The sequence below is a fragment of the Buteo buteo genome, chromosome 3 (genome assembly GCF_964188355.1).
Source record: "Buteo buteo chromosome 3, bButBut1.hap1.1, whole genome shotgun sequence".
NCBI lineage: Eukaryota > Metazoa > Chordata > Aves > Accipitriformes > Accipitridae > Buteo > Buteo buteo.
Genome location: NC_134173.1, coordinates 25,901,553 through 25,962,500, shown reverse-complemented (window position 1 = coordinate 25,962,500; position 60,948 = coordinate 25,901,553). Strand labels below are relative to the sequence as shown.

Here is a 60,948-nt window from a genome sequence, read left to right as displayed (position 1 = left end):
AACGGTGGAAGCAACCACCGGATGGCTGGAAACATATTCTGTACCCCATGCCACTGCCCGGAACACTATCCTGGGCCTTGAGAAGCAGGTCTTGTGGCGACATGGCACCCCAGAAAGAATTGAGTCAGACAATGGGACTCATTTCCGAAACAACCTCATAGACACCTGGGCCAAAGAGCATGGCATTGAGTGGGTGTATCATAACCCCTATCATGAACCAACCTCTGGGAAAATTGAGTGATACAATGGACTGTTAAAGACTACATTGAGAGCAATGGGGGGTGGAACCTTCAAACATTGGGATACACATTTAGCAAAAGCCACCTGGTTAGTCAACACCAGAGGATCTGCCAATCGGAGTGGCCCTGCCCAGTCAGAATTTTTACATACTGTAGAAGGGGATAAAGTCCCTGTAGTGCACATGAAAAACATGTTAGGGAAAACAGTGTGGGTTACTCCTGCCTCAGGCAAAGGTAAACCCATTCGTGGGATTGCTTTTGCTCAAGGTCCTGGGTGCACTTGGTGGGTGATGCGAAAAGACGGAGAAGTCCAATGTGTGCCTCAAGGGGATTTGACTTTAGGTGAAAATAGCCAGAATTAAACTGTATGATATTAGTTGCTATATAACCCTGCTACTGTATGTTATCATTACTATAATTGTTACATGCTATATCCATAGTACTATAGTAAGAATCACTTGGATCAAGCAAGAAAGAACTGTGATAAAACTGAGCAAAGCGCTGTAGAGGTGGAACCAGAACTGACTCCAGCATGCAACAATCCAACGGTGCACACCATCCTCCTGCTGCATCAAATGTCATCTGCTCATCACACCGCACTGAAGCCCAATTCTGCTCTACCGACTGAGAGGACTTTGCACCATCCCTTCCGCCCAGACAGACTGGTATGACAGATGGAGCCCAGAGTCGGAAACTAAATGAACTCAACAAACATTTTATGAACATAACCCATGAACTAAAGAACTGATATCTCTGTTCATATGTCTCAAAGAGATGGAAAGGTGGTGATGATTGATCAGAATGTAACTAAAGGTATGGGAACTGAGCATGACGTCAGTGGTATAGAATAAGGGGTGGATACTGTCCTGGTTTCAGCTGGGATAGAATTAACTGTCTTCCTAGTAGCTGGTACAGTGCTATGTTTTGAGTTCAGTATGTGAAGAATGCTGATAACACTGATGTTTTCAGTTGTTGCTCAGTAGTGTTTAGACTATAGTCAAGGATTTTTCAGCTTCTCATGCCCAGCCAGGGCACCTGACCCAAACTGGCCAACAGTGTATTCCATACCACGTCCCATCTAGTTTAGGAACTGGGAAGGGGGGGGCCAGGGATTTCGCCGCTGGGGGACTGGCTGGGTGTCGGTCGGCGGGTGGTGAGCAATTGCCCTGAGCATCATTTGTACATTTCAATCCTTTTATTACTACTGCTGTCATTTTATTAGTGTTATCATTATCATTATTAGTTTCTTCTTTTCTGTTCTATTAAACCGTTCTTATCTCAACCCAGGAGTTTTACTCCTTTTCCTGATTTTCTCCCCCATCCCACTGGGTGGGGGGGGAGTGAGTGAGCGGCTGCGTGGTGCTTAGTTGCTGGCTGGGGTTAAACCACGACAAGCTCTTTGCCATTCCTTTTGCTGGCTAGTCAAGAACTGAACAGAGGAGGAACATAAAAATGGCAAGCACTGATAGTCCAAACTACTTTTTTTCCTTCTTCTTCCTGGCTCTGTTTGTGTAGAATGCATATCATTTTTCAGTATGCAATTTTCTTCATGAAGTGAAATAGTATGTGCAACAGTGTCCCTTTCTTAGCCTTCTCCATGAAGCTCTAAGAACAGAAAAAAAAATAAAAATGCTTAAAATCCATATTGCATTTGCATAAATGATATTTAAATAAAAAAGTCCTCAAAACAAAGAGTATCAAAAGTGTTTACTCTTGGCTTCACTAGAAAATGTCACTTGTGACTTAAATACAAAAGTTATGCCTGCTTGTCAAGATGATGGATTTTGTACTTTGGTCATAATATCAGCAAAGTGGCCAGAGAAACACACTCCTCCATGTAAAATGGTATTATAGCCAATGCAGTTCAGTTTAGGTATTCATACTGTGGTTGATCACCTCAGTGCAAGCCCAGCTTCATTCTAGGCAAGAAAGCAGTTTTGCAGCTATGTTGCTACATTGCTTCAAATATACATAATACTGATGTGTTCCTTGGATTCAGGATATTATGCTTTAATTTTGTACACTGCTACAGTCTCTGCTAATCTACATCAAGTCACTTGGTTTCTGTGCTACGCAGCTTTATAGATGTAAGATAAACATCAAGGGTGAATATTGTATAGTACATAAGTGGAATAACAATAGTCCTCTTTTTTTCACAGCAGTAATTCATGAGTAAATTAATATTTTGTAAATATTTATATGTAAATATTATAAGCTCCCCTATTGACTGAATATTGCTTATAAACAGGCATTGCTGACATTATTAACTGAGAATGCTAAGCCTGATCAAACAATTAGCTTATCTCTTCCTCTTGCCTGATAAGGGGAGTGTAGCCAAGATCAGTGTGGAAAGCTTGGACATTAGCTGCTCTGTTATTTCCCATCTGCCTCATTAGCAAAACTGTAGTTTAAGTTAAACCTGCTTGGCAATAAGTTCTGAGCATGTTTGTCTTTAGACCCCTGCAGGGAGCCTGGCACCAGCTTTTGCTGTATCCAGTCTCCAAGCTGCACCATGGACTCTGGTTATATTTGAGGGACAAGTCACTAATGCTAATAATATACAGATGAAGAATTTAGTTGTCATCCACAGAGGGAAATTTTGTATTGCTCTGTATACCAGAGCATGACAGCAAAGGGATGAAAAGGGCAGAAGTTCTGGTTTATGAAAAGTGTTGAACTTTTTAATTCTAGTCACACTAAAGATGCCTTTGAAATAAGATGGGATGACAGGGGAGGTGGAAATCATAAAGTCCAATCCAGAATAGACACTTGATTAGGCGCAACTCATAATTGAGCTGTGAAACTCATTTCACATAGCTAGAGCAAGTTGAAGGTATAAAAACAGTTGAAAATGCAATTAGACACATTCATAGGGAAAAGTCAAACAAGGACAGAACATCAGAATGAGGATACACTTAATATCTCAATAATTCTGTAAGCCACGGACACCCAAAAGCTGTAAGTGCATGAGGAGGAAGTATCAATACAGGTATGCCCTGTTCTTGTATTCTTTCCTAAGCATCTGCTAGCTGCTGCTGTTAGCAAGCAGGTTTGATGGACCACTGGTCTGAGACAATACAGCTGTTTTTATGCTCTTACATCTCTAATTCTGTTCGTTACAACTTTTAGGTCCTGTAGTCCCAGGGGCTTCAATCTGAGTGTCCTGCATTGCAGACACCACAAACATGGGGCTGTATGCATTTTCATACAAGTATTCTAAGCAGAACAGTTTTCATAAGAAAACACAGAAAATTATAGCATCTCTAAGGTCTTGTGCAACTCCTCCAATGGCTGCACAAGCAAATACCACAATGGTCCTAGAAAATCAGAGCAGACTATCAAACTTATATCTCAGCAAACTGCTATTAGTGTCTGCTATTAGCTTTTCTGCAATAAATTCCTCTCACCAAAACTTTGCCTTAGAGTAGGGGAGAGCCTAGATTTTGACAGCTGCCCTTTTCTGTTGATGATTCCTTAAACACTTTAATTACAAACACACCTCATAGTTCCTTTCAAACACATAGTGAACAGCTATCACATGAGCACAGTGAAATTTCTGCACAGCAGTTTTCTCACAAGAGACCCATTGCTAATGTAGCATAAATACTGCCAAAACTGAAGGCCTGGGGCCATGTAGATTGTACTAATCTTGGTGAAAATTCATTTTATGAGCTTATGCCTATTAATACCAACAAAACTGTGAATCAAAAAATGGGAAAAATACTAAATACAAACTCTGCAAACTAACAGCAATATTGTATGTGTTATGTGTGTACGGAAAAGAAGCCAGCTGATTATTGATATTTTGCCTGAAAAAGAGACTATTGAGGTACTAATTTCTGGTGATATTAAACATGGTTTAAGTAGATTTGACCCCCACAGATCAGTTGCTGTTTTCAGGAACTGGATACCATATGTGACATAAAAGCATTCCCACAGGAAATCTATTCTTCTCTACCTAAATGTCATTATCTAAAAGTGGATAAAGATTATTTGCATAGAGAGCGTGAAGAAGATATTTTTCAGCTATTACAATGCCACTGGGATTAGCACTTTCAGAAGGGATGATTTCTTCTTCCTTTTATTTTTCTTTTAAATGGAAGAATAAGTCAAACTCACCCTGGATTTTATTTTGTTTTTCTTTTTTTGCACGTAAGCACTGGCAAAATTTTCTGCTTTTAACAATTTTGTTTTAATGCAAAGGTATCAAAGACAATCGTTCTTTTAGGAGTGGCAGAAGCAAAATACAGGGGGGTTTTTGGCTGGTTTTTTTTGGTTTTTTTTTCAGACTGCCACCGGGGGGCTTATGCTGCAGAATACACATGTGGTTAGATACTGCGTAAGAAATATGGATAAGATACTGTTCATAGTTCTATAGTACAAAAATACCTTGCTCTTAGTAGTAGTAGAAATAGAAATCATAGTAATCTAACGTGTTAAGGACCTCAATAAATCATGTAATCTAATTCCTTGGTGAAAGGCATCAAGTATGTCTAGGCCACTGGCAAAGATGTTTGTCAAATTATTTGTAAATGCCTTGAATGAAGGAGATCCCTCAGCATTTCTCTGCCCCTTGGTCCTGAGAGTCATCGTCTTTCCAGTTAGAAAGTCCCCCACATATCTAACATAGCTAATCTTTCCTGAATATCGAAGTGATATCTTGTTGACCTTCTTTGAACTGGTCAACAGCACTCTTGTTTCACTGAACAGTAGTTCACAGCTTGCCCTGTACTCTGCCTGCAAATGCAGTCTTTCTTCTTGGGAAAGTCAGTAAGTCCAGAAATAAGGCTCTGTGTTCACCTTACATCGACACACTGACACTGCCCCAGTGCCACCAGCACCGTGAAGGGCTCGTCAGCCAGGGGAGGCTTCAGCCCTTGCAGAGGGACCTGTGGGGACCAGAGAATCTCTGTGAACTCCATGGCTGCTTCTCATTCCTGCTGTAGCCTCAGGGTCCCTGTGTGTTCATGTCAGTCAGACAGATTGTTCAAGAAGACTTACAGATACCGGAAAAAGCTCAAAATTAGCTTCCTTGGGAGGAACTGGAAAGGTGGGAAAGGTGGGAGAAGCAGGACTGGGCTTGGAGGGTCTCTGACTGTGCAGATGTTGCACTGCTGCCACAGCACACGCTGCTGAAGTGGCAACACAGGGACCCCTTGAAAGCATTTGCCTCAGGCGTGTATTGCAGCTTTCCTCAAGGAAAACTGTTGAAAAATCCAATGCGATTTATCCATGTTGGAATGTCCAACTCATCTGTCTGGAGCTGTACAGTTTATCTCCCTTCCTGTCAGGGCACTGCAGAGGCCAGGGGCTCCCTGGGGACTGTGGGGACTGCGGGGACTGCCCATGGGGTCTGCCAGGCAGTTAGGGCCTGTTCCACCGCCCCAGCCAGGATCAGGGCAGCCAGGGGGCACCAGGACCACCCCAGCCCCGGGCATTAGGCACCTCCCTGGGGACAGGGACAGACCAGGGACATGAGTCTGCAGGTGGGCCTCGCTCAGCAGGGTTCATGGCCAGGCAGGGCAGGGCTGTGGGGAGCTGGACACTGGTCCTGCTGTGGTGTTGCTGGGGCAGGGGTTGAAGGCCCTGGGGGACTGACATGGGGTCCTGGGCTGTGGGCAGGGTGAGGGGAGTCCTGAGGGGGTGGGCAGGGACAGGCAGGGCTGGTGGTGCCTCAGGGCCATGACACTGCTTGAATTTTCAAGCTTTCCCATCTCTCCATCCTTCTCAACTAGTCACAGTTCTTGCACTAAAATCTGGTGGATACAGGGGGTTGACCATAAACCTCCTGAGATTAATCAGTTTGATACAATCCTTTGGCATGAGCACCATGACTAGTGCACTCTTTTCACCTGTTTCGTGAGGCAGAGAGCTCGATTTACGTGGACAGGAAATGTCGTCCCTTTCAGCGCAGAGTTATCAATAAGTCAATCCAACTTTGAAAAACACAAGGGACACTGGTTCAAAAGCTCTTTCTACGTGTCACAAGATATGGAAAGCTGAAAAATGTCATGCTGGTAAAATATCTTTACAGCCTTGTTTTGTCTGAGATGGATCACATTTCAGTAGCATGCAAAATGCTGGAGCAGCAGTTGCAAGTGGCTTGGCAGCATACATCTCAAGCATACCTGAAGGCATGACAGTCACCTTCATCTTAAAATTGTCTGTGTACTGCTCAGATGTTGTCTCCTCCCTATGTCTTCGCATGAAAAACTGCTGAAACTAACGTCAAATGAGGAGTTCTTCAGGTAGTAAGGAATGAATCTCATCACATTTCTCTCTATTGCCTGGATAATATTTAGGTTGTGTCAGATTTCTTTCGAGGTTTTGCCAGGATCTGTGGGACCAGCCATGACAAAAAGACAGCAAGTGTTATGCTGCTGAATATCTTCAGACCAAACCCAGGGGCTTATCTGTTTCTTTAGCCAAACAAAGTGAAGTTTGGTCAACTCATAACTTATTTGGTTCAATATTTGGCTAAATGAGACAGAAAAAATGAAATTAAACAACTGAATTCTCCCCTCTGGCATGAAAAGAAAAGTGTTAAAAAACATGGATCAGAACTGCCAAGAGCAGAGCTGTGGTTCCTCCTGCCCACTGGTGTCACAGTCCTTTGCTCCCTTATAAAGCAGGGGCTGAAAAAAGCCACTCATGACTGCAGGGATACAGCCCCCTGGGTGAAAGCAGAACCTCTCTCAAAACTTAGTTCTTAAATTTCCGAAGTTGCAAATCAAGGTGAGACACGGTATACTGTCAGCTGACAATTACTATTTTTTGCTCTCATCTCTGGCTTTGTTAGTTGAAATGAACTGGGAATTGTCTAAACTCCAAGCTTGTTGTTTACACTTACTTGAAAACAAATTTCTTGTCTTTAGAGACTATTGCATGTCTGCAAAGAAGTCTATATTTTTCCTGATGTTGCGAAAGTAATTTACCAGAATAAGATTTTTTTTTTTTTTTCCCAGAATGATGGTGCTTAATCATTTTAAGCAAATGTGGGAAAGAACTGTCACGTGTCCTTCGCTTTGTAAAGAACCATTAAGCTTTGGACCTATTAGCTTGTGTTTGGAGGTTTCATTTGTCACTCTTTGTAGTTATATAATGAAATATTTATTGAAAAAGAAGGAGTAACTGTTAACTCCCATCAGTAAAAATGTCTCCTTCACCTTGTGAAAATGGAGTATGGTTGGTTCTTCAATTAAACAACAGTGGATACATGAGTTTGCTGAATACATTTTATCTGAAAAGTGGAACATCTGTTCTGCCTTTCAGATTTCCTCAAGGAATTCCTCTTATAAGCTATCACAGTTTTACATTCTGCCAAAGATTTTATTTATCACTCTGTCACGTTCAAAATTGCTAACCTGAGGTCCATCCAAACTGTACCTAAGTAACTATGGTAGCTGAAGGATTTTATACTTGGTTTTCTATCTTAAAGTTTGTAAGCATCTGTTTTCCCATAAGTATGTGCACAAATTACATAAGTAATTCTCTTGTGCCTTTTCTCATCAGACACGTACAGAATTAATTTGTTAATAGTGTCTGATTTCCTTTTAGGCATTTCTGTTTTATGATTCTTTACATCTTTTTTTTATATGTAGCTTCCATTCCAACATTAACTGACACTGCTGTAATGTTTTATAGGCTTTTATTCTGCAATTAAGATAAAACAGTAAAAAAAAAAAAGTGGAATGCTAACTTTTGACAGTTCAGATACTTAAGAGAGTCACAGAGGCTTTCAGCGCATGACCATGTCAAATTATTTCTCTAATAATGTGTTATGATTTATCTTTTCTGACATATTTTTTCTTCTGTATGCCATTGAACATATTGGTTTTCAACTACTTACTGAGACAGATTATCAAAAAGACTCAGCACCCACCTGCAAAAGATAATGATTTTCAAGACCTTAGGAGCTCACCTTTGCAGTACGTTAGTCCAGATTTTCAAATAAACTTGGCACCAAATTCCAAGTGTGTGAAAATCTGGGTACCTCTTCTGATGCCCAAGTGGGAGATGGGTATTTCTGACAGTCTATTCATATGTGCCTTTTCTTTGACATCAGGTTCCTAAAATACAATGTATAATCCTGAATGAAAGTTGACTTACAATGTTAAATTAAACACAGTAAAAATAAGTCCTGGATTCCATTAAAAAAATCTGTTCCCATACACAGGAATCACCCAAAGCTCTGACAGTCTAAGCCTGTGTTACATCTGACTGATTTATAATACAGAAATTAATAGTGCTAATCTTTCACTAGATATGGCAAATGAGTCTATTGTTTAAACTCCAACTCTGGCAACAGACCTGAGCCTGGCCTTTAGAACACCTACCTTTTCAGTTGTGGCTCCTCAGTGTTACTGTCAATCTCACTATTTGCCTTTCTAAATTTCATGATCTGTCTTCATTGCAAACTGTTTTGGTTGGGGATGAATGGGAATTGAGAGTTGAGCTGGTGGGGGATTGAAGAAGTGTCTCAAACAGAGCTACTCCTGATCACTTTGGGCAAGAATAGTCCAATAGCACCAAGCTACATTCCTTTCTTTACCTACAAAGAAAACTACTTCACTTGCTACATCTGATGTCTAAGGACTTTGCTGTATTCTTTTTAGTTCATACACCTTGGCTAAACTTTCAAGGCATGAAATACAAGTAGAAAATTCAGCATATTATAATTTTTTCTTTTTAATATTTTAGAACCTCAAAGCAGATTCCAGGTGGTCTAAATGTGAGAACTGGTACATCTTCATTTGTAAAGCATGTGGAGGAAAATACTGATATGCTCAATTCTCATGTTAAGCAGGGAATTTTGCAGTTCTGCTTGCTTAGCTGTTTTCCTCTCTGTCAGTATATTCTGTCAGTAATGAAATTAAGTGCAAATGGAAATTATATGTCTGATCTTTGAAGCACAGTGTATAGAGAAAAATCTTCTTTTAAATGAGAATGTACTGCACTGTCAACCTGCCCTCCTCTTCCATGATGTTTAAGGACAGCTGATTTCAAACTGCCTCAATCTGTAGTCTCTAAACAACCATTTTCTCAGGAGAACAGGGAAATGGTGAGTGGTATAATGACATTCATTATTTTGCTTAAATAGGATTTCTCTAAGCATTCTTACTCATTAGAAATTTGTGAATTGAGAGACAGCACCAGATATTTACAGCTTCATAAATGTTATTTCCTTTCCTATTCTCTCTCACTGCTGAGTATGATCTTTTATTTTGCTTATCAGCTACCACCTGTGCTCTGGGTATGGCTACCCGTGAAACCTAGTTTCAATGTCAATTAACCACACTTTTTGTCTTGGCCAAAACACCATACACTGCAGATCTGGAATGAATGGTGAGGAGCTGGATAAAAGCAATCTGGAACAGGATTTCAGTTGTGTGGAGCTCATCCACCTGTACTTACACAGGCACCTCCAGAATCTCCAAAAATAAATGATCAATTTGCAGAATAATATCGAGCTTTTATGACAGCATAACCATGAGCATTGAGAAGGAATTGTTGATGCTGTCATTCATGTATCTGCAAATGTGTTTCCTTCCTAATTTTACCCACACGCAGCTGCATGTTGTCCCTAATTAATGAATTGCCCTCAGGTTACTCACCCAGACACATCTAATATATCTCTGTCCAAAATGACTAAACTCTGTCCTGCATTAAAGATGTAAAAGGCAACAAATTACTTTCTCGGTCATTCCAACTAGAAAATCACTGCTTACTGAATGGCATTCTCTCCATGTGGCATTCAGGGTGATTTTGTCACCTCAGGGCTGAAGCGTTCAGTAGAAGTAAAGTAAAACATGTACTGCTAAGAAGATTCTTACTTCAGATTCCAGTTCAACAGAAGAAATGGTCACTTCAGGTTTAAGCTTATAATAATGCCATGAATGCAAGGAAATGTGTAAGTATGCAGCCCTTTCATCTTTAAAGCACTTTATAAATATTAACCAACCTTTCCTGAGAACAGTTTCCAACTAAAGTTATGTGATTAAGATGAAGGTTCAAAATATTGTTACAGAAGAGTATTTTTTCCAGACCTTACAGTAGAAAAGTGTGTATAATTAGCATATAAAGTGAAAGATGGATAAGTATATGTCATCTTTAATACCAACTGACCTCCACTGCAGTTATAAAAATAAGGATATATGAAAATTTCATGTGAATTTTACTCTTGTTTTCTTACATAGCTTGATATTGTTTCCTCCTTAACGCCTCTGAGAGGATTTATAAGCTGATAGGTAAAAAAAAAAATCACTTCATGCTCTTTTGCCTGCTATGAAATAAAACGTCAACAGTACTTGATAGGCTGAGGAATTGGAAATGATAGTGCTGAATGTGAATTCCCCACAGGAGTGCAAGCAGCAGGAATGCTTGTTTATCAAAGCTGAAGGGAAAAAAAGTCCATAAAAATTGACCTCTGTTTCAAGTGTGAACACTGCAAGTGAAGTAGTTAACACCACAGTAATAGTGCAGGTTAGCTGGCAGGCACAAATTTGGCCAGAGACATTGGACTCGCATTTAACAGAAAACATTCCCTGTGATCTCTAGCTGGAATTTGCCAGTGAGACCAAGCCTTATTAAACCCCCAAACCATAAAAAATAGAAGAGAAAAAAGCCACTCATGTACTGCACAGTAGTGTGCTGAAAGAGACAGAACAGCAGACTTGGAGATGTGGAGTTTATCTCCCACTTTGAGACCAATTTCCCTGTATAATCACAGGGAAAGCAATCTCTCTTGTGCCTACAGTTTCTCATTCATGCCTGTCCTCTCTGTTCAGATTGTGAAGTCGTTGGATGAGAGCCGTTTCAAACAGGTGCATACAGTGCCTGGCATAATACAGTGCCTGTACTAGCCGGTACATTGTGATTTGATTGTAATATGAATAAAAATGTGAGGGGAACATTGAAACTCTCTGTCAGTGTAATAAGCCTATATTGGAAGAACATTTGCTGTTCTTTATTTGTTTTAGAGTAATGTAAGTTAGAAATATGAATGAAATATATCCATCACCTATTTACAATGCTTAAAGGCTTTTGCTGGTTTCAGAAGTCTACTTTTCAAGCATCCTTTGATCAAATCATGTGTGTAAGATAAAACTAGAACTTTTTCTTAAAAATAGATTAGAAGAGAATAAGTTCCGGTGAATGGTACTTTGAGAATATGTGCATTTTTTGCATTGGAAATAACTATGAAAATTGCCTATTTGGGATAAGCAGATCTGGTATTGCAGTGCTTTTCTGATTTCTGAACTACTTTCCTGCTCCTTTTGTAAAAGGTGGCTTGAAAATCATAAACACCACAGCCGGCATGCTGGTAGCCTTCTTTTCTTAGTCCTGCTGATGGGAATTCTGTACTGTTTTTACTGTATGCCATACTGTATACTGGCTACCACTGTGTATTTCTGCTTTTCTAATTACATTTGGATTTCTGAGGAATAGCTACAGTGTAAAGAATTTTGGATATCAAGTAGTCACCCACATTTAGTACATTGTAATCAACCTCCCGGGAAGATAATACAGGAAAGCTTGATTGCTGGTGCCAACAGGGTTTCTTTTCCAGGTCACTGCACAGGGTGAGGCCTGGAAGGTGGATATTTTCCATTTTGTTTCTTTTTCTAGTCATTAAAAAGGCCAGCTTAGTCACGTCCTTATTTTAGACTTTTCCACATGATCCAGAGTTATGTTCCTCAGATGCAGAATGTTCCACATGGATTCTTTGTAGTCTTGAAAGGGTAGTATGTTGCAGTTCTTGTATCATTCTTCAGTATTGCACCAGATGAGGTGGTTTTGCTTATTTTTTGGACACATTGCTTTAATCCTAAAAACCCCCAAACTACCAGAGTTTAATTTTGTATTATGCATTTTGCATTTTTTAGAACTGTCTCACAAAAGAATGTTCTCCAGTGATTGCCTCTGAGTTCATGATACAAGGTCAAAACATGAAAGCCCTTTTGGGATCTGTTACTGCATAACATTGCAAAGTAACTGTTACGGACAGGTGTCAGGGTTGGCTGTCAACCTGAGCTCCAAAGTCTTTACAGGCTGATTGGTGCGAGCTATGGATTGCCCTCTTGTTAGAGACTAAAAACTCTTTGCAAAGCAACAGCTGATTTTATCCATGGTTTTATCACTTGTGTGATTATTTCTGGAAGCAGGATATTTTGGTGCAGGTTGATTAATTTTTAGTTATTAACATCTTTAATGCTTCCTACTGAATGAACAAGTAAAAGCCTTTTTAAACACAAAATAAGCTGGTGGTTGGAACTATTCCAAAACAGTGGGCTCTTTCTACTGGAATACTAGTTTCTCTCCGTACAAAAACTGACTGTAGCACATGATTCCTTCTCAGCAGTACCAGCACTAATACCTTCTAGTTTTTTCTTTCTTAACTGCAAGCTGCTGTGGCCAGACCTGTAAGCAATCTCCAAAATATGGAAGACTGGTAATTTATAAACTAATTGGCTCTTTTGACTTATAAATTCCTATGCTGAAATTGCTCTATAGGAAGCATTTATACAAGTTTTACAGTAATGAGATGATCAGAATGAGAGCCAAAGGAGAAGTTTGAGGAGACAGAACTGCGAGCACCCAACCCTTTTTAAGAAAATGACTTCTCTAATTGCTGAGAGATGAAAGGGGTGAAAGTGGTGGTCCGTCCATAGGTTTCCCCAGAGACAGCAATGGTAGCACTGTACTTGGAAAAATATGAGATGGACACATTGCTCTCTGTGTGGCAACTTGCCTCTTAATACTATCAAAGGCAGAGGAAAATCTGTGTTAGAAAAATCAGCTTTGTGCATCCTATCATCCAGTGCCAGGATGCTGATACATGTGGATGAAGGGTAAAGGAGAAGAGGAAGAAAATACTGCAGAGAGTATTGACCACTTGATGACATGACCTGAGCCATGGGCACCATGTGCTAATGGGACTCATACTCCTCTCAATATCTCTGGTAAATTTTCCCTACAGCAATTTTATATTATTACTGAGGCAAAGATCCATGTATCTGAATATCCATTTTGTGAGGAATGTGTTTACAAATTGTTCTAAAAATTGTTATGGGAATTAATCTCGTGATACATTTTCTTACTCATGCAATTACAGAAAACATTTCTCTGAAGCCAGTGAGTAGAGCAACTCTGGAAAAACAAACAAACAAAAATTTAGAAAAATAAAGAAGGGTCTTTCAGAGTTTGAAGACTCAAGTACTTTTAAAGGCAAGTGCTGTCAATGTTGCTTTTGTTGCTTTTAAAAGAATCCTTTTAAAAGGTTTTGTGGTGCGAAAAGCTCCTTTTAGTGGGTTTTCATAATGCACCGGGAGAGAACAAGAAAATGTTTTTCTCACCATGGCCAGCCTTGGAGATCACTTAGAACATCGCGTACCCAAACCAGGAGGAGAATTTCTGTGCGGCTCACAGGCAGAGCCAGTGGGATCGGCACTCGTGCCTGCCCCCGCTCACCTTGGAGACCCATTTGCTTCTTCCAAGTGCTCCTCAGGATGACTCAGGCCCCTTAATGTGCCTGAAGGACATACTCTGGGTGAGGGGTCACACCCGCCCGAACGTGATAGATTGACCTCCCGGTGCCTTGCAGGGAAGCAAAGTGCTTTTGTTCTAAGAGGACGTCTATGGAGCAGAAGGAAGGGTGGCATCCTCCTGTGCCTGCTGTAATGTGGCAGCCACAAGGTGGCACAATGGCTTTGCGCCGCCTCTGTAAAATGTCTGCCGTGAAGTAGCATCTGGCCACGCACTCCCACTGTGACCTAATCTCCCCCAGTCTGCAGAGCTGTTTATGGGGACTCTAAGGATTGTTGTGCAAAAGCCAGGGCTGCTATGTCCTTGGGGCTGCTATTTCTCAGTCTGGTTCAATAAAGACCAGCCTGGGCATGCACCTGCTCCAGCACAAATCCTCCCTTCCTGTAGTCACTCAGATGCCCTACGGGAGGGCCACCACGTTCTGTCTTATAGGGTCAGTGGTGCCTGAAGACGCCTCACAAACACAGTAAAACGCCAAGCCCTTGGCTAAGTTAGCCAGAGCCCCAGTGCCTCCTGGTGCGACCATACCCTATGCCCACAGCACTCAGGTGGTTACAGCAGATTTTAGGCAGCGGGGGCCGTGAAAGCCCAGACGAGCAGCAGATATTCCCAGTTCAGCTCTTCTAATGCTGCTGCTCTCAACCTAATCTGTAACAGATCTAACAGCCAGCAAAATGAGAAAATCGCTGACACAGGAGGCTGCAACAGTCTTCTGCACTGACACCTTGGTGACGCTATAGTGGGAGTAAAATCGGGTTTTTCTCTCACAGATAAACACCTCCTTGGTATATTCATGATACCTCTACTGTATATGATGCATCTGTGACATTTAGCAGGTTATGGCTGGCTAGGGGTGGACAGGATGGGACAGGACAGGATGGATGGATGCATCTTGTACTAAAGTAGTATTTGTCAAAGCAAAACTGAGTGATGAGGATGTGATAGAAAGAGAGGGAACCTGAGGCTGGGTTATTAAAAAGTGCATCACATGACTTCTTTGAAATACATTTATATGAACTTTACTGTTCTCTGTGCAATACTGCTTCATTCACAGCCAGGGTTTTCCTTATAACATAATTTCAGATGCCTTGTACAAATAATGTTTGAGTTTCTGTTGGAGGTACAGCTTCTGCTGGTTGCCTTGGGAAAGTAGTGCAAAGCTTTTACACCTAGAAAGTTTTCCTTTTACCTCTGCCTTAACATTTTGCTTAGAAGACAATCTAAAGGTGTAAGATAATATGAAATAAGCAGTTCCTACACCCAGTACTATGCAGGTGCCTTTAATAGCCCAGTCGTGAGGAAGGCAAGCATTCAACACTCCCATTCGTTGTATATACATATTTAAAACTTGCTGCATTTCTGAAGAGGTCTCCAGGCCATCTGAGGATATTAGTAACATGTAATAGTTCACTGGGAGTTGCAGGTATGCAGTGCTCAGCAAAAGTAAAGCAGTAGCTGTGAGTTAAAGCAACTGTAAGTGCTTTGCTCACAGAACTCTGTGGAATTAAAGAGCCATACCTGACTTCACTCCACTTTGCTCCTTCCACAAGAACATCTGACAAGAGAAACCCACAATCCCCTCACTTTTTCTCCATTTCTTACTAGTTCAAAAAATTTGAGTTTAATATCTCTGTGACCTTTCAATTTTATATCACCTAACTGGAGCAGAGAAGCTATTTTCTTCTTCAAGATGAGCTTCCTTTTCATTGCAGGCTCATTTAGGCTTAGGACTAATGTAGCACAGCACAGAATACCACAAGGATTTGATCTTTTGAAGTGCTGTTCCCAGTTAACCATTCCTAAATTTTATAACCATGAATCAGGCATTCTGGGGTGGTTTGTCTCCCATCCTGTGGTATCTATAGAAATGGGGAGGAATGATCCTGAGAAAGTATTTACTATAGATTTGTGGTGGGTTGACCCTAGCTGGACACCAGGTGCCCACCAAAGCTGATCTATCACTCCCCCTCCTCAACTGGACAGGGGAGAGAAAATATAACAAAAGGCTTATAGGTCAAGATAAGGACAGGGAAAGATCACTCACCAATTACTGTCATGGGCAAAACAGACTCAACTTAGGGAAAATTAACTTAATTTATTGCCAATAGAACCAGAATAGGGTAATGAGAAATAAACCCAAATCTCAAAACATCTTCCCTTCACCCCCTCCCTTCTTCCTGGGCACAACTTCACTCCCAGATTCTCTGCCTACCCCCACCCCCCCCCCAGCAGCACAGGGTGGCAGGGAATGGGTTTTATGGTCAGTTCATCACACATTATATCTGCTGCTTCATCCTCCTCAGGGGCAGGACTCCTCACACTCTTCCCCTGCTCCAGCATGTGGTCCCTCCCATGGGAGATAGTCCTCCATGAATTTATCCAACGTGGGTCCTTCCCACAGGCTGCAGTTCTTCACGAACTACTCAAGCATGGGTCCCTCCCATGGGGTGCTGTCCTTCAGGCACAGACTACTCCAGCGTAGGTCCCCCACAGGGTCACAAGTCCTGCCAGAAAACCTGCTCCAGCCTGGGCTCCTCTCTCCATGGGTCCACAGGTCCTGCCAGGAGCCTGCTCCAGCGCGGGCTTCCCATGGCATCACAGCCTCCTTCGGGCATCCACCTGCTTCAGCATGGGGTACTCCATGGGCTGCAGGTGGATCTCTGCTCCACTGTGGACCTCCATGGTCTGCAGGGGGACAGCCTGCCTCACCATGGTCTTTCCCATGGGCTGCAGAGGAATCTCTGCTCTGGCACCTGGAGCACCTCCTGCCCCTCCTTCTTCACTGACCTTGGTGTCTGCAGGGTTGTTCCTCTCACATATTCTCACTCCTCTCTCCAGCTGCAGTTTCTGTGCCACAGCAACTTTTTTCCCTTCTTAAATATGTTATCCTAGAGGCACTACCACTGTCGCTGATGGGCTCGGCCTTGGCCAGCAGTGGATTCATCTTGGAGCTGGCTGGCCTTGGCTCCATAGGATACAGGGGAAGCTTCCAGCAGCTTCTCACTGAAGCCACCCTGTAGGCCCCGCCACTACCAAAACCTTGCCACACAAACCCAATACAAGCTTTAACTACTTAAACCAAATGCAGACTTTGAAAACAGGAGGAATCATTGGACATTACACTTCTCTTCACATCCTAATAGCAAGTTTATGCTTTTAGTCTGTGGTTCAATGCTTGGGAACTTTTGTCATCTTTCCAATGCACTCCAGTGACCGTGCTGACATTACCTGGTGCTGTGTTCCAGAACAGTAGTGCACACTATTGTTAGTTAAGAAAAAATATGAGGAAAACTTGTGATTCAGGTCTCCTTATTGATTCTTCTTCACCCAGGAAAATCAAGGAAGGACACCAGCTATACTGAGTGTAATGACTAGCAGTATTGTTCACTAATCAACACTGGAAGATGGGGAAAGATTTCTTTTGAAAGACATCTTTTGCTCAGTTGCAAAGTCTCCTTTGATTACCTTGTTCTCTGAGGATAACTAATATGGTTTCAGTTGGTTTTAGTTTAGTTCCATGTTATTAATCATCTCCAAACTAACAACAACTACAGGAATTCACTAGTGTTTCATGTAATTCACTATACATTTTCTTTTCTGGTGACATAGTTTTCTTTGTCATTTAAGTGATGCTGATTTCTACATGCACTAGTGGAGACCATCACCCAACGATTACTATTTGGGGGGCTGGGACAGGAATTTCTTCAACTAAAAGCACTCTTCATAGAGACTAGATACTAGATAGAGCCCCCCTGAATCCATGGCAGAACTCATCAGCAGATATTTACTTTATAGATTAACAGCATTGAGTGTTTGGAGGTGCTCCTGTGTAGTAAAACTCCACCACTGGTAAAAGAATTTGAGTCAGATTACTAAAAGTGATCATCTAACCCCACTAAAGTCATTAGGTTCTTTGCCTTTGACATCAATGGGGTCAGGTATTTATTTTAGAACTATTTTGGTTTTTAGCTATGTGTTCCCAAGGTAGTGACTGAATTTACTGTATTTCATACTGTACTGGGTAAAACAAATGTAGCATTTTAATAAATATATGCCTTATAAGAGCATTGTGAGATTAGTAGTAATGCTTTTGGTTGAAAGTTATTCATATTTTATAAATGTAAAGAACCCATAATAAATACAGGCATATCAGCAGCAGACCACATGCAGCTCATCTTTCATCTAGAAAAAAAGGTAAGTTTTTTTCCTAAATCTATGATGTGGGTGTTTTTGCATACTTTTCTCAGTACTGAACAAATATTTGCCCCTTTCGTAAATAGAACTTTATACTCATATTCCAGTATTTACCTTGCAGTTCATGCTTTGGGGTAATTATATAAAAATATTCCACCTTAGGAATGGGAGGAAAGAAACAGAGGATATGTGGAAATGAACAGTACATCAGAAGCAATCCCTGGCTCAGAACAGAACTGGTAGAACTGATCTGAGGCGATAAGGTCAGGAGATATATTCAGAACAGAGTTATTTACTTTCCATAGAAGAAAGGTTTGAATAAATGATGTTCTTGACAATGGCTTTCTTTTGAACAGGATTAATTTTTTTTTTTCCCAGAGAGGTAAGTGAAACACATAAAGGTGTCTCCCTGTGGAGTCCTTATTAAAAAAAAATAATCAAAACAAAACCAAAAGCCAAGCCAAGCCATCTTTAATTGTTAGAATTAGATAATAAGATAATGTTATTTCTGTAATTCCTTGCTCATAATTCTTGCCTATTGTGTTTCAGAGCAAATTCTTGTCACCCTCAGATTTTAAATCAGAGAAGCTAACTAAAGTTCTTTACCCAATGGTAAAACATTCATTTCAGACAGCTAAAACAAAACCAATATATAAATTTTAGAACAATCTCATGTGTTGCTGAGACTTAGAAGAAAACTGGTTTTTCCTGTAGAGTAAAATATGTCAGAAAATCACCCCAAATTATATGCAATGAACCACTTTTTTCTAAAGCCCCATATGCAAAGTCAATAATATACTTGCACTTGGTAGCAAGAAAGCCCTAGGAAAGGGAATTTCACTGCAGGGAAAAATATTGTATTAAAGTTTTATGATTTTAAACATATCTACAAAGTATCATAGTTTATTATTTTGTTGTTAGTCTTGACAAATCCATTTACCTCTGGAGATTCAACACAGATTTGGGAGTCAAAAGTGGAGGTTCAGTCTTGCAATGTCCTAGCAACTTCTGCTTATGTTGAGCTCTGTAAACATCTATGAAATTCAAAAAGGACCAAAAGCAGCAGTATTTACATAATGAGCTCAATAGACATGTACCTGGAGTTATGAGATAGCATAGGAATTTCTGCAGACAATCTTCATTCCTAATGAGAAAGGTCAATAAATCTAGTGCAGTTCTGTCTGAAATCAGTGAGAGTCTTTCCTGTGGCATTACAAGGGTCAGAGACCAGTTTTTGACATTACAAGAGGCCATTACAAACATCAGTCTGACCTTTGCATAAAACAGGGCGAAGAATGGCTCAATAGCTTGGGATCTTTTAGAAAGACAGGAAGCCTGACTTTAAAGATTTTCAAGTAATGGAGATTGTAATCCAATTCTGCTTAAGTGATTAATTGCCTCAGCTGTTACAGAAATACATTTTATTAGAGGATAGAGATAGATCAGGCCATAAGGCCACACACAAGAAATTCTGTGTGCTATCTCTAAATATAAAAACTAAGAATCACCCATTTCCCTTTAGGCTAAGTAGACCCAAGTACTTTATTGAAATTAAATGAATAAAAAACTGTTTAAAACCAGTGATGCTGCCTTATAATTACAGGCTTTGGCCCTTAAACATCCCCCAGTGTGTCATGTCTGCAGTTAGATATTCATTTCATGCTGTTTGATTATGGCATGTTTCAGAGCCCGGGAAGCCCAGAAACTGGCAGCTAAAGGCAATCAGGTGCTAAAATAGCCCCTAGTCTCACACAGCCAGAGAAGTGGCTGTCAGTGAGGGCTGCTGATGGAGAAATCCAACCCATGGCCTCACTGGGGACAGCTGCCTTGCAAATGTCCCAGTGCTTTCTGTGAGCCCAGTTATGAGACCCGCAAAAACCACATGCTGGCTCCCATCTCCGGTGTCTGGCTCATGGCCCTAGTGCCTGCTGTCCAGTCAACTTCTGGCAGAGGTCAACAAACCCAGCTACCTGGTCTCACTCCACACCCTTTGTCTTTCTGGAGCTATGTATCGGGCCAAGCAGGGCCCCTCCTGTGCCGCAAAGGGATGCGGGAGCTCTCCCTGTTGCTCACTACGCATGAGATGGGGAGCTAAGTGGCATGAAGGGCTCCCACACTCAGGACAATTTTGGCTGTGGCCAGCACGGACTGCAGCCCCACAAGGTAGATGCTGCACTGCAGGGTGCATGAGCCACTGAGAACAGCTACGCCCACCCAAATATCTTTTCTCTTTTCCTTAATGAGACAGACTTTGTTATTCGCTCATCACAATATGCAGTTCTGTTTGCTATTTACTGGGCTCTGCATGACCCATCTCTGCTGTCTTTAGCATGGTTAATTGGAATTATTGAGCAGTGCCCAGCTCTGGCAGGCTGGGATTCACCCCTGTTGGGATGGTCCTCACCTGCCCGCCCTGGCCTGCTTCTGTGCAGCCTTGCTCCAGTCAGACTGAATTAAGCCGCGCTGTCAGAAGCCAGGGATCCTTCAACAGTTTTCCAGCACAAGCAACACCAAATTAGTGTTTGGTAATAGGCTGCACACTGTTTTGTAATAAGAAAATATAGATGATTCTATTTATTCCCTCTTGCTCCTGCAATGATAAGAAATGTTCTAATTCATTATTAATTTGTTCCAACTATTTCTGGTAAATCTAAACTATGAATAACTTTAGCTGTGCCATTAGCAATACCTCAGAACTACAGATGGATTTTAGTTTCTGGACACAGGCACATGGCAGTCTCACTGTTTCTAAAAGTGTACCCAAAATTCTGTCATATTTGGGTAAAAAAACAGTACTTGCCATTCACACTGGGTTACAGCTGGATCTAAAGCAATCTGGAACACAAAGATATTGTGGCCACTATTTGTCCAGTAAAAATTATTGTAGCTTGGCAGCATTCTGTGTAACTTTGTATATTCAACCTGCTTAAGGATTTACCCTCCCCTGAACACCGGAATAAATGGAAATGAAAGTGGGAATAGACCTAGACCTGCTGCCAGTGCTAAAGGCTTTTATTCTGCCCTGCAGACTAGCAAGATCTTTAGTGGCATTTTGTAGGTTGCTGGCTTTAGTGTAGAGTAGGCCTTTGGAATTTTAAAGCTTCAAAAGGTGATTTTTTTGTTGCTCTTGTTTGCCTTTCATAATTTATTTCTCTACTTTTCATATATAAATGATTGATCAAAGAACCATTGTCAGAGAGCATCAAGGAAAATTTTTTTCTTCTCTTGTAGAATATGAATTTACTTGGGTGAAAGATGGGAGATTATAAGTGTGTATGCTGATGATCCAAGGAAATTATCTGTCACATGCATAGCGCAGAGGTACCTCCTTGTGAAACCGAGCCCGCTGTTTGGTCTTTCATTCATCTAGAAAGTGCTTTTCTTGCCTTTGTGTTTGGATGGGAATGACTCTTCCTTTGCCTCTGTGTTGTCGTAGTCATCTGGCTTCATTTACTGAAAAGGGAGAGGAGGACACCCACCACGTACGATTGAACACTGAGCTTCTTTGTGGGCAATCCCACAAGACACTGGCAACCCACTGGCCTTTTCTCTCACCATGAGCTCTAAGAAGGGGCAGGAGCTGCACTCCTAGTTCTCCTGTGCTGCTGCCCTGGGAAAATCTTGTCCTGCCTCCTCACTTTAGAAAATAAAATAAAAAAAAATCCCAGCCCTTTTCCTCAGAGTACATATACTTAAGAATGTTTTTTAACTCTTTGCTTGGAAATATAATTAAGGTGATAAAAGGTGGCAAGGAATTATCTGGAAAATCCTCACAAAGACTTTGCTACTGCTTGGTGGTCACCTGGGAAGAGGCTGGCAAGGGTCCCAGCCACCAGGCATGGCTTGCGTCTCTCATGTCTTGAGAGAGTTGCACTCCCAGCACTGTCCCTGGTTGTTGCTCTCTATTTTTTCCATAGTTTGTATCTCCTGCCCAGAACATCCCTGGGTGAGCAAGCTGTCTGGATTACAGCTCTGCTCCTTCAGTCTGTGACAGACATGAGAGAGCACATAGATGTGTATGCTTTCTACAGTGTGCCTAAACATTTTGCTGCTTTTACTTAAGGAAAGCACAAGAGGGGATGGTTTAGTAAAAGAAAAACAACTCTGTGAATGAAGCACTTTAGCTCTGTCCCTGAGTTGATTGAGATCTAGCTTCCATGAGGAAAGCGGGGCTTTCCCACCTCTGCTGCAGGTGCCATGTCTCAGCTGGAAGTGCTGAAATGTCCACCAAGCCCTGGCTTCCCCTGCTTGAGCTTTAATAACTTCTGTTCTTCTGCCAGGCGATCCTTAATTAGCCATTATCAGATGACCACTGCTACATGGATGTGTTAATCTCCCCTCTGACAAGTCCATCCTTCCTAAGGAGCTAGCTCTCGGGGAGCAGGAGGCTGGAAAGTCAAGAAAAGATGAGGGATAGTGTTATGTTCACAGAGCTAATGCAGACATGTAATCATGGGCAGACTGGTCTGCAATGGGTTCCCCAAGCCATCCCAGTAAGAAAGGAGGCCTGGGGACAGATAATAACAAGATAGATGATAAACCCATAGTGTGTGTCTGAGAGAGAGACAGCTGGGCTGGCAGGATTGTTTGCTTTTGAGAAAGGAATATTCATCCTTTTCTATATTGGCAGAAAAACATGTGCGCTTTCATGATAAAATTACATATTTCAGGTCCGTCAATCTTCCAGGTTCCTTTTAAAATAAGCAGCTAAGGTGGGATGTAGTGAAAAAAATATGAATATGGTGGCTGGATATCCGACAAGTGTGCATGAGGTATCATCTAGCTTTATGGACCAGTACAGTTCCTGACTGTTTGATAGATTATGGTATTTTTTTATAAAATATGCATAAATATGCAAAAACGGGGTTTTCTGAGGAGTGGAAAAGATACCCATCATGGTACAGGATGAAATATGTTCCTTTGAATTAAACTTATGGCAGTAGGTTTTAAAGCAGCCGGTCCCAGTCAGGCTTAACAAGGCTTAGAGGATGTAAGCTCCCCTAGAAATATCTATAGAATTATAATGCTCTAGTTAATAAAATAGATATTTAAAATAGCATAGTCAGGTAAATTAAAAGGTCTAATTTAAGCTGGTAGAAGACAGATGAAGGAAATTCTGCCAGTGAAAAAAACTACTTTTCTTCAGAGGCTGCCTTAGGATTTTACCTTAGAGGCAAGTATTATAAACCCTAAATCCTCTCAGCCTTGACATGACAGAGTTACCTAGAAATTTACTTACACGTGGAGACCAGATTTAAACCTTTACTTATTCAGCCTAAACTGCAGTCATGCCATACGCATATTCATGCTGCACATGCACACCCGTGAAGTAGACTAAGATGCTATGAGACTTTTACTGGCATGAATCATGCGTGAGTTACTCACTCACCCCAAATGAGAGCTTAGAAACTGTATTTTTTGCAAACCATCCTGACATCACTCCTGCATGCTCAGTACCACTGCAGCAGCACCGGGCCCCTACATGGCGTCTGGAGCTTCAGGTCTGTTTTACGGGAATCTGTGTCTCATCGCTGGTGATGCCCAGTATTTCAGGCATCCTGGTTCTTTCTGTAAGGATCTGGAGAAGTGGGGAGGGAGGAGAGGAAATGAGGCAGTGTAAATAAAAAGTAGCTGAAAGTAGCTTTTCTAAAGCGAAAACAGCCACAGCTTTAAAACTTATTGCCCGCAATTCTGGTCTCTTTGGAAAGACAGAATATTTACTTCTTTAGGCTGTGTGGTTCAAGCCTGCGAACCGAAGTTACTAGAAAAGCCCGTATTTACACCTGCTATCACAGAGTCATTTCAAAGGAAACAACAACAACAAAAAACCCAAACCCAAACCCCCACAACCCAACAGCTCCCAAAGCCCGATGCTGGCAGCGAGGGAAGGCAGAGGACAAACCCTTCTCCGCCAGCCGCCTTCACAGCCGGGACCGGGAGCCCGGCGAGGACTGCGGGGGTTCTCCCCAGCCTACCCCAGCCGAGAGGACGGGGCACACACAGACCCCCACCGCTCCAGGGTGGCTCCGCGGCGGCGGCCGCAGGCGCGCTGCTGTCCGCGCGGTGGCGCCGTCCGCTCACGGAGACGCTCCGCGCTGGCGCAGCTCCCGCCGCTCCCCGCGCTCTGCGTCCGCGGAGCGCGGGGAGCAGCGGGAGCTGCGCCAGCGGCCGCCGGCGGGGAAGCCCATCGCGTTCGTTCTTGGGGAACCCTTCCCGGTCCTACACGCCCCGTACGGGACGACGACTGGGATAGCTAGCGTCCTGCTGCATCCCGAGTTCTGTCTTCCCGCGTCCGTGGCCGTTCGTACGGGAATAATTCATTCACGTTGAATTTCCTTTCTCTCCGGAAAATATTGAAACCTTAAATGACCATAATAGGAATGTAATTGTGTGGTGTGTTTTTTGTTGTTGTTTTCGAGAAATCGATTTGGGCTCAAATAACTCATCTAAGCGTGTTACACCAAACCCATTCAAATAGGAAACAGGAGAACTATATTATTGCTGCTTCCTGAACTCTCTGCTTATGATCCTAATAATTAAAATGTGCGGTAATGGCTCCTGCAGCCTGTATTTCTTTGAGTAATTCTCGGAAATGAAGGGCTGATTTTCGGCCGCTGAGGGAGGAGAGCGCGGAGATGAGCCCAGGCGCAGCGGCTGGGAGCCCGCCGGTGGTCCGCGCCCGGCGCTCGCCGCCTGCCGCATTACTTGGGGGAACATAGTCCCCGCGGCAGGGAAGTCCCCAGAGAAGGGATTTCCCTCCCAGTCCCTCTGGCAAATCAACTTTTTTCTTCCTTTTTCCCTTTGTTTTTCTGATGGCGATCCTCTCCCCTCCCGCTCTGCCAAGCGCTGCGAGTCGCACGTCTGTCCCTGCACAAGGCAGGGAGGGGAAAGGGGCGGGCCAACGCGGGGGGGGGAAGTCGCCCCCACCACCCCTGGGCCGCGGCGGCCGCGCGTGGGACCCTCCCCGCAGTACACGCGGAGCTGTTACGGCGCTGCTGATGTCCCCCCCCGGGGGGGGCATGCATAAGGAGAACGATACTAACAATTCTTGAAAAAAGAAAAAGAAAGAAAAGAAGGGGGCGGCTAAGAAAAAAAAAAAGGCGCTCCTATCCCCAAATCTCCGTGGAAGTGGGGGTTCCGTGCCAAGGCTGCTCCGCCTGCGCACTCAGCCCCGGGCGGCTCCGCGGGGGCCCGCGCCCAGCGGCGGACTTCGGCGCCGGCGCGGGGTGAGGTGGCCCCGCGGAGAGACGCGGAGCAAAGCCGCGAGGGAGCCCACCAAGTACCGGGGACCCCCACCCCGCTCCAAGCTGCCCTCCTCCGCCTCCCAGTCCCTTCCCACGGCAGGCAAAACTTGACCGTGGGGAGCATCCTTTTAGGTTTGTGGGATAGGTTGTGGGGCTTTCTGTGTGTTGCTGTTTGCTTGTTGGTTTTGGGTTTGGTTGGGTTTTTTTCCTTTTTTTTTGGGGGGGGGGGAAGTGTGAGTTGGTGTTTATGAGAAGCTTTATGACTCCTGATAAGCTCATCTTTGAGGACGACACAGAACTGTGTTCCTTGAGGAATTGGGGTGGTGACGTCTTTTCTGATACCCGATTATTACGTGACTGGGGGAAAAAAAAAAGGTATTTGATTCATGAATAAAAATCCGGACACCATCACGGGGGCAACAAACAATATTGCCCGTCCTCTAAGGTAACAAGCAGGCAAATGTTTACGAAGAGGGCTCTTGCTGAAGCGGGGTGTTTGCAAAGATTTTGTTGCTAATTGCGTATCAGACGGAAGGCTGCGGAAGGCTGTCAAGTTTGGAGCCACCGAGCAGGAAGAGAAGAAGAGGAGAAGGCTGAAGACGCTCAGTGAGGGGAGAGATCTGGGGAAGACAACATCTCACGCAGCCAGCCCGAGGCTCTCCGCCTCCGCTCCCTCCCGGGCTCGCTCGCTCTCTTCCCCCTTCCCCTTGCGCTCCCTTCTCCGGCGACATCGCGCTCCATCCCTCTTTCTCCCTTCCCTTGCAGACTCCACTCCAGATCTGTGCTGCTACCTGCAAACTTTTTTTCCTTTGTATTTTTTTTTCCCTTCTCTCCTCTCTCTCTTTTTCTTTTTGGAGCGGATTACCCTAAAACTAGCAAACAACTAACTGCTGCTTTTGCGTCTTCTTCATCCCGCGGGTCCTTTGCCCATCGGAGAGGCGATGCCACGAGCGTTTTAACTCCTTTCGGCCGCAACTTGGGAGACAGCTTGATTTCCCCCCCCTCCCATTTTGGGTCTTTTTTTTTTTTTTTTTTTTTTTTTTTTTTTTAATACCTGCCCTTTTAGTTTCGCAGCCAAACGCTCTTAGTGCCGGGTGTTTAGAGTTTAATGGTAAGGACACGAGGCGGCTCGCCAGGCCTTTCCGCAGCGCTCCCGAGGCCGGCGGGCGGGAGGGCGGCGGCGGCAGCGCTCTGTACCGGGCACCTCTCCGCGCCTCTCCGCGCCGCTCCGCGCCGGCACCCGGCTGCCCAGGGCGCTCGCCCCCAGGGGCCGCGCTGCCTCCCTCCCCCGCAGGCTCGGCAGGGGGCTTGGTGGGTCGTGGGATCGTTTTTTGGTTTTGGGTTTTTTGGTTTTTGGGTTTTTTTTGACAGTAGTTTTCCTTTCCCTCCCGCACAGAGTGGCAATGTGTAGCAAAGCGATCCTAGCACTCCTGATCTATGGCATAATAATGCACTGCAGCGTCTACTGCTCACCTGCGGCCGGCTTTCAGTACCCGGCGCTCAGGTAGGTCTGTCCCCCGCTCTGGGGCTCCGCCGGGACTCCTTCAGACCCCCACTGCCTCGGCTCTACTAAGGGCAGGGGAATCTTACCGGGGAGGAAAGTGGAAGGGGACGTGGGGGGGAGTCACCAAACGACCCCCCCCGGCACTCCGGCTGTGTGCCCACCCTCTCCGCCCCGGGATGGGAGCCGCCGTGATGGTCAGGCAGGGAGGGGGTGTCCCCCGGCTGCAGCACTGGCTTCCCCCAGGGCCGCTCCCCGGGATCCCGCCGCGGTTAACCTGCAGCCTCCTGTCCCCGGGGAGCGGGGGACCTGCTCTGCTGCGGGAGGGGGCCGAGGTCCCGGCCGCATCTCGATGGCCCAGAAGCTCCCCCCACCCCGCCTGCCCCCTGTCCTGCGCGGGCCCCGGCCGCTTTCGGTTGCCGGCAGCTCGCCCAGGGTGAACGGCGAGGATCGCCTGTCCGGACCGGGGGGAGCGGGGCGGGGGGACGGGTGCGCCGTTGGCTGCAAGCATGTGAGAGCTGTCATGGTTCGTGTAGCAGCATTGGAGTTGGCGGGGATTCAGTCTCATCCCCTGTTTTCCTGTCTATATACCACTTCCCTTCTCAAGCGGGAGAGCGGCTGACACAAGGTGGTTTGGTTTTCTGGGTCTGATCGGAGTTGTCTTGCTGGGCTCCACCGCAGGCTGTTGCCCGTGCTGTCCCTTTCCACCTGGGAGCCGGGGACTTTTGGACCCCGCTGTGTTGGGGCAGGACTGGGGGACCCCCAGGGGCGTTGGCACAAGCGAGTTTCCCATGCTGGGCCGTGGCTGGGGGCGCAGGGTACCCGGTCAGGGACGGCCGCTAATTCCACCCTCCTTGGGTGACTGGTGTTGCTTGGCTTGGGTGGAGTTTCGGGCTCGGTGCTGTTGTCCTGCCCCACCAGCGCTCGGCTCTATTCCGGGGTGCCCTGCGGGGTCACCGCCGTGCGGCTTAGCTGTGAGCGGGGGGCGATGCCGGGCGCGCAAGGCTGTCCGAGGAAGGTGTCCTTTTTGGGAGTCCGAGGTGTCCTTGCACGAACCGGGAGCCCGTCGGGGCTGGCTCAGAGCAGCCCTTTTCCCCTCCCCGGGCAGCGGGGCTGCGGGGCAGCGGGCTCGGTGGCCTGCGGGGCCATTAGCAGGCAGCAAGCTGGCTCTTCATTCAAGCGCCTGAATTAGCAGGAGTGAAACACTTTAGCGGCATCTATTATTAATACCTCCGCTAAAGCTGACAGACAAAAATAGCTGCCTGTAACGTACAATGACCTACATCGTACTGCAGAGAGGGAGGCAGAGAGCCGGGGGGGTGGGGATGGGGGGCGGGGAGGGGATGGGGGGGAACAAAACTGGCGAGATCTCAAAGGGCAGAGGCACCATTCAACGAAAAACAACAACAGGCGAAGCCCCCCCCGCCCCAGCCCATCCCAGCCCAGCCCCGGCCCGACGGGCGCTGCGGGGAGGAGCGGGGCCCGGCCCCCGGCGGCGGGGGCTGCCGCTCACCGCCCCGTCTCCGCCGGGGAGGCTGCTTGGCTCCCACCCAGCCCCTGGCACACAAACGCGTATGTGTGTGTGTGTGCGGCAGCTTGCACGCCTGTGTGTGCGTGCGCGCTCTCCGCTCGGGGAGCACCAGCCGTGGCTATGGCAGAGAGGGGCTCTTGCTCGGGCCGAGGCGGGGGGGGATGTTTGGGGCTTTTCTGGGAGCACGTCTGGCGGCGGGTGGTGTGTTCCCTCCCCCTGTGGTCCTGCCCCGCAGAGGAGGCGGAGGGCAGGGATGGGGAGCGGGCGGGCGCCGAGAGGGGATGGGGGCAGACGGACGGGGCTCCCGGGGCGCCCGGGTCGGCTCCGTCGGGGGGTGGTCACCGAGGCAGCCGGGAGCCGGCGGCGGGGAGGGGAGCGGAGCGCCCCGCGGAGCCCGGCTGACTCCTTCCCCTTGCTGGTCTCGTTGCCAGGCTGGGGGATGAAGTCTACGACGAGAACGCGAACACCCTGCAGGACTTCGCCTATGACCACGAGCCCCTCGGCATAGCGAATCCGTCCTCCATGATCGGCGAGATATACACCTTGTATTACCCACCGGAAAAGAGGTGACTGCAACTCGCGGGGTGTCAGCCGTGAATTTTGACCGGAAGCAAAACGGGTCTGCCCGAGCCGACTGGGGGGAAAAAATAATAATACCACCCAAGAAGGCAGCAGCAACCAAAAAAAAACCAAAACCAAAACCAAAAAACCCGAACCCAAACAAACGACCACGCTGCCCGGGTCCCGGTGCCCAGTTCAAAGCCTAGAAGAAAGGGAAAAGCTGCCTTACCTCCAGCAGCGCGGGGGAGGGAGCGGGGAGCCGCCCGCGCCGGGGAGGGCTAGCGATGCTCCCGCAAACGGAGCAGAAATGCCCAGCCAGCGCGGAGCCAAGCAAGTGCGGCGGGGAGGGGTCTGGGTGGGGAAGAGGGGTCCCGGGGGACGCGGGGAGATGCCGCCCTCCGCTCGCTGGCGGGGAGGGACGGCCACCGCCGCCGCCCGGGCTTCCGCACCCCGCCGCAGCCGGCTCCCGGGCCTCGCCGCTCACCCGCGGGCTCTTTCCTCCGCCCAGGCACGCCGATGGGATCTTCAACAAAGCCTACAGGAAACTGCTGGGCCAGTTATCCGCCAGGAAATATTTGCACTCCCTGATGGCCAAGCGGGTCGGGTAAGGGTTTCTGCTCGCTCTTTTCCGCGGTGGGCGTTGGTGCTGCTGGAGCGGAGGCGCTTAAAAGGCCGCGGCTGGAGGGAACAAAGCTGCCCCGGCCGGGGCTGGGAATTTGTTGCTCCGGCAGCGGGGCGGGGGGGTCCGGCTCCCTAAACCTCAGCCGCCTCCGGCCGCGGCTCCCAGCTCGCTCCCGGCGCAGCGTGAGCCCGGCCGTCAGCGCCGGCGCTCACGGAGGTTCGTTTGGTGTAAGACGCTCGGGTATAAATGTGTGTATATGTATATTTGTATATATGTCTCTATAATTTTGTGCAACCGGCTGATTTAAAACTAGGTAGTTGGGCAGCCTCCCCGGTTTGCTGGGGGGAGCAGTCTGTCGGAAGCGATGGCCGAGGGCTCGGCTGAAGCGGGGGTTGGAGGGGAGCTTGCTCGGCTGCAGCCCCGAGCACCCCGAGGCGCCGGGCGGGGCTCCCCCCCGCCGCCGCCGGCGGAGCAGGGGCGAGCCCGGTGCCACCCGCCGCCCTTCGGCAGAAGGTAACACGTTAATAAAGCCCCGGGGAGAGCAGCTTTCCCTGCCGCAATGAATAATTCATGGCGGGGAGATATTGTCTCTCCCGCCGCCGCCGCCGCCACTTGCTCGCACAGCGTGGGCGCGGCCTTTGTCTCCCCGCGCATCTTCAGCGCAACGTGTTGCGCCGGGGACAGCGGCCGCCGCGGGGCTGCGCGGGGCCGAGGTGGGGGCGGAGGGGTGCGGAAGGGGGCGGAGCGGCCCCCCCTGATGCAGCTGTGCTTCTCGGTGCTTGCAGCGGTGCCAGCGGCGGCCTGGGGGACGAGTCGGAACCGCTGACCAAACGGCACATAGACGGGATCTTCACGGACAGCTACAGCCGCTACCGGAAACAAATGGCTGTCAAGAAATACTTAGCAGCCGTCCTGGGGAAAAGGTATAAACAAAGAGTTAAAAACAAAGGACGCCGAGTAGCGTATTTGTAGCGATGAGTAACCAGCCACTCCTGTGTATACAAAGTCCTGAGAGAGAGAGAGAGAGAGACAGAGAGAGAGAGAGACCCAACAACAACAAAAAATCTAAACAAGAACAAAAGTAATTTCTAAACTGACTGAACAATCACCGCTCCTGTGTTATCTAAACATGTATTTATGTATGAAGTAAAGCCATTAAATGAATATTTTGATAATAATATTGTTTTTCTTTTGTACAAAGCACTAGAGAAACGCACAGATCTACTTTGTGGACCAATCATTAAGTTATATATAATATATAAATATATATATATATAAAGACTACTACGAATACTAAAGAACAATTCTTCATATAAAGCCTGCACAAGAACAAGAATTTGCCTGAGCTGTTTATGTTTTTATATAAAATAAATAGAAAAAGAGACAATCATTGTTTTGAATATTACTCCTATTTTTGTAACGGAAATTAAAAGGATAGTATTTTTATCCACGACAGGGTCAAAGACATTAATTTTCACCATTTGCTACTGTACATAGAGAAGGATACCGTGCTCCCAGGGGATTATGAGGAAAATGATTTGGGAGGATTGGTGAAGCAGATTCTTCCCCCGGTGAGTCTCAAGGCAGGCTCTTTTGCCACTAGCCTCTCTGAAGGGGCAGCATCCCCCTTCCTCTAGATTTCGATTATTTTTTTTCTCCTGCTTTCTTTGATTCCAGTTGTATCTGTATTAGTGTCTCCTCAAACAATGAGCTTAGAGGATAATTCTCTTGTGAAAACAACAGCTCGATCCAAATTGTGCATCTCTGTTGCCTGTTGGAGGGAGAAATAGTTAAAAAAACCCAAACCAAAATAACAACAACAACAAAAAATCAAAACATAACAAAAAAATGCCAAACCCCGACCCCCAACCCCTAAATCCGGAACCAGCAGCAAGGTTAGTAAGGACTAAGCCCCGTGCACTGCTCTTCTGGCTGGCTGGGCACAGTTGCAGAACAAAGCGAAAGTGGAGACAGGACCCGTTTGGGAAGAGTGGGGAAGTGAGCGGGGGTGACCGGAGCCGGTACCGGAGCCGGTGCCGCAGGGTCGAGGGAAAACGAGACGATCCCACCTCCGATCCGCTACCCAACTGCCCCGGGCAGCTCGGTACTGGACCTGGATGCAAAGTACAGTGTGTTACTCTCCAGTGCTGTCCATGCTTCTCATTATGTGTAATGAGCAGGGTTCTCGCCTTTGCTTTTTTCGGTCGGAGTTGCTCTTTTCTTTGATTGTTTTTTGTTTGTTTGTTTGTTTGGTTTTTTTTTTTTTTTTTTTTTTTTTTCTTGTAGACCTTCCCGCTTCTCATCCTCTCTTCGCACTTTTCCGAGCTCTGTTTAACCCACCTGAGTCACCTTTTTGGGTTGTGTTCTTTTGGGGGAAAAAAAAAAAAAATAGATTGTGAACGCTCTCTCACTCCTTTGTTCTGTTTTATGCAAGCTCTTATTGTACGAGTTTAGGAACCCCTGTTGTAGCTACCACTAAAGAATTATGCACTACTACGAAAGTTTTTGTTCCTTGTTTATTGAGTTTGGAGGTAAAATGTATTTTTCTACATTCTGGCTTATTGCTTAGTAAAATTTATTTCATAAAACAAACTTTTGTCATAAAAGAATGTGTAGTGTTCACCTGTGGTCCGGTTTCTAACGAGATAAACCATTTTCACCTCATCTTTCTATGTACGGACTCCTATCTTACCTTCCGCCCGGGGGCTGGCCCCGTCCCTCCGCCCGGCCAGGTGGCAAAGGAGGACACGCAGGTACCTGCTTCCTTCCAGCTCACCACACAAACCTTACAGGAGTGTTTCCAAAGAAACAAACCGAGCCCCGCATTCAAGACGTCGGAAAGCAACACCACGGCCACCACCCCCCACCTTAAAAAAAAAAAAAAAAAAAAGTGGCGGGTAAAAACCTCCTTCCCGGGCCGGGAATAGCCGCCGGGGAGGAGGAGCGGGAGGAGTGGGCAGAGCCCGGCGGAGCGGGCAGGCGCTGCGGCTCCGCTCCGCTCCGCCGGGCCTCCTGGGCTGCCCACGCTGCCGGCAGTGCCCGCCCGGGCTGCCGGGGCAGCTCGCGCTGCCTGCCCTGCCGCCGGCGCGGGCTGCGGGGGCGGAGGGACGCGGGGTGCAGTTTGCAGCTTTCGTGCCTTCTCTTCACCTTGTAAATCGCCACGAGTTCACGGATGGCTATTTAGTGGCCCTACGATGCTGCAACACATCGGCTTGCGTTTTAGTCGTACTTCTGTTCTTTGGCAATGGGTTGTGTTTGTGTCGGCTGTGGTATAATGACATAGGGCTCTCTTGACGTTTTATTTATGACCTTATCAGTTAGAGTTCAGTGGCTACTCGCAAGCATTTTGAAGTGATCACCTAGGTTATTATCCTTTGTATGGTTTTTGGGTTTGTTTTTTTTTTAATTTTTGTTTGTTTGTTTGTTTTTTTTTTTTTTTTTTTTTTTTTTAAGAAACGCCAACAGCCTTACCAAAATTTGAGCAGATTTGAGATACAGTCATAGTAGGTAGATGTTAGTCTTGGAGAACTTATTTTGTGTGCAAATGAATATAAAAAAACCTTAAAGTATTATTACACACATGATATCTATAATTAGGACTTTGATAACTGTTATCTAAAGTGTGTAACGTTTGTATTAATAAATTTTTGTAAACAATGCAATTTTGTCTAATGTTTGGGGGAGAGAAATCTAGAACTTAACAGTGAAAGCTGCATTTCATTTAAATTTTTTTTTAATTAGTTCATTTTTAAGCAGCGTTCTTCTAACTTTTCATGCTTGGGATATCTTTTTATTAAGTCTCCACATTTTATCATCAAATAACCTCTAACATTTTTACTGATGGTTACTCCTCTGTTCGAGTAAACTAAGCAGAACTGCTGAAGTAAAGAGCCTAGTTCCACACACACCAGCTCAATAATACTCTCTGAAATATGCAGATCGAACCAGTCGGTACCTATCGTCCATTCCTCTAACAATTCCTCTGCTTAGAAGCCGTTTATTTTAAGCGGAATCGGTATGTTTGATGAGATCTTCACCTAATCCGCTTTTAATGAACATTCTGTATGTGATAACGTGCTTCCCGGCATCACCCGGCTTGGGCAAGGGCAGCACCTTTCTTTGCATTAAAAATATACTAGGCTGTCCTAAAAAATGATACTGCAACACAATAAAGAGTTACTTAGGTTTTACACAGTAATAGACGGCTACAATGAAAAAGCACAGGCAGTGTAGTTTGTCAGCACAAAGCGGAGGTCAGGATATCCAACCTTTAATCTTCACTTTCGTTTAGCAATAGCTGCTTATGTTTATTATTTTTATTGTAGCTCAGGGACTTTACTCAAGTATGTTGGAAAGTAACAGCAATTTAGTTTAAACTAAACTCTATTTCCTTCTAAGATCATACAATTAAAAAACAAAGCACAGGAATTAAATGACAATTTCCTAACAATTTATTTTTCAAAACTCTAAGTCCAGGATTTGAAACAGACTGGTTGTATCCTCTCTGCCACGAATTCACCTCCCAGGCTAGTTTCAACAACAGCATTTTACTGACTAACTGGAAAACACTAAAAGAACTTGGGAAGCTAGTGGTATCAGTGGTATGTGTTAGGAATTAGTGCAAAGTGAGATAAAAGTTCCAATTAAATGCAGATTGGGTCAGACAAGAATGCAAAAAAAAAACACCTGTTGGGGGGAGGGGGAGAGGACAATGATTTCTAGGACTGATAGCATAAGAAAATCAAGTCACTGTTTCCCAAAGGCAGCATACTGTGAAAAACTGCTGTTAGGTTTATTCAGTAATTATGCAGTGCTCATACATATAAACACACTATATTTTCTGCCCATCTAAACCAAAAATGTGCTTAAAAGATACAAGCTGAAGACCTTCTTGGCATTGGTAGCTAGAGGATGAAGTTGGGGATTGATCCACCTGAAAAATAAGGTCTTCTTCATCAAGTCCTGGCACTTGTCAAAGATGTGCAGAAGATGGAAATTCTGCTGTAAATGACATAGAGGTGATCATAACCTCACTCTACTGGAATTCCTCTTTACCAAATCAAGTATGGTTTCGTGAAGAAGCTCAGCCCTCTTCCCAGTGATTTAAACTGCCATCTGAAATGATACACTTGGAAAATGTGCAATACCGAATCTTAGAGCATGAGTTTTGTGAGGATTGCTGATCTTCTGTATGCTGCTATAAGACTAGCAGCAGGAATGGAGAAAGCTGGCTGAGGAAACAAGAATGACTAGACAAGACATGATTTTGGAGCCTCGCATTGTAAAAACCTCCTGACATTCAGTCAAAGTGACAAACTCGAGTTAGTTAGTAAAGGAGGCTGAACAGAGCAGGACAGACTATTCCAGATTCCAGCCCTCAGAAATGTGGTACAACACCGCGTCTGTCACAGGGCTACATAGGTCATCGAAAGCAGAAAAGCCTGGAAGAACCAATTTCTTTAGAGCCCTCATGTAAACCTGGCTGTGGCCAGCATCTGCCTTTCATAAGATTTCCTGTGAGGGTGCTGACCTCCTTTCCATGTGCCTCTGGAGCCTTTCAGCCTTCTTCAAAAAACGAAGTTCATCTATTGGCTGTATACATTTTCACCTAGAGTTAAGGAAAACAGAAAATCAGGAGGAAATCTGATCTTTTGGGGTCTTGTTACTTGACACTTTTGCAGCTTAATTTCCAGTTCTAGGTGAAATAATTTAGTCTTTCTTCAGGAGAAACCTTGAGGGAAAACATATCCCTAACAATTTTAAGGACCTCATGCTTAGCCTCTAGAAGTACATGTCTTCTTAACTACACTCATAGATTTTTTAAGACCCAAGGGGACTCTCATGATCATCTACACTATCTTAGATAATACAGGGTATAGGATTTCATGGAGTCCTTCATTTAGCATTTAATTTCTGAGTGAGCTATTCTGTATGACAGCATTATTGATTGCAAGACTTGCAGGAATAGCAGATTTGCTGGAGAAGTTGTTCCAACTGTGGCAGTTTAGCACTCTGTTCCTTGTTTCAGTTTGTCTCATTTTTGAGTCCAAGAGGTTTGTAGCCTGCTGAAGAGTCTCCAGTGCCTGTAGGTTTTCCTCTCCATGTACGTAGTCTTAGGCAGAGATTTATTCTCCCCTATGCCTTGTCTTTGAGGTAGCAAGGTTGATCTTTAAGTGCTCATTGTGAGAGAGGTTTTCCACAGATGGCATTATTTCGGAACCATTTGTATTTATTAACATCCTTGCTAAAGTGCTGAGACTAGAAATGGTTACAGCACCTAGCAATGACCACCTCGAGGATGTGGCAAAAAGTAGTAACTTTCCTCTTCTTCCTCAGGTGCTGCTCATTGCTAACAAGGGTCACATTTGCTCTCTTGGCCATTTCATCATGATCTCTTCATAATCCTCTCACCTAGCTTCTTTTCTGGATGATTACTTCACAGGCATAGAAGCCCTGGCCTGGAAGTGACACCATCGTTCTTGGTTCCTATTTTGTGCTACTTTGTGTTAAGTTGTGTTAAAGCACTTTTTTTCAAGAGAGTTTACCTTACTGAGCTACTACTCTGGGAGGCATTAATTTTTTTCTGCACAACCATCATGCTTTGTCACCTCAGCTGCCACCTGGCACACATTCCCACCTTTAGAAAGTGTAGACCCATTCCAGCAATGCCATTTGTGTATTTGTGTATTGCGATACATGGACCCAATCCAGCCCAATTCAATCAGTATAATTATGCCAGAGAAGGATTTGGCCCAGTCTAAGTGCAAATCCTGGGACCGAGCAAATCAGAGTGACTCTAGCAGGCTGCTGGCCAAATCTCCTCCTTTTGGGTTCCTAGAGGCAATCCCATCCTGGAGTAGCTGAGGTCCCATTCACTCTAAACCCATGTGGGACATCTGGAAGTGTTTTTTGCTGAAACTGACCATGGCTCAGTTACTTACCTGGAATACACAGAGAAGAGAAGTAGTTATGCATTAGAGATAATGTGGTTGAACTGCTAAGGCAGAATAACTGTAAAACCTAATGCATCTTTTGCAATAATTAGTTAATTGGCTGTTGACAGTTTTTATCCAAGCCTAAAAATGGGATTTAGTTTTGAACAAGGATATTTAAGCACCAGATATATGCCAGTTTATAAGCAGTAGAGACAAGCTTCCTATGTTTGCCATTTATACAAAAGTGTTTGTTTTGCAACTTCAATAATGAAATATCTAAGATAGACAGATGTATTGATCTCTGAAACAGTATAATCTCTTTATGTGGATCACAGAGAGAAGACCTCTTTCTCTTCAGGCTCTGAGATGAGTTTCAGATACTCCACTTCAAAAAGAACCTCATGGAGATTTATGGTAGTATGAAACAGAGAAGTAGGACAGAAAAATGGCAGTCACTTCTGGTTCTTCTGTGGTGTCCTCCAACATCTCAATATCAGGATATGTATGAGGAACTGCATATGTATAATTGGATGGGAAAGGATCTAGCACAAACTAACACCTCGCAGCTGACATCCCCCAAATGGAAATGTGAGTGGGAGAAAGGAGAGGGACATAGAGAATCAACAGTTTTACAAGAAAGGGAATTTCCATTGCCATCTTCCACAGATCCCTCAAAACAGGCAACTAGGTTGGAGCCTGCTTTTTGCTGGATCAACCACTTGGGAGTGAAGGGCCTGCTGATTTCAGATGGGCGTTACAGGGTAGAGACACTTTAACAAAAATTATGTGTTTTTTCCTCTCTGTTACACATTTCTGAAAGTCTTGTGCTTTGTCTTCTGACTCTTTGCTCATATTGGGAAGGTTGGCCACCCTCATATCCTGCCCATTTTTGCAGGATTAATATGCTTCTCGGATAGTGTATATCCAATGTGGTATGCATATTTATAGGTGTAGAGGGCAGACTGAGAAAATAGTTGCCCAGGCTAAAGGGTTTACAATTCAAGATTTGACAACAGATCTAAATATATATTCATTTTGGATTGATGAGATTAGACTCAGCCTATGGCTGATCTCTGTTTTGACATTTGTCTCCATGGTGAGAAGAGTGGTTACTTTTGAGTGGTAGAGTTATGAATAAATGACTGCCTTTCCCTCAGGAGTGAAGATTAGTGTCACAAGAAATCAGCCATCATGTATGTTATATGCCGAACGTGTACTCTCTCCGCTCCCACTACTTGGATAAGATTGAAACTTCCCTGACAGTTTGAGAGAATGAAGAGTGCTTGGGTGGTGTGGGAATGAGGCTGTACTGAAAACGGTTAAACTCTTGATCAGTTGTGAGCTCTTATGTCACCAACAAAATAACAATATATGTAAATTAAATTGTAAAAATAGCTCAAAGAAATCTTTCTCTCCCTTGCTATGTATACATATGCATATGTGTATGTATATACACATGTCTCTAAATCAGACAAAAATGATAACACATTAAAGTTCCAATATTTATGTATTGGCCATAGCTAAACTTAGACACAACATCTAATTTACACTGACGTCTTTCTTTAACAAGTTTTGTAACAGGAATGATTTAAGTTCAAGGAAGTGCAGTGAGTCATCTGCACGGTGGGCCAGTGGCTGAGCTAAGTTTAGAATCGAGGGGAAGTTTGGATCTTCTGGCTCCAAGTTTTTAGTTTTTCCCTTTACATCTCTGCTTTTCTCAAGCATTCTCAGTGCTTCAAAAAAAAAAAAATTAAAAAAAAAGACACTTTCTTCACATTTTCTTTTCTTTTTTTTACTTGATTTTTTTATGTATCCTTGGTTCTCTGGTTTTGCATGGTAAATCAGCAAGTTTAATTTAATGAGCTGATCCAGGTTTTTAAATCCAGGTTACCTGATGACCTTGCAAATATTACCTTGATGACCTTGCAAATATTACATTATGACATCTCTGTTTCAGGAGAGCTGAGACTGAAAAATGTAAATGAAAAATGTGAGGTCTGTTCAAGTGATACCTAAGCAAAGAGGTGTTCCCCAGTTGCAAGAAAACAAAGCACGTGAAGCCAAGCGAGGCCAGTCCAACCCAACCCAACCTCTGTTGATACCTGCCTGCTCTAAAACTACACAAAGTCATTCTCTTCAGCTCTCTTTCCTCTCAAGACTTCCTGTGGGTCAATGAGTTTCCTGCCAGACCAAGGGCATCATGCAGGTTATAGAGCACCATAGCCGGTATGAAACCCAGCTCATCCCTCCTCTGAGAGGTGCCTCTGAAAACAAACTCATGGCCAGAGTGAAGGATGACAAGTGCACTTTCTCCATAGGCAGGCTGTGGCCAGGCTGTTCCCAGCAGGTTATGAACCCATCTCCTCTGTGCCAGACCCAGGATGCTCTTCTTGTGCTACATGGGTTAGAGCCTCGCGTATTCCTTTCCATTCTTATGGCATTTCTCCCCAACACAGCCTGACGGATAGATACTACAAGGCACAACCCATCTCTGATACAAATCAAATGGTTAATCTGCTTTTGTACAACTTTTATAGATTTTTATCTATTTTTCCCCATGGCCAATAAATACACAAAAACTAAGGAAGACTGTCCAGACTCTTTAAGACTGTGCTTGTTTAATCACAGAATCATATAGGTTGGAAAAGACCTTCAGGATCATTGAGTCCAACCATCAACCATGCCCACTAAACCATGTTCTGAAGTGCCTTGTCTACACGCTTTTTGAATACCTCCAGGGATGGTGACTCAACCACTTCCCTGGGCAGCCTGTTCCAATGTCTGACAATCCTTTCAGTAAAGAAATTTTTCCTAATATCCAACCTAAACCTCCCCTGCTGCAACTTGAGGCCATTTCCTCTCATCCTATCTCCAGCCACCTGACAGAAGAGACCAGCACCCACCTCGCTACAACCTCCTTTCAGGTAGTTGTAGAGAGCGATAAGGTCTCTCCTCAGCCTCCTTTTCTCCAGACTAAACAACCCTAGTTCCCTCAGTTGCTCCTCATAAGACTTGTGCTCCAGGCCCCTCACGAACCTGGTTGCCCTTCTCTGGACACACTACAGCACCTCCATGTCTTTCCTGTAGTGAGGGGTCCAAAACTGAACACAGGACTCAAGGTGCGGCCTCACCAGTGCCGAGTACAGGGGAACAATCACCGCCCTGCTCCTGCTGGCCACACTATTTCTGATACAGGCCAGGATGCCGTTGGCCTTCTTGGCCACCTGGGCACACTGCTGGCTCATATTCAGCTGGCTGCCAACCAGCAGCAACTGTCCTTTTCCGCTGGGCAACTTTCCAGCCACTCTTCCCCAAGCCTGTAGCGCTGGGTGGGTTTGTTGTGACCCACGTGCAGGACCCGGCACTTGGCCTTGTTGAACTTCATACGATTGGCCTCGGCCCATCAATCCAGCCTGTCCAGATCTCTCTGTAGAGCCTTCCTACCCTTAAGCAGATCGACCCTGCCTCCCAACTTGGTGTTGTCTGCAAACTTGCTGAGGGTGCATTCGATCCCCTTGTCCAGATCATTGATAAAGATATTAAACAGAACTGGCCCCAATACTGAGCCCTGGGGAACACCACTTGTGACCTGCCACCAACTGGATTTAACTCCATTCACCATAACCCTCTGGGCTCGTCCATCCAGCCAGTTTTTCACCTAGTGAAAAGTACCCTTGTCCAAGCCATGAGATGCCAGCTTCTCAAGGAGTATGCCATGAGACACAGTGTCAAAGGCCTTGCTGAAGTCCAGGTAGACAACATACACAGCCTTTCCCTCATCCACTAGGTGGGTCACCTGGTCATAGATCAGCTTGGTCAAGCAGGACCTGCCTTTCATAAACCATGCTGACTGGGCCTGATCTCCTGTTTGTCCTGCATATGCCATGTGAGAACACTCAAGACGAACTGTTCCATAATATTCCCCGGTACCGAGGTCAAGTTGACAGGCCTGTAGTTCCCTGGACCCTCCCTCCAACCCTTCTCATAAATGGTGTCACATTGGCAAGCCTCCAGTTGTCTTGGACCTCCCCTGTTAACCAGGACTGCTGATAAATGATGGAGAGTGGCTTGGCAATCACCTCTGCCAGCTCCCTCAGTACTCTTGGATGGATCTCATTTGGTCCCATAGATTTGTGAGTGTCCAGACAGCGTAGTAGGTCACTAACTATTTCCTCCTGGATTAAGGGGAGGTATATTCTGCTCTTTGTCCTTGCCTTCCAGCTCAGGGGGCAGAGTACCCTGAGGACAACTGGTCTTTCTGTTAAAGACTGAGGCAAAGAAGGCATTAGGTACCTCAGCCTTTTCTTCATCTCTGGTCGCAATGTTCCTTTCTGTATCCATTAAAGGATAGATACTCTCCTTGGCTCTCTTTTTATTGTTAACGTATTTGTGAAAACATTTTTTGTTGTCTCTTACAATAGTGGCCAGATTGAGTTCTAGCTGAGCTTTTGCCTTTCTAATTTCCTCTCTGCATGACCTAACAAGATCCCTGTACTCCTCCAGAGTTGCCTGCCCTTTCTTCCAGAGATGATAAAATCTCCTTTTTTTTCTTGAGTCCTAGCAAAAATCCCTGTTCAGCCAGGCCGGTCGTCTTCCTCGGTGGTTTGTCTTGCGGTGCATGGGAATAACCTGGTCCTGAGCCATTAAGATTTCCTTCTTAAAGAATGTCCATCCCTCCTGGACCCCTTTGCCCTTCAGGACTGTCTCCCAGGGGAAATGATTTCTGGTTTCCCTAGGTGGTTGGGTGCATTGCTATGTTTTGCATCAGGAAAGAGTCATGACACAGCTAAGAGGTGATTAAACTGGGGACTTTGTGTAGCACGCTGTATGCAGACAGGTGGAACATTTATACTGAAAGGAAGCAGTTTTCTGATTGTGTTTGACTTTGCTATAGTAAAATGCAGTTATGTTTTATAACAGTTTCATTTTATTCTAGTTATAGTGCAATGACCGCCTTATTACACCACTGTTTATGCTTTTTGCTAAGCTTAGTCATTGTTTAATCTTATAAACAGAGAGACAACTTCATGCCTCATAGTTGTTGCAGCTCATACTCTTGAGCCCTAACAGAGCTGGAGGTACTGTAGGACGGGGACGTAAAATCAGGTAGATAATCTGGTCATTACAGGAGACTTACTGGAGAAACTCAATACTGTTGTTACTGTCCAGTAGAGCCTGGTACTCAGAAAAATAAAAATATTGAAATCTATTGAATTTATTGAAATCTATTAATTATCAATTATCAGCACCCAACAGGAGTGTAACTGCAGTTGCACTTTTCTCAGCCTTATTTTACCAATAATGATGGTGTTAATGTCAATGGGGCCACAAGCAGAAGGAAAATGCCACTCAATGTGAATGAGCTTCATCACAATCTGACCTTGTTTTATTTAAGGATGACTTTTTTAGTGTGTGCAGTCTTTTCATATTCCAGATCACTGGTTCCTAAAGGGTAGGCTTCAGAGTCAGAAAAATCACAATACTTCCTTGTAACTTCACAGTGACCAGCTGTTACTCTGTTAAGATAAATGCCACTTTTTATAAACTGCAGTTACTGTTCACTTTGCTCTCCTTATATCTCTGCTTTGACCTAGTCTGAGTAATTCCCTGCATGGGAAACGTTTCTTCCTGTGGCCATACATATGACTGGGGTTGTGTACTGATAAAAGGGGTTTAATGTGTTCTCTGACTCCACAGAGAAATGTTTCTGCCTGGAATTAGGATGCTTGGTAACACAGTGAAGACACAAACCAGTGCAAATTTGTTAGATTCCCCTGCTATAGGTAGATGCCAGGTGGAAAAATAGCCTTTAAATGGCAACAAATGCCTTGCCTGTGCACCTGCATGGGGACCAGGCGGGCACAACCTGGGAGTCTGAGGCAGCAGCAGAGGGTGCCCAAAAGGTCTGCTGTACCCGCTGTGCAGAGACCTTGAGAAGGCACCAAAGAGGTAGAACTTGGTTCCTCCACGTTGGAATTGTGAGAAATAGGGAGTGACTACTTTCCTGCTCAGCTCTAATGGCAAGATCTTAAGAGCATCCATATGGACCAGACCAAAGGCTAGACCAGCAGCCTGTTTCTGATGGTCACCAACAGTTTAAGAAGAGTCTCCAAATTAGGGCATGTGGAAGGACCACCTCTGCTGAAATGAGCATCTGGCCATCAGTACAGCAAGGACTTGCTACTCTACAAGCTGCCTTTAAATGACTGTTTAACAGACCAGGTGGACCTCCATCAATTTGGTGGCTCCCTTTTAATTTTTAATCCCCTGTGGCTTTCAGTGACTTTCAGCATGTGGAGCAATCAGCCCAGGCTCATTGCTGTAGGAACATGAAAGGGGCAGGGAAACACTGCTGCCTTTCTCTGACCACTTGGAATTAAGAAGCTCTGCATTGCAGTGAAAGACATAAGCCAGCAGGAATTTGTTAGAGTCTGGCTGCCTTAATCAGAAAAAAAATCTGGTGAGCTGAAGATGTCCAGATGGGTTTATAAAGATAAAAATAACAGGCTGTGTCCTTCCCCCCATGATGAGAAATAATTCCACGTTGGTGATGCTTCTACAACATACCACTTGTGCTGCCACCAAGGCATGTTCCACAGCAAAGAGTCTCAATGATCACGAGTGTAGGTGAGCAGGACTCCATGAATTCAGCAGGAGCTCTGCACTGTAGCTCAAAATGGGAAACAATGCTGCAGAATAAGAAGATACCTCCAGGAAAGATGACTTGGCCCAACCAGCAAAATCCGTCAGCGCCAGCACAGAGGCAACACAGCCATGGAAAACTTCAGGTAATGGCTTGGAGTGGCAAGGGACTGTGCTTCAGCACTGAGGTCCATCCTGATAGGGATGCACACAAATCAAACTGTTTTGTGTTGACACATCCATCACTTTGTTGAGTACCTTATACCAACCATCATGGGAAAAGCCAAGCTGGCCACAGGGTGGACTTCCTTCTGTAATGAGTGTATAATCCTGGGTGGAAAAGAAGGTTGAATTCATATCAGATGAATCAAAAGTGACATATATACTGAGGTTAGATTGGGTGCTGGGTTTTTTTTGTTTCCAAGCCAACAGAAAGTCAGCAGATTGTCTTTTTAAGGAGCTGGGGAGCGTTTTCTCAGGAGTTTTAGCAGAGAAAGGAGGGAATTATGAATTCCAGTTCTGCTGGAAGTAATTGTAGTAATGACTGGGAGGTTCAGACCAGATGCCTTTCCCCAGTGCCCACAGTTACTTGCATCCACCACCAGCCCTCTGCTCTCCTCAGTCTGCATGTGGAACAGTCTGTGAAAGAAATCTCTCCTTCCAGCTGCAGTAAAGCATTTCAACAAACCTTTTGCCAAACCCTCAGTTTTACACAGCTTAATCTTCATGGTCAGTGGAAGAGAGGGGAGAGCTCACTGGGGCTTCCCTGCCGTGCTGCTGCCTGGTGGGGGCTGGAAGCCATGTGCGAATGCAGCAGATGAGCACTTGCAGGCAGTACTGTAATGTGGACATTGATGTAGAATGATATTGAGCACAAATGCTATTCTGTTTAATGAAGTCTCAGCAGGGAAACCTGGAAACATTCTTGGTGGATCGGTGCTGCAGGGGTGGCCCAATGCCTTTGCCAAAGGTACAGAGTGGGGGTAAGTGGCCCTTTGGTAAGCTGTGCTCTGCTCAACTGGAAAGATGAAGAGTAACCAAACTTAGCCTTACAATTCAGGTTATGTTCTACATAAAGCTAATGCAGAACCCACTTGTATCGATTATTCTAACTCTGTACATACTGTGCAGATCCTTTTTTAGATCTTGATTTTTAGGCTTAATAAGTATAAATGACACAGATTTGCTCTTGCACGTTAAGCTTGCTACTACTAACCATTTAAAAATTTGGATCCCTAACCCACAGCACTGAATGTCTTTCGACTTTTGGAGGATAAAGATATGGAGAGGAAGTATTAGGCTTCTCTTTTACCACACCCTATTCCTTCATTTCTCCCCCTGGATTTTGGATTTGGAATACTCTAGGAGAATCTCAGTTTGGGGTAAAAGTTGGCATTAAAAGTGTGCATCAGGTTACTGCTGGTAACAAGCAGTTTGACCTTAGTGAAAGCAGGGACAAGTTGCTGGGCAGCTGTTGCTCCCGGATCATTGTGCTTGTCGTGATAAATTTGCTTTGTAGGTTGGTGGTAGGTGTATCCTATGGTTTGACATTGCAGGCTGGAGCCATCAGGAGGAAGAGATGGCCTGGTGCCTGAGACAGCACTGTGTTCATGTACCTTCCATCCAGTGGTACAGGTGTTTGAAGTTCACTGGTGTCTCTCTTTGTCCTGGTAACACACACCAGTTTTCTGTGGGCAGGCATCCACTTGATTGCCTGAAGTCCTGACATAACCAAATGCTTGGCTGTTTGGCAGGATCCACAAACCAGATTTTACCTCACCTACTTACTATTCAGGGTGTCATTTGCTAGGCATGCTTAGGAGGGATGTCACCCCTGCAGGACACAGAATCGGGCAGAAGCCAGGGATTAAGCTGTGAGCTGGAGAAATGGGGTCTGTCCTGGTTTCAGCTGGGATAGAGTTAATTTTCACAGGAACCTGGGAGGGGGCACAGCCAGGACAGCTGACCTGAACTATCCAGACCTGTGAAAATTAACTCTATCCCAACTGAACCCAGGACAGGGTCACACCCTACTGGTCTCTCCTGTTGCATGTTTGGCCACTTGCTTTCCCATGAGAAAGTCAGAGTGATCTTTAATAACCTTTTGTCCTCGAAGGAGCAGGAGAGCAGAATGTCAGTTTGGCTGTGGTTGAACTGCAAGTTAACTTTTCTGCCATGTAATGTCTTCTTTCAAAGGAATTTTGTTATGTTGTAACGTCATATTACACTCTACTTGTATGAAGTGAGTTGGATGAAAGTCTTCTGTAACCAGATGATTTGGAAAAAGGTAGGAAAAATATATGTTGGGGGGTTGTTTTTTTTTTATTTCCCATTTTGCCCTGCTGAGGCCTGCTATGAAAAAAACAAAAGAAATTTGGGAGAAACCTGGAAAAAGCTGTTTATTATTATATTGTTACTGCTGTGCTTCAATTCTTCAGAAATGCTTTCTGTAACTAATAACTATTTCAGAAGAAGTAATTTTATTTTAATACTTGCAGTAGTAAGCAACTGCAATTCCCATATGCTATTGACTGTGTTACTGCTGGTCCTTAGTCCTATGTAGTTAAATATATTGCAATGAAGATGCATAGAGTTATTGACTTAATTTTTCAAGGTTTGTCTTTAGAAATATGAGCTTATTTTATATCTGCACAGTATCATCAGGTCTTTGTATTATCTCTGAGCCCTGTAGATTTAACCTTCCTTTTTGTTTGCAAGCCAGTAATGTTTATACTTTCTATTTTTAACATTTAATTTTTTGCCTATTTTAGAAGTGTGTCAAGAGGCAAAAATATACCTAAGCATTTTAATGACCAGCGGAGCTGCTGGGTATTATCAGGTATATCTGTCACTGCTCATGAATGAAGGTTTATACTTCCTTATTTTATAAATATACCTAGCAGCAGTTTCTGTGCAGTCAATACACATGCATATGCACATATCTATTTATCTCTGTACGAACTTACGTATCGTTCTTATAGGAGTAAATACAATTTTGTTTCAATAAAGAAACATCTGCAGACACTTCAGATTTCACCAATATTTGTTATTTTCCCTGCAAAACAGGAAGAAACCCAGGTATTTTTCTGCATAGTTTCAATTTCTAGAACTGATGTCCATCTACAAAGAAAACACATATTAGTACACATTCAGAAAAAAGACAGAGAAAAAAATCTCATAATTTTGGGATTGTTCAGGAAGCATCAACTCTGCAGTTCTTTCAAATATGACTCAATCTACAGCTTTATGTTGCAAAATTATATCTTTGCTAGATTAGATTAATTCCTCATTATATGATAAATAAAAATATTCTTTAAAGTGAGTATGAATGTGAATTAGAGCTATTTTGTGGCCTTCTTGCCCAGTCAGAGAAGTGTAAAAGGGTTTTCATCTGAATGAGAGTGGGCACATTATCGTATTGTTGAGAGAGAGAAAAGCCCATGAAGTTACTGCTTGTTCTTCATATGTGCAAACTCACTAGTTTCGACATGCCTGCCTCCAGCATGTGCCCAACCACACATCTTCTCCCAGGCACATCTCTGATGACAGAGAATTGAAGCCATAAGCAGCACTGTCAAAAAGCTGCAGCAATACGTGGTAGAGCCGCATTACCAATTTATAGTGTGTATAGGGCATGACATTGTTAACAAGTGTTTTGGGGCACCCCAGTAGGGAAATATTGCTCAGAAGCAATAAACTGTAGGAAGTGCTGTTATTACTATTCTACAGAACATACTTACAAAATCAGAATATTCCAATGTATTATTTTTACTGTTTATTTATTTCTTGTATTGCCATAGCAACTAGGAGCTCAGTCACAGACAAAACCCCCACTCTGCTAGGAACTGCACAAACAAGAAAAACAGATGAGGAGCTCATATCTGCATTAATAAAGTGTTCTTAATTTTAAAAGGTCTCTGAGGTCACATATGCAACTGCAGACAATAAATGTAAAGCAAATTCTAATATAAACAGATAAATAAGACGACAATCAGGCCCTCAGTGATAACTTGGCTATCCTCTGAAACTCCTCGGAGGAATGCTGGCATTATCAGCAGACCTTGAACCATGCCCTTATGGAAGTAAATTTAGGCTCTATCAAGCCAAGAAGGAAGGGCCAGCCAAGGACCTCATGCTGCAGCACCGCTGCATCTACCAGGTGGATGGTTAGTGGGAACATCTCCACTGATTTGGCTGAGCATGACCTCCTCACATGAGGAAAACTATGAAACACTCTTTGGTACAGATTTCAGGCTTTAATGAACTTGGGATCCAGAAATATTCCTTTCCCCATTTTCTTGCAATTGACCTGAGAGAACCTTCATATTCGTTAAGAAAAGTTGTCAACCCTCCATAAGAAGCTATCAGCCTGTGAATCCCAGGGGGAGGTACTACTGAAAGAACCATGATTACACAAAGCAACTACCTTCTTAAATTCTCCTGCATTTCAGAGAATATCGATTCCTAGCATGGTATTGAGCTGTGTATTACAAATGCTATTTTACATTCCAGAAATGCTAGCTCTGTCAATGTCTTGAAGTCTTCCTTCAATTTTTAGTGCCCTAAGAAGAAGCCAATTAACTCCTTCCCTTCCTTCAGTATCCCTTTATTTTAGTTTCCCGTTTATTTTTTTCTCTCTCTTGTTTTCAACCTTTTTTCCTGCAGTATGTTACCATCACAAGTTGCTGCCTCAATGAAGACATAATTTATTTTGTCATTTTAGTGCAGGGAGTTTGCACGATGAATGTAGTTTTGTATGATTTCAAAGAAAACACAACACAACATGTATGTGATAATTAAACGCACCATATTAATAATGTGGCAGCGTGTGGCCCTCATAACGCTGGCAGCTGTAAGAAGAGTCCTGAGGGAGACATATTTCTTCAGACTCAATTGCTGTAAGGATCTTTGCAGGGAGGCCCTCCAGCTTTTTTCTGAAGGCACTAAGCTCGTGGGGGATGTGTTCTTGTCTAACAGCCTAACGTTGACAGTCCACTGCCCCTGCCCCTTTTCTCTCCACACTAAAATGGCTGATAAATCTTCCTGGTCACCCTGTAAAGTAGAAGAGACAACTAAAACCGTAGTGTTTCAAACCAGCAAGACCTTAGAACACAGTGGTGCCTGCAATATTGTTGCAGAAGGGGGATTCAGATGGTGTGAAGTCCTGCTGTTTGTAAGCAGTTACACTTGTCACCTGGGAGAAACGGGAAGGCAGGGGCTTGTCTCACCCACCTGGTGTGAGCTGCAGTGCCTGGAGCCTGGCTTTGTTCATGGGCACAGCTGGCCACGGCTGCAGGCTGCACCCAAGTTTCTAGGAGCTGTCTCTGCAGTGTACAAGGCTATTGAAGGCACCTTTTGAAGCTGGAGAGGGGCCTAAGCTTTCTGTGAAGATGTAGTCAGGGAGATTTGCTCATTTTCTGCTCCTTTTTAACAAGTATGGATTTATCAGCAACTTGATTTGACTTTCTGATTGCACACAGGGCTTACAGACACAGATTGGGCTCCTCTGCTTGAAAAGCATGGCCCTTTGGATAGCATAAGGACAATCCTAGTTTTTGTCCATTCTATTATATGGTAAAAATACACATACCAGAAAGAGATAAAGTTAATGAAAAACATTGCCATGAAAAACTGAAGGAGGTCTAACCTCTGAGGTTTATTCAGTCTCTCTTTGGACAAAATGGCTGTTTCTGTCTATGAGGCTTTTTAAGCCAAATGCCCAGACAAGTTGCTACTAATGGGCAAATTATGGGAAACCAATTCAGATTTAACGCTAGAAAATTTTTAAGGTCAAATGATGGTATTTAGCTCTCATAATTTTTGTATCTATATGCATCTACAGATTAGGTAGCTGAAGTCTCAAATGCTGTCATTTGTCGGTATAAAAGCTTCACATTCAGCCTAGAGGATGGGGGGAAGGTGCTCTCCAAACTGGACCCTAAAGTCTCCCCAGATGTGTAGCAGAGACTGAAGTCCAAGCAGATGAATAGCACTGATCTGAGTAAGGAGAGATGAATGAGTGGACAGGCTGTGTGCACTGCACAGTTTGGCTCTAATGGGGTGGGATGAACAGAGCCTCTTTTCTTTCAGCTACCTTGTGTATCAATGTCTGGTGACTGCCTTTCGTGAATATTTTTAGGACAGTTCAAAAGAAAGACGGGGAGGCTGACATGCTAACTGCTTTGGAGAATATTTTTTGTAAGACTTTCGGTTGTAGGCATTGACTAGGGTCTGACTCTGGAAAAAAAATTGTCTGCTAGCTGTACTGAGCTGTTATTTTTGAGTATTTGGAGGTTGTTTGGCATACTCCCTTATAGAGTCCTGTAGCTGAGCTCTCTGCTACCAACACATGTTTGAGTTTCAGTCATTTCCATCTTTAGCTTTTTAGGGATGCTTCTGATGGCTGATGGATATTTTATGACTGGGCACAGACCAAGGCTGCCAATCTCAGCCCAGTGGCTCTTTGCCACTGGGTCCTGAACTCTGCCTTCTCCGAACACTACCACTTGCTGAGGGGATGATTCGGAAGAGAAGCCTCTTCCTACTTTATCTTGCATGAATTAAGCTTTCTTTTGCTCCCCAGGGTACAGATGAGTAGATTCCCTTCCTTACCAGCAAAGATAGGGTAAGTGGCTCTGTCGGCACTTGGGCACACCCCGTCAGTTTCATGCAAGAGATGTTAATTCACCTCTTTTCTGTTTTTGGCCCTGAATGCCTGTTCCTGCCAAGTGTGCTGTGGGAATGGGTGTTAAATGTTACTGTCACTTATAGTATATGAAAGATGATAAATACTGTGGAGACAAGCTGTGAAGAATGAAGACAAGAAGCTGATGTTTGGTGTGAATGAAGAGGGGGAAGGCTGTGAAAAGTGAAATCACATGCTCAGAGCAAAAGGCTAATGAAGTTTTCTTCGCTGTAATGTTATGAATGGAAATAGGTAGCAATGTTATATTTGACGAATTTGTAGAAGATGATGTTAGTCAAGACAGGACATGGTGAGAGCCTGGAGGAGTGTTTTAGGTCATGAATGAGAATAAAAGAGTGTAACTTACAACTGCAATGTAAAAAGAGGAAGTAAGAATCAGCTGGGGATTCAGCTAAAGGCTGTGCCAAGGCTATGGACCTGAGGAGCTGGAGAAGAGGCAGGGCAGTGGTATTTCTATAGTGACAGAGAAAATGGAAAACTGTCAGACGGAAAGATGAAGAGCCCTACTCTGACCGTGCCACTCTTAGACAGATGGCTGAAACATGGAGCAGGAATTATCTGGAATCTGATTATCTGTATAATTATCTGTAAATGAATTATCTGGAGACAACATGAAAAGAAACAGAGACAGAGCCCAGGTGTGGAAGGCTTCTGTAGAAAACTGGAGGGAAGAATGAGGAAAATCCTTTAAAAGGTACACTGAAAGTGTGGTTAGAGGGAAAAGAGGAGAATCAAGACATAGATGAGTCACAGTCCATGGAGAGCAGCTTTCCAAGAGAAAGAGTCTTGCAGGTAGGTTGGAGAGGGTGACAAAGGGTGTTAGTTCTGGACTTTGGGAGGAATGGTTCAAGAAGAACTTTGGTGAAAATGTGGCTTCTTCACTGGAGGGCAAAGGGAAGAAGTTAGAAAAAAGAGGGCTTAAGACTGAACTTGATTGGAAGAGCTCCAGAATATACTTGCAGACAAAAATGTGGGTGGGATGGTTGGTAGAGAGGAAAGTGGAGCCAGTGATGGTTTACTTTTAAAAAGATGTTTATATCGTGAGGTGAAGAATCCTCAGGAAATCAAGAAATAGAAATAATAAAGAGGGAGTGAAAGAGTGCCAGCTGGATTAAAAGACAGGCTTGGAAGAAACCGATGAGATGTTTGTCTGCTTAGAATGAATATTGCAGATTATACGTCCTGCATGTCCTGCAGAAGCAGAAGAAAAGTCTTGGAAGGGAAGGAGTTTTGAAAAACCTGACAATTTTCATTCAAAATAAGTTGGTGAAATTCTGTGCAGCAGGAGAAGTGTATGGTTGGGAAGGGTGAAACAGAGGAGGAAAAGGAAAAGATGGGTCAAGGAGTGAAACAAAAGTGGTGTGATAAGCTGTCAGCGCTGGAAACATGGGATTCAGTTGAAGTATAGAAGTATAGAGCTTTTTTATGTCTAGGGATGTAGCAGAACTGGAGAACTGAAGGAGAAAGGGAGAAGAAGGGAATGTACTCAGAGTGGAGGATGCTGCCTAGGCTGGGGAGAGGAGGAACAGAGGAAACAGGAGTGGGGGTGTGCTGTGGGTCAGGGGGACAAAACTTGCAATGGGAAAGTGGGAAAAAAAGAAGTGTGAGTGGGGAGAGGCAAGGTCTGGAGAACTTCATGAGCACGTCATAAGAGAAGAAATAGAAAGGGGGAGCAGAAGACACAAAAGAGCAGAAGGAGGGTTATCTGCACTTGTGATCTGGGCCTGGGAACAAGGTAAACTGAGGAGACACATGATTGGTGCTCGTTTGTCAAGACAGGGAGAGGAATTTTCAAACCAGGCCAGCAAATCAGATGGAAAAGCAAAACTGATCTATGGCAAAAGGAATTAGGTGTATGATCAACACAGTGCTTGAAGATATAGAGCATAGGTGAGGAAAGATATTCTATGATTCTATGAAAGCTGGAAGAGATGAAGAGAGAGACAGAAGTCTAAAATTGTTAGAAACAGTGAAAAAGCTTGTAATTGGTAACACTTGTAATTGGGATAGAGTTTTTCATAATAAAGTTGTAGCATCTGATACTTCTGATAATGCTGTTGCCTTTATAATGCTTGATAACAATGGCTTGCTTTTTAATATTAGGCTTAATGTTATTCATTAGTTTTTAATGTTTCCTTCCAAAATTCAAATTGTCCATACATAATACATTAAAGCGATTTTCTGTGGGGTCCCATTAACATTCTCCTCAGAATGCCACCTCCTTAGTGCAGAGCCTGTGGTATACTCATTTATATCTAGAACTCCTTAGAACTTAAAAATATTAAGCTTACTGAATGATGTATTAACTTAAATCATTAGTCAACAGCTAAGAAATCATGAAGTGCTTCCCAGATCAATAGGTACTGTTAATTAATAGGAAAATATGTACTGAAGGAAACTGAATAAAATTCTTATGAATGCCAGAGTAATGATGATGAAGGTCAACACTGAACTAGGTATCTGTCTTTTTTTCTCTTATTTTCATTTGTAGAGCTGCATGTAGAAGATAAAGAAGAACAAATGTGTAGCACCTCAGACATATATATATACATGAAATATAGCAAATATATAGCTAGAAGTAGGAGCTACATGATTTCTTAGCAGGTTAGGAATTTTTCCTGTGATTCTGGAAAACATCAAAGCACATTCTTATTCTGAATCTTTACTGATCTGATGATGTAGTTGAGAGCAACAAATTACTTGCTAAGCCAGACACTTTATGTATGACAAGTGTCACTGTCATTTTCCAATTAAAAGGTTTTTTCTCCATTAAAAGCACAAGATTTCACTTCCATTGGAATGAATTTCCTTAGTCATCTAATGTGTTCTCGTAATCTAGCCATTTCTTTCCAAAACTGGCTTTCAGCTATATTAGAGGTTTAATTAAAGTGCCTTACTTCGATGTTTAGTCCTCTAGATTTCTCATGGCCAGTTGTTAAGACTTCTTGTGGATGTGATCCTTATTTATGGAGGATTGTTTGATAATACTATATCACTGCAACTGAGAAATACACTTCATGTATAGTACTGCTAGCCTTTTCTTCATGGGCAGAAAACTGTGTAAACTGGCTTGATTGTAGATGAGAATTCAAAGCGTGCTGTCAGGTCTGTGAGCTCTGATGTCTCTTTTTCTGCTTTTCAGTGTTGTTCTTATGCATAAGATCCTTAATATCTTTTCATCCTAGGGCATGTCAGCAGAAATACAAAGAAGTGGATTTACTGTAGATTGGAGAGTTAACACTTGTCAGCTGAGTTGCATTTGCATGCCTCATGAAAGTCCTCCCCACCACTGGATTAGTGTGCATTAACTGCTTCCTGTATTCAACCCTTGTGTTTTGCTTAGTGCTTGACACAGGCTAGGGGGAATCCCAGAGCCAGTTTTTACAGGTCATCTGACAAGGGCTAGCCATTAACTGGTGGTAAACTGGTCTCTTGGAGTCATGTGTAACACCATAGTCATTGCACACACATGCCTCTGGGTCTCTCTTCTCCTGGGTTTAGTTCTCAAGTCAGGACCATGCTCACAAATGTCAGACCCTGTTTCTTTTGGCAGTCTCTCACTATGCCTTGCTTTAAAAATTCTGCAGCTGTTAAAATATCAGATAAGTAATGATCTCGGGCCCCAAACCTGTTATCTTCTTGTTCATGCCTAAATATAATGACCTTATTTACCATGTAGGAAAGATTTGCCCTTACTGTTAAGAAGGTGATCAGAGTTGGGAAGCTGTCGGAAACCTTCTCTGATTTTTAGAGGTGTGAAAAGTTGATGAACTTGGGCAACGCTGGGCTGAGCAAATGGCTACATCTATGTGAGGAAGTTAAGTGGTGCCAGGGAAGGCTTCAGGGCACAGGCACTTGATTGTCTGTATTGTTATTGCTGTGACAGCCCACAAAGGGCACACTTGTGACCCACAGAAAATAACAGCTCGCAGCCAACTCATGGAGTGATTCAGGAGGTAGCAACTCCTAAAAGGCAGTTTGGCCTCTTAAAGGCTATGAGAGTTTAATGGCATGGACAGAACTAGTCCGTACCTGTAGGTCTCAGTGCCAGAGTGCAGACTGAGGCAAACTTAATTAACTAATGTGAAGAAGCCTTACAGCACTGTACATTACATGTGTCAGGAAAATCTACAAGAGGAGTAAGTGGTCTGTTGGTTGCTCACCAGTGAAAAGATGAGCTGAATCAGTTGACGGTGGAGGTAGGGACAGTACTCTTCACAAAGGGATCTATATTAGGGCAGATGTAATTTCTTGAATCTTCCCTTTTTTTTATGTCCAAACATTTGTTCTAGAGATGAATCATCAATCTTATTGAGCTTCATACAAGCCGTAAACTTCTATATTTTACAGCTCCTGCAGTAAGAAAATATTAAGTAAATAGGCTTGTGGGTAAAATATAACAACAGATTAATGTCATTTTTCTATTTATTTCCTATTGCTAGCCATCTCTAGGAAACAAGCTGAGAGAAGCAGAGGGTCTGTGATTCCCTATGCGATATTTTACAGACTTATTAGTTTATAAGGACACTTTCATCCTTTCTAAGTGATGGTTATAACTGCTAGAAGTTTGCACTGCCTTTTTTTTAATTTTAATGAACTCTAAGAAGTGCTTGAGGGATGGGTGAATTGACCTGAATTTTCCCCTCAAACTTGGACAAACCTTCAATGGAGCCTTAAAAAGTTCAGTTTATATTTAATTTTTCTTTTGTCTGAATAATTTGAAAGAAAGGAACTTTACATGATCCTCCCTGCTAAGTGCTTTAGCATGGCCAATACTATCACTGCACATTGATTGACAGCCTCATGGTGCAAAAAAGGCCCACAAGCAATGACCTGAAGCAATGTGGCCATCTGTCTACGTACAGGAGAAAAAGAATTTCTCAAATACAAAGGGACAGGTTGTTCTAACAGTTTTGATGCAATTATTACTTGTTTTATGTTGACTAGAGCATACAGTATTGAGCATATCCAAACACAAATCTGTACATGTGCACACATAAAAATAGATATAGTACTCAGGCTTAAGAAAAGAACAGAGCAAGAAGTTATATTGTGATCAAGACATTTGAAAATGACTTTGATTTTGGGAGCTTCCACCTGTGAATTTCAAAATAGAAATTTTTATTCTATGGACAGGAGCTCATCATTCTCTGGAGCACTGGACTTCTGAAGATGTCTCAGCCTGGACAAAACATTAAAACTTCCAAGTTCTTTTGAGAACCTGAGCCTTCTTGTAATTTTTGCAGCCTATAAAGCTTGTCGGCTTTATGCTCTTGTACGTACTGCATTATAAAAGACCTCACCTGCAACTGCATTGCAATCCATTTCTGAGGGTTACTAGTGAAAGGGATGGGTCTGTGTCTGGACTCACCTTGGTTTTGCACCTTTGCCATTCCACCAATACCAATGAGACCAATGCCACTAGTGGTAATGAGATTGCTCCTGATTTGCGACTCTGAAGCAATTGCAAGCCTTCCTTCCTCCTGGTAGCAAAGTTTCAAGCCTCTTTTACTAACACTCAGGAAAGCATGTCTGAAATTCTTGCCTGCTTTATGTCAAAGCTGCATCTGCTAGGAGAGCTTTATCTATGAAAAAGTGAATGAGGTTTCAGATAACCTTTGTGACAGACTCTTAAACTATATGTAGGTTCACAGTGTTAGGAGGCTGTGAGGTAACTTTAGCTTAGTGTGGACTAAATATAAATATACTGCTCACTTGCCTGAGCAGTCGATGTGAAAGGGTTAGACTCCTGCCAAAAATAGGAGCGTAAGTGTCTGCTCTGCACTGATTTTCTGTGGGGGCTGGAGTAAATCATTGAGACATCCAGCCTCAAAGCTTGTTGGATGGGACCCTTGGCCTTCACTTCCCATTTGTAATGTAGAAGAATAATACTTAATTACTGAATAGGGACAGTTCAAAGATGTCTGAATTGGTTTGATGGCTAGAAATGTTTTAGCCACTGTACCAGTAATGTAACAGTCCAGCAGTTACCTTGGCACACAGAGACAAGTTTTAGTGGCATGACCTTTGCTCCAATACATGTCTTTTCTGTCAGCTGCTTAAAGAATAAAAATGTATTGAGTTAGACATTTGGAGTTTAACAGGACACAAATATTAAAGTAACAAGGAAAATTAATTATTATGGAACTAAGAATTTTTGAAGGTGTATTGATGGAGGCCTTGGCTGAAAGGTATGTTTTATGCTCTCCCAGTGTATAACATAAAGGCGGAGGCTTTATATCAGCAGAGTAAAGCACCACTTCTTTATTTCTTTAGCCTTTATGAGGAATATAGAGGAACAGGGAATTCTTCTTAAAAATTGATGCTGCAGTTTGGTTCACAGTGCCTGCTGACTGAGCTGACAGGGTTCATTTAAACCCTCAGTCAGGCAATGCTTTTAAGCCCTGATAAAACCCACACCTGTTCAGGAAAGCACTGATTCACATACCCACAGGCCAATATCATTTAAGTGCTGTTGACTTCAGTGGCATCTGAGTTTTTGTGGCTGCATCCTTCTTAAACAGGGATGTTACTCAGAGCAGGACCTGAAGGCTGATTTCCCTGAAGATAACAAGACTATGTAGCATTCATTGGTATATGAACAAACTCTGAGTTTGGGTGGGTCTCCTAAGACTATGTTTCTTGAAATAATGTGCTTTGCTGCATTTCTGTATTTCCAAAGATTTTCTGGTAAGTCCTCAGTCATTAAAACCTATTTTGGGAGTATTTTTCTACATTAACTAGATTTCATTTGATTAAATTCAGTATCTAAAGTTATATAAGAATTGCAGTGCTGCTATTTAAATTGTCTAGGGAAGCAATTTTTATGTGGTGTTGATTAAATGATGGCTTAAACAAGTAAGTATACTTTTCCTTTTATATTTTTTTTTTAATTTGCAAGCCAGGGAGAAACCAAACAAACATCCCAAAATATTCATAAAGGAAAGCGACGTAAGGAACAATTTGTTCAGAACTGAAAAGCAAGTAAGACTTCATATATCTGTCCAAAGAAATTGCAATCACACAAAATCATTTTCCTTGATGTTAGCTTTGGCAATGCAAGTACAGAAAAAGAAGAAAAGACCTCTCCTTCCCCAAATCTCTGGGAAGAAGTCTGAAAGGTTTTTTTTCTTGGTTTCAACCCAGGGGCTCACAATCAACACATTTGTGTTTTAGGGAAGGTGAGGATCCAAAGCGGAGCCTGAGTATTTCTGAGTTTTGATGAAAGTGAATACTTCATTCAGCTGACAAGCCTGAGTACAGGTTTCCAGGCTATTTTTCATCCCCTGCTGTCCATGCTATAATGAAAGAAAATAGCTCTGGTTTGGCTTTTTGTGCAGATAACAGGAAAAGCAATGGACAAGCCTTAAGGGCCTCTCAGTGTCCAGCATACCTATAAAAGGCAGCATGGCTATTCCTTGTGAATGTGGACACAGAGCCTGAAAACAATGAGTAGCATCGCTCGGTACCCCTGCCATTCCTGCAGGTTCTAGCTTGTTCTCCTCACCGTGGTCCCAGAGATGCGGGGAGCATGTGTTCAGCCGTCCCACAGCTCTTTTCCCGGGGCAGGGCTGCCCACCGCCTCCTGGCCCCATGGGACCTGGGCTGCACGTACCAGGCATGGGCACTCATGGGCATGGGCACAGGAGGGCTGCGGAGATGGGAGCAGGGCCATTGCAGGTGCCGAGGGGGGGATGGGCAGGAGCACAGGGGGGTGGATGCACCTGTCTGAGGCTGCATTGCTTGAGAGAAAAGAAGCGCAGGTGAAAGGAACAAGCACTTGGTCACAGTTTTATTTACCAGTATTGATATAGACACAGAGACCCTGGGACATCCCAATCTACTGCTAATTATTTCTTGTTGCTCCTCTGGCAACCAACAAGCTCATTTCTGGTTTCTTTTGACTTTGCAGCTGATTAAATCACAGCAGATCCTACGTCTGCTGTTGCTACTTTGGCTACAGCCTTTGAGGTGAATTGTGGATCACAAATATATGCTCCACTGCAAGACAAAACAAACCTGATTTTGTGCCTCAGGTGACAAAGCTGCCAGTGCAGAACGTTGCTGAATATTACCACCTCTGTTATGGACCGGGAGCATGGAAAGGGCAGTTTGAGCACGGAAAGTGGGAATGTGCTGCCAAGTCCCTCCACTGGCCACCTTGAAAGACAGGGAAACATTAGAACAACAACTGCAAGAAAGTTAAAGATGAGTTTACCCTCCTGGCAAAACATGAGGGACCTTCTGCTGCTAGTTTGGCAATAGTTGTAGGTTGCTTATAGATTGCTCATGTGAGGTAAACTGTGTTTAAAGAGAAGCACCCTGTTTAGCTGCAGCCTGTCTGAAGAAGCACAGGATATGTCATCTGGGTAACATAGACAGCAACGTATTAAGTCCTGCCTTTAAACTATCCACTTACATATTCTTAAAAAAGTAAAATATAAGCAACATTATAGTAAGATAAATAGTTAAGAAATGAAAAAACAGCCCACAGGCATTGTCAGCACCACCCAATGCAAAAAGTTCCTGCTGTTAGTGGAATTCTACCTGTGCTGAGAGTCCCTCCTTTAAGAGAAATATCCAGTGCTAGTAAAAAGATCAATGGGCTGAAGCTCCACAGGTTCAAAAGGGGAAATGATGTGTGCTCAGTTCTACCTTTTCCAACTTCTTCCATGTGTCTCTTTCACCAGTCTTTGTTGGCATAAAACCAGACACTGGCCAATCTTTTTTAATTGAATGTTGGGTGATAAAGAGCTACAAATCTACACCCAGAAGAGCTAATCCACAAGGCTTAGCCTAGTTGTCTGTTGCAGGTATGTTTTTTTCAGTTGCTGCCAGAGAATTTCAATGAGTGTTGCACATCTCACATGACAGAAATTATTTATTACCGATGTATTCTTATGTAAATTAAAAGATACAAGAGATAGATCATTGCTCAGGGACAAACTAACCTGAACTCTTCATGCAGGAGCCTGTTTTGATTCATATAAAAGGATTTTAGGAGACGAGAAGCTGACTGCTGGGCCTCATTTTATGGTGAAAAAGTGGCAAACGCCTCCTCACTTTGTGGCTGCTTTATTCAGAGACTTGTACTGCCAGAACTTCAGCTAATATAAATCAGGGAGTATTGATTTATCATGGCTGAGGATTTTGCCCTGTGCTTCCTCACTTCCCAAATGCTCAGTAGTTGAGTGATCATTTTTCACAGAGCCCTGTTGTTTGGCTCAAATGTCTGGGCACAGCAAAATGTCAGGACAACTTTCAAGCTTTAAAAATCACACTTTATATTTAATGAAACCGAAAAGAGTGCACGTATAGACTGAGTTAAATCTTTCGTGGTGGAGGCACTAGCTCGTGCTCCGTGTGCTGAAGTTGCATAACCTACCTGTTGCAAAGATTATGGTAACTGTCACAGCTGCTGTCCTTCATCATTTCTAGACCAGGACATCAGCTTTAAGATGGATTGAAGCACTCAATAAAGAACAAATGGCACCTTTGGTGCCTTCCAAAGTCAGCTGAACTGTTGTGTGATCCAGTAGCAAGAAGTCTATCCCTACTGCCCAAGGAATTAAAATTGAACTGTGCAAAACCTAATACTTACACAGTAGGACTTCATGCCTCAGAATATGGAGATAAAAATGAATTAGCTGTATCAAACTGTCCTCACAGCTAAAAGATGAAATTGTTGCCTTACTTTAGAGGTATAATTGCTTAATGTTAATTTTTACTGATGATTGTTTATTCAGCAAGTAAGAGTGGGAGAGCCCTAGCTTATATGTCCCTGGATCTGTTCTAGACTGTTTTAGACAGGGCTTCAGGCAGCATCTCTTCACCTGAAACTCACACAACCAAGCTTCAGAGATGACATTGCTTTCCAGAGACTTTATCTTATTATGACTCTTGTATGAGATAAAGGACCATAGACACCATTACAAGGCTGTGAGTCTGATGTTTAATGCGCCCATAAGTAACACAATAGTTAAATTATTCTATGGATTTTGCACAACAGGATGGCTGTATTGATGTTTTTGTATTATGATGTGTCCGACAGAAGAAAGCTGAAGCATTAGAGAGTTCAGAGTTAGAGTGCTAAGGACAGTCTGCAAACTGTGTATATATATCAAAAGGCCAAATGACATGTTAAATAGAGGTATGAACAGAACAAAGAAAAACCTCACTTTAAGAGATTTAATATGTACAAGTATGGATCAACTTGAACAAATGAAATATTTTTTTCAATTAAATAGGAACGAACCATATGTACTGTTCAGAAAAGGAAGCAGATAAAGCACAGTGTTTCAAAACAAGCAGCTGTTCAAATATAAATTTCTTGTTTATTGAGATTTCAGTTGTATCAGAAGGTCTCAGAATGGCTGAGCAAGTCAATCAGTATATACCTTGTTAGTGTGACAGCCCCCTGTGTATTGTTTGACTGGAAATAAAACACAAATACCCCAGACCCCTACTGTGCCTGCTTCATGGTGCATAAATCTATTGTGTGTCATGTCACTTAGAGTTTTGATGGCAGGCTACCAAATGGCAGAGGAAAATACACAATAAAACCTTCATTTTCATAAATGAAGTTAAAGTAGACACAGGAAATATAGAACAGAAGTGTTTTCATTAGTGCTATTTCAAGGGTCCATCACTCAAAATGGAGACTTTTGCAAGCTCCACTGAATATTTGATTACATATGCAAATGAGTGGGTTTCCCAAGTATATAATATTTTAATTTCCAACTTTGATGGTCTTTTTGTAATAATAAATCTGTGCCAAATTATTTTCACTAGCATTATGTCTTGTACCTGGTTGGACTGACAAGGACTGAGCCCTTGGGCACTACCACTAGCATGCTCCAAGCGCTTCCTTCACAGAAGCCTCCTTGGAGGGGTACCTATGTTAAACATGTTTAAACACCAAAGTGTATGGCCTCTAAAGTCAACAATATAACCAGAATGAATGCGAAAATGAAGTTTGGTTTAACTGGTATCTTCAAGCCCTGTGTTTTCTTTACATAATTACTTGCACTTAGGAAACACCTACAAATAATTGACTTAATTTTGTTGGGCCTTGAACAGAGCAAAAGCGTAAAGAAGGATCTTACCCCTAAACCTTGTGATCTAAACTGGCATGTACACTGTGCTAGGCAAAGTGTCAATTTAGGGCAAAAGAATAAATAAAGACATGCCCTAAAGATAATGGTTCCCCCTTCCCCACATGGATCGCT

General features: G+C 43.8%; 1 protein-coding gene across 4 annotated transcripts; it reads left to right on the top strand.

Annotated features, from left to right (window-relative positions):
- Nucleotides 1-24,915: 24,915 nt before the first annotated feature.
- On the top strand, nucleotides 24,916-33,379 carry ADCYAP1 (adenylate cyclase activating polypeptide 1). 4 transcript variants are annotated; one of them, XR_012649760.1, is made up of 6 exons: nucleotides 24,916-25,354; nucleotides 26,619-26,726; nucleotides 28,686-28,820; nucleotides 29,324-29,419; nucleotides 30,223-31,008; nucleotides 32,170-33,379. XR_012649760.1 is itself a non-coding variant. In XM_075023088.1 (5 exons), the coding sequence occupies exons 2-5, from the start codon at nucleotides 26,626-26,628 to the stop codon at nucleotides 30,407-30,409; spliced, it is 519 nt and encodes a 172-aa protein (XP_074879189.1). In that variant the 5' UTR covers nucleotides 24,916-25,354; nucleotides 26,619-26,625; the 3' UTR covers nucleotides 30,410-33,379. The 4 variants fall into 4 exon arrangements, 3 of the variants coding, with proteins under 3 accessions (XP_074879189.1, XP_074879192.1, XP_074879190.1); XM_075023088.1 differs by having other exon boundaries at nucleotides 30,223-33,379; XM_075023091.1 differs by lacking the exon at nucleotides 24,916-25,354 and adding an exon at nucleotides 25,656-25,667 and having other exon boundaries at nucleotides 30,223-33,379.
- The last annotated feature ends 27,569 nt before the right edge of the window (nucleotides 33,380-60,948 follow it).

Coding starts and splice junctions, on each gene's coding strand:
- ADCYAP1 (XM_075023088.1), top strand. CDS start 26,626: ATGTGTAGCAAAGCGATCCTAGCACTCCTGATCTATGGCATAATAATG. Junction 26,727..28,685: donor TTTCAGTACCCGGCGCTCAG/GTAGGTCTGTCC, acceptor TCTCGTTGCCAG/GCTGGGGGATGAAGTCTACG. Junction 29,420..30,222: donor CTGATGGCCAAGCGGGTCGG/GTAAGGGTTTCT, acceptor CGGTGCTTGCAG/CGGTGCCAGCGGCGGCCTGG.